The sequence below is a fragment of the Cryptomeria japonica genome, chromosome 9 (assembly GCF_030272615.1).
Source record: "Cryptomeria japonica chromosome 9, Sugi_1.0, whole genome shotgun sequence".
NCBI classification, from domain to species: Eukaryota; Viridiplantae; Streptophyta; class Pinopsida; order Cupressales; family Cupressaceae; genus Cryptomeria; species Cryptomeria japonica.
This window is the reverse complement of record NC_081413.1, coordinates 504,468,673-504,540,761: the sequence shown is the minus strand read 5'-3', so window position 1 is coordinate 504,540,761 and position 72,089 is coordinate 504,468,673. Positions and strand designations below refer to the sequence as shown.

General features: G+C 35.3%; 1 protein-coding gene across 1 annotated transcript; it reads right to left on the bottom strand.

The window, feature by feature from the left end:
- Positions 1 to 43,712: 43,712 nt before the first annotated feature.
- On the bottom strand, positions 43,713 to 51,370 carry LOC131048291 (uncharacterized protein At5g41620). The gene is made up of 3 exons (XM_057982189.2): positions 50,636 to 51,370; positions 47,489 to 47,617; positions 43,713 to 46,123 (listed from the first exon to the last, which is right to left on the bottom strand). Exons 1-3 carry the CDS (start codon positions 51,035 to 51,037, stop codon positions 44,486 to 44,488), a joined length of 2,169 nt encoding a protein of 722 aa, XP_057838172.2. The 5' UTR covers positions 51,038 to 51,370; the 3' UTR covers positions 43,713 to 44,485.
- Positions 51,371 to 72,089: the final 20,719 nt, after the last annotated feature.

The following is a 72,089-nucleotide window of genomic DNA, read 5'->3' as shown; positions in this document are numbered from 1 at the left end:
GCTAAACTCCTTTGAGTTGGGATCGATTGGAGGATAGGGTGCGTTTAGGACCGGATTTTCTTAGTGAGATGGAGTAGCAGGTTGAGCAGATTCGTGGGCATTTGGTTGTTGCCCAGGATAGGAAGAAGAAGTATGTTGATTCCCATAGAGTCGATCGCTAGTTTTCAGTTGGCGATCGTGTGTTCTTGAGAGTGCGTCCACGGAAGGGTCTGATCCATTATGAAAGGGTTCTAAGTTGGCACCTCATTTTGTAGGCCCTTTTGAGATCCTTGAGAGGATAGGACCTATTGCCTACCGTCTTTCCTTGTCGCCGAGCCTATCCCACATCCATGATGTCTTTCATGTTTCTGTTCTTCGACCTTATCATTCTGATGTGACCCATGTTCTTGATTGGAATGCTTTATAGGTCACGGATGGGCAACTTTCCATGGAGCCCGTACGCATCCTTCAGTATCGCGATTTCACCCTCAGGGGTCGTACCATCAAGCAGGTAAGGGTCCTATGGGACCCAAGTGATGAGACCTCAGTGACATGGGAAGATGCAGTGAAGATGAGAGAGCTTTATTCTTATCTATTTTAGGCTTCCAGGAGTAAGCCTAGGCTTGGGGGGGGGATGTAGAACCCCTCCTTGTTTGGACTCTTTTTGTATGTTTTGATTTACTTTAGTGGAACATTATTGTATATTGATTCAGATGATATGCGATGTTATTTCATGTTTTATCTGGATTTATGGTGTATGATTTTATGCAGTATCTCAGTGCTTATGGTTAATGTAATTTTATGGATCATTCATAAACTGACACTCTTACCTTATATGTGTGATGCGTTATTTATGTGTTGCGTGTTTGCATGTGTATGGGATACGAGGAGATGATTTTCCTTCACTCACTCCGATGAGACAGGGATCATCACGATTCTCCTTCATCGATGTGTGTGTCGTGTCTGTATATATATATATATATATATATATATATATATATATATATATATATATATATGAATATTTGTCTATATGCACATATGGATTCTTTTGGTGCAGGACATTGCAGGTATTAGTACTAGGTAGTTATGGGGTATCAACTCCACCTGGTTTCACAGGTCTAAGCATGCCTTATATGTACGATGGGAGTGGAGGAGATAGTTGTTGTACCCTAACTTGACCACAATTACACTCGTGTGAGTGTTGTCAGTCGGATATCTTTCTCGTCTGGCTGGTATGTGAGTCATGGTGCTTTGGTTTGGTCATTTGAGAGTCATCATTTGATCATTCTTTGTTTTGTGTGTTTCCGTTTATTTAAATGGTTATTTAATTAAATGGATTATGCTATCTTATGTTGGCATAATTACATAATTATTATGCTCTGTGATTATTGATTTATTAATTAATGATTTGCTAGATTAAATGGTTAAATGGCTTATTTTATTGTGTAGAGTGGCATTGATATATTTTGTGGAAATAAATAATTGCCTAGCCATTTTAATGTTAAAGGCTTATGTTGAAAGAAAGTATTTTTGGAAATAGAAATTAATAAAAGCTTGTCTTTTTACTTTTCCATTTGACCCTTGCTTTTTATTTGTTGAAAAACAATTGTTTTTGGATAAAATTAAATCTGATTGCCTTTTTAATTTTAAAAATATTTAAATCTGATTGGATGGAAAAACTTTCAACCTAGAAAGTTTAGGTTGAAATATATTTTTCCATATATTCCTGGAAATTCACGGGAAGAAGAGGCAAAATTTCAGGAGAGAAATTTGGAAAACTATTCTAGGAGGAGCTGGAATTCGAATTGGTTTGCAAGGATTGGGATTCTTCCTTCATTGTGCTTGCTAGTTTGCTTCCAGGTTGGATAATCTATTCTTGTTTTATATTTGATTTTGAATTTTTCAGTTGCTTCCTGTGTTGAAAATATGCAAATTTCCTTGTAAATTCTTGTGGAATGATTGAAATGGAAGAAGGAATGCTTGTGGATGTTGATTTTGTGAATCTTAGATCCTATGTTTGCTTATAGGAAAGAAATGGTTAATTTCACTATTTGTTGTATGTTTTGTTCTTGAAAATCAACTTCTTGATTTACCTCTCTTTTTGGAAAAGAATGAATTAGATTTGGTTTGTTGTGTGCATCCTAGTATCTAAATTTCCAAGTATTGATTAGCTATTGCTCACAAGGTGTTTTATTTCACCATTTGCCTTGCTAGTAAATATTCCTTTGAATTTTGGATTTGGCACTGTGTATGTGTGCTCGTGAAATAATCTGGAAATGAATCATTTCTTGTGTTAAGCGATTTTGTGGTTTAATGGTTTTAGAATGCTTTGGAAGCATGTGTTTTTGTGTTTTCCAGTGGACTTTACCATTCCCATGGTGGGATTGTCTCACCATGCGGGTCGTTAGTGTCTACTACCCATAGGTAGCAGAACTACTGGTCGGCAGCACCGCTACGCAATAGCAGTGCTACCGGTCAGTAGGACTGCTACCGGTTGGTAGCAACACTACCGATTGATAGGACTGCTACCGGTTGGTAGCGGTTGCTACTGGCGGTAGTAGCACTACCGGCCGGTAGGGTTGTTACCAGTGGTAGCAGCACTACTGGCAGGTAGTGTCTGTTGCCCTGGCAGCAGCACTACTGCGGGTTGGCCTTGGCCACTGCTTGATCTTGTACCCTTACCGGTACAAACCAGTTTATGCTATGAACTTAAATTTTATAAAATGAAATATATTTTTTAAGTGGTTTTAGTGTTAAATGAAAATGTTAATTTCCTTATGATTTTTATTATGTGGTTAATACATTATCAATGGAAATTAAGGCATGAATTAGTAACTCAAATTGGTAAATTTGGATATATTCTAGAAATGAATTAAATGCCTTTAGGAACTCATGTTATAACTGGTTGAATGTTTGATGTGGATTTCCTTCTTGATGGAATGTGGATTCGGAAATTGAATAGATGTGAATGTTGGAAAGGAGTGTTTTATTTAATTTTCAATCAATGATGTTGCAAGTGCTTATTATGTTGATTTTCTCAAAGATTGTCTGAGTGAAAACTTAGTGAATTAGCTTTCCTTGCAAAGAGTGTATATTGTGTTATTTTTTGGTCTGTGGTTCAGGCATCTAATGGTGGCGTATTTGATACCTTTGACCAAGTGATATATGTTGGCTTCATTGTCTTAACCATGTAGTGTGTTTGCCTTATGGTTAGCCAAGAGCCAGTATGTCCTTGTTTCACCACTTGTTTCTGATAGTGGTTTTATGGTTGTCTGTTTTTCCATAGGGTCCTTGGGGAGTGACCATCTTTGTTAAGTGTCATTGGAGAGAGTGGCTTTCGAGTGGGGGTCATGCCCTAAGTGGATGGCAGGATAACCCATCGAAAGTCAAATAATAAGTGATAATCTAATTAATTGATTAGGTGGGTAGTTTCATAACATTAATAAGATATTGTACCTTGTGCATAGGTGAGTGCTTGTACTGAGGCTCATAATGTAGTGAGAAGGCCTGGAATGGCAAACCGACCACCTTGTCTTCATGAAAGGCTGGTAGGGTCCGCATGAGACTTAGTTGGAACCGGAGGTTCGGGAGAGGTTACCAGGACAGTGAGTCCGGACCTATGGAGGTTGTACCATGGTATCCATCTTAAGCTATGCGGTGATACTCTCTCTTTTGGTTCACTTGTGTATTTGTGATGTTAAGTCACCTGGATTCTGTGGAGTCATATTGTGTTGTCATGGAGTCATATTGTTTTGTCAACCATGTCATGCTTATGCTTGTTTGGGGGTCCTCAGCTATCTCCTAGCATGGTGGGGTGATTCCATTTTTGGAATTACATGGTCGGGCGGTAGTGCCACTTCCCATCGGATGTTCAGATTTGTACCTTCGTGTGAGGATTGGCTTCATAGGTGTTTCTGTGTTTCATGGCTCATGCTTCATCTCATGTTTGGGGATTATTGTTATTTGGAGACCCTTGTGTTCATTGTATCTTGATCTTATGTAACCTCGTATTTGGTTAAGTTGTAACTTTATATGTATATTGAGAAGCTATGTATTGGAAGAGCAATGTAATCCTATGTATGGGATGTTTTTGTCATTTTCCTTTATGATATGTGTAAATGCTTATTGTAGTGGAATTATATTATATCCTTTCAATCTTTCAATGGTGTATCTATATTTGTATATTGCTTCTTGTGATCATTGAGTTAATGATGGATTATTGGATTATTGTATTGTGGAATTTATCTTGTGGTCTTTTTCTTTGTTGGTAACCCTGAAGGAATTCCAGTGTAAGTCTTTCGCTTGTGTTATCGTGCATGTTGTGTAAATGCACTTATGATGTTTATACTTTTAAAAAAAAAATTGTTTCACCCTTGTTGTGGGTTTTCCTTCGGGGTTCCTGGCGGAGCATTACACTCCTCCTCTGGGAAGACCACTTGTCATCCTCTATCCCTCCCACATAAGCTAACACCACACCTAGCCTCCCACCCCCACCGGCACCAAAACTGAGATCACCTCTGCCACCACCTCCTCTACCTCTATTGCCATCTCCACTACCCCCTCTACCTCTATCTCCACCACCCCCTCTACCTCTATCTCCACCTCTAGATCCTCTACCTCCTCCATATCCTCTACCTCCTCCTCCTCCATCTCCTCCACCTCCATCTCCACCTCCCTCTCCTACCTCCTCTCCCTCATCCTCCTCTCTTTGTCTAGAACCCCCTCGCCTTTGTGGTTGCTCCTCCTCATCATCGTCAAAAGATGGCAACAACTCTAACGGATTAGATATATGTGGCACTGCATGTGCCCCGAAGTAGGTGGAAAACTCCTCTATCATCCCCGCATCCATGACCTCGGCCCCATAATCCTAGATCTGTCCTGCCAAGGAGATGTACTCATCAATAGTTGCCCTTCTATCTAGGGTAGGTCTCCACTCTAACACACCCTTTCACCAACGAGCATACAAACAGGCTCCCTGAGGCATCCCTTGTTGTCTACCATACTATCGATGAACACAATTGTGCAAGAATCGCTCAATAATAAAGGATGTCCGCCTAATCAGGTATCTCGACATATATGTATAGGGAATCTCTAGACCATCCTCTGCCCACACGTCACAATCCATATACGGTCTCCAAATGACCATATTGATATCATCCAGCACCCTCCGCCAATGCTCTAGTTTTCCTAGCTTATGCTAGACAACTACACCTGTATACCCATAAACATATGCCCAACCAACTGGCCTATCCCTGTCTGCAAGCGGTCTCGACACTGGTATATGCTCCCAGGCCCACACCTATAACAATGTCACCCTTGCTGATAAACTAGTATATCATAGATATGCTACCTGGTGAAGCTCTCTATATAGATGGGCCAACATACAAGACCCCCATGCAAACCTGCATCCCTGCATCACCATATCCTCTAGAACCAATCCCCATCTGATGGCTAGTCCCTTCAACTTACGGTCGGGACACAGGAACCCACCAATGAAATGTGCTAATACTGACGGAAACGCAGCATAACCTAAATCCAATAACTCTTGCCATGGGATCTCGTAGCCATTGATCTCATCATCCTGAAAGATATGGCGGAGACCCTCTATGCCACCCTCCTCGGTCTGCTCGTAAAGTAACAAGGCCCCAACCACAAGAATCCGTAGAATACGATAGCAGTCCTCTAATGTGACTATCATCTCACTAGTTGCCAAGTGAAAGGTGTTTGTATCATTGTGCCACCTCTTGGCCAACATTGTCAATAACCCCCGATTAATGATATACCGGGGCATGTCTAATAAAGATGATAACTCACAACTCTCAATCACATCTCTGTCAGCCTACGAAAAACATGGGATAAGTGTCCATGGCCTCGGAAATCGCTCTCGAGACTAGATAATGCCAAGCTCTGCCTGCAAATCAATGCATATCCATCATCAGATCTTGATTCCATCCAATCTATCAGTAATCATAAAAGAAAATCAACTTGAAAAAGTGAAGCATATCAAGAGCACATCAAAAACATATTTGCATCAATCAGTGCATCATATCAAAATATCAAAATCAAAATCAAAGACCCATATCAAAAATCAAAGACCCGTATCGAAAATCAAAGACCCGTACCAAAAATCAAAGACCCATATCAAAAATCATAAACTCATATCGAAATCAGGACTCATATCGAAGATCAAAGACTCGTATCAAAAATCAGACCCATATCAAAATCAAACCCATATCACAAATCAAGGACCCATATCAAAAATCATAGACCCATATCAAAAATCAGACTCATATTGAAAATCAAAAATCAATTAGACTCCTATCGAAAATCAGACTCATATAGAAAATCAGACTCGTATCAGAAATCAAGACTCATATCGGAAATCAAGACCCATATCGAAAATCAAAGACCCATATCGAAAATCAAAGACCCATATCGAAATCAGACTCATATCAAAAATCATACCCACATCGAAATCAAGACCTATATCAAAATCAGAAGCAGACTCATATCGAAATCAGACCCATATCACAACTCATACCCATATCAAAAATCAAGGACCCATATCAAAATTAGAATCAGACTCATATCGAAATCAGACCCATATTGGAAATCAAGGACCCATATCGAAAATCAAAGACCCATATCGAAAATCAGACTCATATCAAAAATAAAAGATCCATATCGAAAATCAAAGACTCATATCAAAATCAGACCCATATTGGAAATCAAGGACCCATATCGAAATTAGACTCAAGGACCTATATCGAAAATCAAAACCATATCAAAATCAAGGACTCATATCAAAATCAGAATTAGACCCATATCGACCACTTGACTCATATTGAAAATAAATTCATATCGAAACAAGATCCATATCAAACACAAACTCATATCATAATCTAGTAGCATATCAACATCACACATCATCACAAAATAGGACTCACATCGGATCATGAACCATATCAGAGCAATCGAAGGACCCATATCAACATCTACACAACCTATCTAATCTATTTGCCTCACGATGCATTTTTCGTAACACTTTTTTTCCAACTTTTGACCACACGCGCTAAATCAGGGCCCCAAAGTGCTATGTTGCCACCTATGTGCTAACCTTTTCCATGAATGCATTGTAAAACACACCTCATGCACTAAACCTATCCTACGTGCTAACTGACACACTTGCGATACCCTATTTACCCAACGCGCTAAGCTATCCTACGCGCTAACTGGACTACCCATTGCGCTTTTATGCATACCCTATGTGCTAAGAACACCCTACACGCTAACGTACCCCCCGACCATGCTACCATGTAGCCCTCAGACGCTAAACCTACCTAGGGTTTTCTACGCACTAACACTCCTATTGTATGCGCTAGACAACCTACCCTACACACTGAACCGGCAAAATCCGACCCAAAATTTGAAAAACATGACTAAAATAAATAAAATTAATCAAAAATGAAGATGGATTTTGGCCACTTACTGGTGGTTCATAGGTAGTGGGTCTCCGGTATCGCCTAACGTGCTCAAATCGGTGTGAAGAGTATGGAATCGGCATTGTAGTTAGAGCTTCAAATGTCACAATCACAAGGAGGCAAGTGTGCAAATTATTTTTCAAAGTCACATTTTACCTTTTAATAGGGTAAAATCAAAAGGTTAATGAGTGGGGTATGTATTTTACTCCCACTTTGTCATTTTTTAACCTCATCAACATCATTTTTTGGGAGATGAATCAATATTGTGCATTCAACGCAATCAATATTCTCATATTGCAATTAATTCAAAAATGCTCATCAACTTGACAATCTTTCACTAGATCCTTGATTCATCTCCCGAGGGGGAATCATCAATATCGTTCATCAAATCTACATCTGGGACATCATATCGACATTTCGACACACAACATCATATCGATCAAATTTTGGCAACATATCCAGCAAATTTTCTTTGAATCAACATGTGCACACACGTCACTTCAAAGAGGGGCAAAATGTAGATGTATAAATCTGACCACTTTCCTAAATAAATATTTAATATTTATTTTAACCCCTTTCCTCCTATTAATTAAATTCTATTTAATTAATTTCTTCACATTCATCTATTTGATTAAATAAATTACTTAATTTATTTAGTTAAATTCACCTAAACCTTTTCTAGCCTTTAATTAAATAAATCACTTTATTTAATTAAATCCCCTTTCTCCCTTTTTAATTAAATTTGCATTTAATTAAATTGATCCTTGCAAATAAATAAATCTAATTTATTTATTAAAATCCCCCACTTGTATTTATGCAAGTTGCATCTATTTTGGTTGAAATAAAGTAATTTTATTTTGATTAAAATCCTTTTCCCCCATCCACTTGCATTTTCCTACATCTCCCACTTGCCTCCTAAGCATTCTTCTAGAACTCGTCTAATCTTAATCAATTAGCCTTAATCACTCTAATCCTATCATTTCCCTAAATTTGATGAGGTCACTTCTCAAATTTGGAAGAAATTCTTCTAAATGCATTAAAGGCTTTATTTCTTCAACAAGCTAACTTGTTGAGTTCCCCCAAATTTGGAAGGACTCTTACAAATTTGTCCCCAGAGTCTTCCTAACCATTAAAAATTACTCAACCTTCTTGCATGGTTAGAGACTTTCTCTCTAACTTAACCCTCATCTAACCCAAGGGTCTCATCAAGCACTCATGGCTTTGACCCTGGTTATCCTATTAACCCTTACAGAAGAGTTTACCCCTTGGGTAAAAACTTTATCCATTGGATAAACATAACCTTACCTCCTAAGGTAGCCTTCATGTCTCCTCTGGCATTTAATGCTTCTTGCATCTCCTCTCAAGCAACCTCTTGTTGACAATTGTCACCATTTCATTGCTGAGAATTGTAAACATGGATTGATTAACTTTCAATCCAGACCCTTATTAAGATTATTCAATCTTGACCATCCATTGCCCTATTTTTCCTATAAATAGAGCTCTCATTCTTCATTTTTAATAACATCCAAGATTTCATGCATCTACATTATAGCCTAAATTACTAAGCATTTTAGCCTCTCTTTGTTAGAATATCATCATAGCATTTAGAAGCATTTTCATATCACAAAATATTCATGCTAGGATAGTATATCATGTTAGGATAATTTGTCAATCTTTTATCATATCATTATCTTCATCTTAAGCTTAATCATCATAGTTTTAACATCATATAGATCTTAAAATGCATTCATGCATATAGATCAAATATCACTCACTCGTTCTTGGAGTTTTCATTCCTAAGTCACTTGCTCAATTATCTGAGCGCAAAACATTGGCTTTAGGGATCCTATGAGATAGAGAAAAATGGGACACCCCTTGGGAAGTTGAACTAATTTAGTTAGTTCATATACTTGCACCAAGAGTCTCATTGGTGTGTGGGTCTTTGGGGTTCAATTTATTCATTTTTGTCACTGCATTTTCCCGCATACACATACATATATAGATATAGATACACACACACACACACACACACACACACACACACACACACACACACACACACACACACACACATATATATATATAGTCTTTCTAATTCATGTAAGGGCTGATGTAAACTAGTATTTGACTCTTTCCCTTAGCCATCTGACATACTCTACAACTATGTACATTCTTCTCACATCCTAATCTAAGGCAACCGCCTTTTCTTTCCTAAAATGGTATGTTAGTCCTTTGTTGTGCTTTCTTATATCAAGTTCTCTCCCATGGTATTCCTTGTAATACATAATTGTCTTCTTTTAAATAGCATATTGGATCTTGGATCATATGATCCAACCGCTTTTTTCTATCCATGGTTAGGGGTTCTAAGCAAGCTCTTCATGCTTTTGTAAAATATATTTCGGATACAAAATTTTAAGTTCCTCAAAACCAACAACTTCAATTCTCATCTCAACCAATAGACTTAGCCTCTTTCTCAAGGCATCTACAACTCTATTAGACTTCCCATTTATATGCCCCAACACAAAGTAAAACTACAAAAATTCAACCCATTTCAAATGCCTTTGATTCAACTTTGCTTGATTGTTCAAATACTATAAATCTTGATGATTAGTGTACATGTCAAACTCATTAGGCAAAATATAATGTCTTCATTTTATTAATGCTTGAACAATAGCATAAATTTCCTCATCACAAATAGAATATTTCTCTTTGGCATCATTTAGTTTCTTACTAAAATATGCAATCAATATTTCTTCCTGAATTAAAATAGCTCCCTCCAGCACTGCCACTAGCATCACAACATACTTGAAATACCTTGTCAAAATTTGAAAGTGCTAAAACAAGTTTCTCTATAACTCTTTGTTTCAGTGAATCAAAAATCGAAGATGCCTCTATAGTCCACCTAAATTCTTTCCTATCTCCCCTCACTGTTTCAATTAAGGGTGCACATATACTATTAAAATTCTTGATAAACTTTTTGTCAAAACTAGCTAGTCCATGAAATTATATTACCTTCATAATGCTCCTTGGTGTAGACCAATTTTTGATAGCCCTAACTTTCTTTGGATCCATATTCAAACCTTTGGTTGAGATTATAAATACTAAATATACTAACTCCTCCACAAAGCTACATGTCATTAGATTTATCAATTTCTCTTCTCTCAACCTCTAAAAAGACTCTATGAAAATGTATCAAATGCTTCTCTAATGTTTTATTAAAAAATAAGATATCATCTAAATAGACAATGACAAACTTATCCAAAAAAATATTTATTACTTCGGTCATGAGCCTCATGAAAGTGCTCAATGTGTCAGTCAACACAAATGGTATTACTACCCACTCATACAATCCTTCCTTTGTCTTGAAAGTTATCTTCTATTCATCTCCTCCTCTTATCCATATCTAGTGATAACCACTCTTCAATTCTATCTTTTTGAAGTATTTTTCTCCACTTAGAATATTCATAATATCATCCATCCTAGGCAATGGAAATCTCTACTTGATTGTGATTTTTTTATGGCCCTAGAATTGATGAACATCCTCCATTCTCCATATTTCTTAGATTCTAATGTTGTGGATATTACAAATGGACTCAAATTCTCTTTAGTTAGTCCCTTCAACAATTCTTGAACTTTTTTGTTGAACTCCTCATCTTCTACTTGAGTCATTTTGTGGGCTAACTTGTGTTGAACACACCATAGGACTGAGAGGGGGGGTGAATTAGTCTAGACCTTAAAACAAATTATTTATAATCCTTTAAACTTCAAATCACAATTAACTTATCTCTGCATTTATGAAACATGAAACCATAAAAGCACAATACACACAAGAACACTAGATATACATAGAAAACTCAAGAAGGGAAAAACCATGGTGAGAATCACACTCGCAATATGAATAATTGATTACATTGTTTTAGGCTCAAGCCAAGGTAGTTCACTACACCTAATTGGACTTGCAAAACTAAGGCACACAACCTTAGGGAAAGATACAAGGGACTTGTATTACTGAGATGCACAATCTCAAGGCAAGATACAAAGGACATGCATTACTGAAGCACACTACTCCAGGGCAAGATATAGAGATTGCACAAGATGCCAAAAGGACTCACGGTCTTCTGAAAGATACAGGAAAATAATGAATTGAAATGAACAAGATCTACTGATCATGAAACTATCTTTGAACCACTATTTCAAGCGAATAATATCATGCCAAACATTCTCACTTCATTCACTGTCTCAAAACACTGTCATACTAAAGATATGATCATCAAATCTCATCACAAACTGAAATTCGCACTTTTTCTTCTTCACATACTCTTGCATATCATTCACATATAATTCACAACAATCCACACATCAATTCATGTATCTGCACTTTCATTTATACTAGGTTATTCATTGAAACCCCGAACTAGGTTGGCCACAGACATAATATACATGAATTATTTATAAAGTCAACCACCACAAGAAACTATATACAATGCGGTCCACTCCAAGAGATAAAGGACCTGAATACATCACAACACATCTTTCTAGGTTTATTCCAATAAACTGTGCATTCTAGCACATCCTCCAAAGTGTATCCAACATAACATGTAGAAAAACAATAAAGCTCATAAAACAGTCGGCCCGAAAATAATCTTTCAAGGAAAATTACTCAATGCATATCTACACACGCTAAGGTAAGACCCATATCAACCTTCTAACTCAACCTCCAATGCATCCAAACCAAAAGAGTATGATCCAAATAAGATAAACTAACTGAGTTAGCCAAAGACCAACAAAAATGAGCATGCTAAACCACAAACCAACATAACTTCACTTGCCAATCAAACCAACACTTGAGATCTGAAGTAGGACATTGCACAAACCATATGAGCATGTCCTCCAAGACACAACATGTCAAACAACATAGCAGAGCATTCCCCGAACTAGTCCTGATAGACAACCTCACTATCGGCAAACTGCAAAAACCAATATTCATCATCTGAGCAACTGAGGACCTGACAACATGAAAGTGCAAAATCCACAAAATGTAGACATTATGTCCAAGACGTCAAGCCATAATCTTCAATAACCGAAGGAATGCAGAGCATTCTTCCATAGGGACTTTAAATACTCTTTCATGCATAATGCAACTTCCACTACTATTACCTTCCAAAAACACCTCACACTTGCTCAACGTCACCAGCAGACAACATAACAACATCTTAACACTCATTTTTTAACCATTTACTACATCTACATAACTAAACAACTCCAAATTCCTCTTCACTTCTTCTTCATTAACACACACTATGACATTGATGACAACACCAAACAAGTTTGACATCAATGATAACACAACTCAAGTTTCCAACAACTTGTTCATCAAACTAGCTCCCAATATCAAGTTCATTTGATGAGTTATGCTTCTTTTTAGTGAGAAACCTTCTGGAGCAATATCTAAAACTATATCTTGGAATTCATTTAACAAGTTTTCAATCTCAGTAGATTCATATCCTACTCCTCCTTCACTCACTTTAGGAATCAAAGAAAAGCACATGTATTCATGTATCATTCCTTCCAAAAAAAATCTACCATCTAACAAATAGATTCTAGCATTGTTAGATACATTTTCTTTTGTTTCTTTTATATATATTTAACTTATATCTACCATCATGGACAACACACTTATCATACTACCACAGTCTCCATAACAAAAAGTGGCAAACATCCATTGGCATGATCTCGCATAAATATGTCATCGTGATAATCTCCAATCTTAAACTTGACCAAACATTGTTCATTTACCAAATAATTATGCCCCTCTTGTAACCAAGCAATCTTATATCGATGCAGATGGTCTAATATTTTTAAATTTATTTATATGTAACCATCTCATCAAAAACTAGATTATCAGTACTTCCATTGTCAATGACTGTGTTACAACAAATATCTCTTGTTTGGAACTTTGTTCTAAATAATCTCTTCCTTTGGGTCAGGTCTTCTTTTCCTTCATCCTTCAACAAGGTTTTTCTAACAACAAGGGTTTCTCCTCTCTACTTCTTCTTAATGCTCAAGTATTGCCTCCTCATCTACATGGGAAACTCTAGTATTACCCTTTGGTCTTCTATTTGATCCTTCTTGATTATGATAGTGTTCATAAGCTCTATGTCCTTATTCACCACATCTAAAAATTGTTCCTTTGAATCCTCCTTCTCTAGATCCCCTTCCAAACCTTCCTCTTCCTCTTTGATATCAATCATTTTGGTTTGTAGAGTGGTAGGTATTTTCACCCTTGTTATTGTGGTTGAAGCTTGCATCCTGATTCTTATTTTGCTCATCTTGTTGACCTCGATAAGATCTTCCACAAGTTCTTCCTCCATGACCTCTTTCTATTTGCTTGCTCTCAAATCTTCTATTCATTTTTTACAACCTTCACTACAAACTAGTATGAATCTTCAATTGTGGTGAGCCTGACTTGACTTAGTTCTTGGATATTCAATTTCAATACATTAATATAACTAGATACCTTTCTTTTTTAACCTCTATGTGGTCATTCCTAATGATAACCTTGTAAAAAAATTGATATATTTTTTATTGTTTGACTCAAATGCCTCAAACTTTGCATCTTCTTAAGAGCTCAATGAAGAGAGAAATGAAAAGAAAATGAAGATTAACATATTGAGTGGAATAAAAAGAAAATGAAGATTAATGTATTGAGTGAAATGAAAAACTCATGAGGCACATGTATAGGACAAATAGCCTACCTATCAACCTACCTAACTTGCCACATAAGAAATCCATCTAAGCATGATTATACACCAACAGCTATAACTATGATTATTTATTTTAATATACATAAAAATTAAAATTTGGTTTCCATTCGTTGATATACCTAACTACCTTTTCTTTATTAGACTCTGTGTGCTCATCCCTAATGATAACCTTGTAATAAAAATTAATATATTATTTGACCGACTCGACTACGTCAAACTTTGCATCTTCTTAAGAGCTCAAACTTGTGGTCTAATGTAAATAATTCTCTTCAATTTTTTCACCGTCCTATCCCATTGAGTTATCTTCTCCTTTCCTCTCTAATTTCTCTCTAACTATACCTTTTTCCACCAAATCCCGACATGACCCTTAATCTTGGTCTTAGCAAATATAACCCTCTTAGGATCTTTTATTTCTTCATACTCAAAAAATACTATTCCATATCATTAATTCAATCTATCAATCCTCAAGGATTGAGACTACCTAAATATGTGGAGATATCAATCTTATTCCCAATTTTTGTTATGGATTTTAACAATCTAAATTGTTCAGGTTACTCTTCACTTTCTTGAGATTGACACTTAATAGTTGCAATGCATAGACAATACTAATTGGAACGAAAATTGACACTTTATAAACATAATATTAAATTGACCCCATTGGAATGAGTATGAAAAATTGACCAATTTCAAACAAAAAAATATGGTACTCAATTTCATGCTATCATTTGAAAGTTATGTCAATTTGTATTTTTGCCTATATGTCTAAATATGCACTGCACTGATTGAATCAACTCTCCTATCACGTTAGAATAGCATATTCAAAGCTTGAAGACACGTTAGAACAATGGGTTCAACATTTGAAATGACTGTATCTTTGTTGATTAAAGATTTTGGCAAATCGTAACACCAATATGTGCCGATCCACACGAAAACAAAATTCAAGCGCCAAAATGCAAATTAAGGTGAAGTGCTAGTTCAAAGCAAATCTAGAATGTTAAAGTGGAAGTATGCAGGACAAATTTGAAAGATTGATTTGACAATTTCAATTTCAAATGCAAATGTTGGCAATGAAAGGCTGATTTAACACACTTCAAATTTAATTGCAAATGAACAACAAAGGCCATACCACACACCAAATAGATGAAAAATGAATTCAGGTCACCAAGCTTGAAGCTGTCCTGTGGAAGAAAATTTAGCAAAGGTTGATCTTGCCATAAAAAAGCCAGCTCCAAATCCACCCTTACTGTCCAAATCAAGTCGCATATGGCAGAAACAGATTTAGGAAATTTAGGCGAAAGAATGAAAAACTCGAACTCTATGTATCAAGGTCCCTTTGAATTTCAATTGCCGCCAAAATGTAAATATAGATTGCAGCTCAATTTCCTTACGCCAAAGAAGGGCCTGATTGCCACAAAATCATGCCAAAATATAGCAGATACAATGCAATAGCAAAAGATCAAAGTCAATTGGAACAAAGCATCCACCAAAATTGGCACCAGACTAGTCGCTAACACCTCACGCTAGTCAACTAACGCAAAGGCCGCACCACTACTCACCAAAATGCAACTTCATTTATATGCCAGACGCATCCAAACTGACCAAACTCCATGCAGAAATAGGCAGAGTTTGATTGAACAAACTCAAATGCCATCTTTAAGCGAGTTAAATGTGACTTTCACGACCGAACTATTGGTTGATTTGCGCCAAATTCATGCCAAAGAAAACTTTCTTTGTTGCTCGACACCATAGGCTCAGATCAGCTTCTAAATAGATCTCTCAAAGCCAAAAAAGGAAGATCGAAGCTAAATAACAGCAAGTCAACCTTGAATACCAGTAGATCAACACCAAAAGAGAGCGTATCGATTTCGATTACAAATCGAGCCAAAATATCGTAGATCCAAATGTAAATTTTTAGCAAATGTACAAATATTTTTTTGGTAAAACCAAAGATTTTACAATTATTTTGCACAATTACAAGAAACTTTGCGAATGAAGGCAATTTCTTCAAAATTTATACAATTTTTTTCAATATTTAAATAGATTTGGAAATACTGCTCACATTTTTCCATGAATACGCAGATTCTGTCTACATTTCGGAAAACTTTGTAAAGAAATCTCAGAATTATAAGAGAATTTGCAAATATTAATCAAATTATTTCAAATATTTGCAAAACCTCAACTCAAATTGAGAAACTTTTGATGGATCCTCACTGAATATTGCACAAAGGATTCCAAGTTTGTACGAATATGATAAATGTTGCTGGCAGAGAGCAATTATTTGCAAAATTTGTAAACCTTTAATTTGAATGTACAGCCGTCACCTCTAATCTTTATGATAAACTTGCTTGCAAATCAAGAGCATCTTCATGCTTTAATATCATGTGAGATTTAGTCAAGATTATTAGAAAAAATGTAAACAATAAAGAGATAAATGAAAAAGAAAATGAAGATTAAGGTTGTAGTCCTATTGAGGGGGGCTTGGGGCTTCCTAAAAAATAGAGCGGGTGCTATAGAGATTTTTAAGGAATTTTTTAAAGCAGGTGGTCCCATGAAATTTGTAGCACAGTTTTGCTTAAAAATTTAAGCTCTAAGATTTAAGGAAGCTGGTGGTCTCATGGATACATAACTTATTTTCCTTCCAAAATTATTTTTTTAACAGCAATCTAAACTTAAATATGTGACAAATGGCAGATATCATCCCTAGGTGGGGCAATTTCTAGCCCTACCCCAATTTCACAAGCTGAAATATGCAGTCCTAAAAACTAGGGGCTGCTCTTTTTTAGGGAAAGATTCTAAATAAATCTGTAGCATAATTTTTTTTGTTTCATGGAACCTCCTCTCCGTGAAAATAGAAGCTTAAGCCCCCTCATGGGTCTGCACCCTAATGTAGTGAGTGAAATTAAACATACAAGTAAACACAATGATAGTTTGCATGAATATGATGACTATTGTGTAACTCATCCTATAATGGACCTTACTCCATCTAGTTAACAAACCTTTGAATCTTTGCGAGGTCTCCCCTGCCTGATTTTTCTTTGAATATTCCTAATGATAGTGTTGCCTGGATGGTTGTTTGTTGCAGGCGGAAGGAAAAATCTACCCCCCTTCCCTAGCCCCCCCTTCGTCAAGTTGTGGATTCTTCCCACTCTTGAGTTGGGTTGGGTTGTTGATGGTTTGACATGTGGGTTTGTTTGGCCTGTCTAACTTTGTTTGTTTGGGGTTTGCACCCCTGCTTGGTCTATTTAAATTCGATAGTCTGTTGGCTTTGTAAAGGGTCAGCGCCCTAGTTAACGTTTTTGTATTTATCAAACCTTTGAATCATAAGTCATCTCTTAAATAGATTCAATTGAACTTTTATATATTCAAATTCTAGACTAATCATGATATTTTGCCATAGATGTGAGGTCATAGTGAGCTTGTACCTACACTTAGTTGGTATTCAATATTGTGATCTATCATTTCTTAGAGTTTGTGAATTTAAATAGATAGAACATAACATGCTAAAAATTAAACAATGAATTCAATATCTAAGTATTAAAGAATGTAAACTTCATAATATTGATATTATGGGTATGAATATTTAACATAAAAGGTGAGAAATAAGTGTAAAATTCTACTTTAGTGGTTTTCCCTTCTTTAGAAAATATCTTCATAAGATATATGATAGTTTTACTCAAGAATTAATTATATAATGATGTATTGGGTGGTTAAGCCTAACTCTTTACTTTAATAGGTTTGTGGTGTTCTACCCATTCTTTTTTCAACATATAAACATGTATATATGCATTGTTATCATAGTAATATAAGATATTCCTACATAATGCTCAAAGACAAGCAAGTCTTCATATGGATATAATCCAAAGTCATATACCTATAAACTAGTTATCAAGTAATTTATCTTAAATATAACTTGTCTCACTTAATCATTAGTGTTTATTGAATTTAGATATTGATGCCTGAAATCCATAGTTAATAAACCTCTTTGGTATTTTCCACACATTTTATAGCACAAGAATAGCTTTTTTTATGTCCATATTTGTTGATTAAGTCTAACATAGACCATAAATCATGGGTCTCAAGATCATTTCACATCTTGAAAAAAATGATGGTATTTGAATGAGTTGAATGTTCTTAGGATCATACATGGAAACATGTCAAACTTTACATGTGGGGGATAACCTCTAAAATATTATTTATAAATTTTTAAAAAGATTCTAGTTTCTAAATTAAATTATCTTTATTACTTAAACAAAATATATATTAGACCTAGTATTCTTTATGAAGTGCTCTATGGGTGGTCATAGTCTATTATTTTTTCTTTTTGCTTATGATGTCCATATTTTATTTTATTGCACTTTGTTATTGGGTCTGATCAACTCAATAACCTTGTACATGTGTTTCATATAAGACTAAGATCCTTGGCATGTTATATCACTATCAATTGCCTATGAGGCTTTGACATTATGTTGAAAATATTTGTAACTAGGTTGGGTACTATAAACACCATGTTGCTAGCAATAAACCATGTTGAATCCTTGTTGGATTTAGAGTTACCACAAAAAATTGTTTCGAAGGCTATGTAAAATGATATGAACTTTTTTAAGGGTAATTGTGTACTTCTTTTCATTCAATTATATTTTTTAAAGGAAAAGAAGATATTCACGTAATCTGGATGCATGATTATCATATTGAAATATATTTTAAATGCATGATTATCATATTGAAATATATTTTAAATATCTAAATTATATGTTAATGCTGAGTGAATGCATAGTATGGGATATGCATATCATTCACTAAGTGTTATTTGACCACATAATAATATTTTTTATAAATTTAATATGAAATTTACATGTAAAAGATTAAAACCTATATTTAAAGATTGGGGTTACATGATACATGAGTGCAAAAAAATAATAAAATTAGAAGATAGGAGATTAAACATATAGACTAGCATTAGCTTTTCAATTACACATTCATGGTATTTTTCATAAGATATATATATATATATATATATATATATAGTTTTGATCATGTTATTGACTAGCCAATTGTTTTTGTTGAACCTACCTAAGAATTTAAATTTCAACTAGAAGGAATTGTTGGAAAAGATATAAAATTTGTAAAACAAAATTATAAATGTTCAACATGAAATAGATTCATTGCGATATGGATAGTGTTAGATTCACACTTATTTGACTAATTATCTTATGGTGAGTTATGTTGTAGATTTACCACGATCTACTGAGGATAGTAGCTAGTTTATAGGGGGGAAATGTTATGAATATTTTTTCCCACTATGAAAGAAAGTTATTTTTCCATGAAATAACTCTTAAAAATTAGAATGGAGAAAAATTAAGATATGATACTCCATTGGTTAAAATGGAGAGTAATAAAAATATTAATAAAAACCTTTTTTTCAAATGAGGAAAAAATGTATTTATTAAATAATGATTAAAGATAACCATTGTGAAAGGGTGTGATAGTTTGAAAATGACCACTTAAGGCTTATATAAAGCATTTATTATGATACTTTAAAAAGGATCATGGAGATCACTAAAGGAAGAAGAAGATGGTTTGATGGGCTACAAGCATTAGAGAAGGGGCACAAAAAGTGCATCTAACTCGGGGTACAAAGTACACTTGAGATTGTTTGAGACAAGGATTTTTACGTATTGATTGATTACCCAAGAGCAAGCTATGTTGTCTATGTTGAGTAATTACTCTAGAGAATGTTGTGCATGTTGAGTGATTACTTTGGAACCTTATTGCGTATTTTGAGTAATTATTCTAGAGTATATAGTATTGTGAATGGCTTTAAAGAGTGTTTATTTTATTGAGTATAGCTCTAGAGCACTTGTGTTGAACAATTTATACAAGCTAAATTCTAAATAAGATTTGTTCCTCCTAAAGTGTGTCATAGCTATAAGAACCAAAACCATTGAAATCTTTTTAGGGTGGATTTGTTCTTTTCAAGTGCTTGATTTAGATCAATGTTGAGAACCATCAATGTTAAAAGATACTGAGAATATTTAATACAATTTTGATGTTAGTTTGATTGTGCTATTCATTTTTTTGTGCTAAATATTTACTTTAGAGTTCTTATTAAATTATCATATATTGTAATTTGCATTTTCCATTTATATCTAATTTGATAACATACATATTCTAAATTATCTTATATTTAATACTTCCTATATTCAATCCATTACTATTACATAAACAACTTTGGGAGAAAAGTGGCATTACACTTCTTATCCTCATACATTTGTTCAAAATAGATGGTTTGCAATTGCATAGCATAATAATCATATTCTTAGATTATTGTGGGGTATTGGTGTTCATTTAATGAACAAACAAAGGGCTAATCATTTTCAAATCTAAGGGAAAATAACTAGACATTGGGGTGATCCTATGCATTCTCCAACAATTTATTGCTCAATTCAATTCTAACTTATAACAAGCTTCATGAATAGAGTGCCAATATGGAGTAGTAGGCTTGTGTATACAAAATTGAGAGTAACCCACAAGATATCCCACTCTCTGTTGTGGTCAAGTTCAAACATTATGTAGGTCCACCTTGGGATTCAAGTGACCTACAACTCATGTCAAATATTTCATTTACTTATTTTAATTGTTGCCAAATCCCAATTAATATGTCATGGACACTGACAATCCACAAATTATAAGATCTATCACTTGAAAGTGCATCAATTGACATTGTAAACATTGATCGTTAAGGCCTCACATTCATTGAGGTCTTAGAAATGCAATGTGTTGCCAATCTACAAGACCTTCAACCTTAGCTTACCAAAGGTATACACACATGCAAGATAGTGATTATATCCCTTAGGAGGAAAAAATAGGATCCTCTATACACAATATTAATCTCAAATTTATAGACTTTTCATTAATATTGTACTCCAATCCATTTCTTTATACAATGTACAAAATGGCTACCATTACCACATAAAATGTTGTTTTTCTTTCTTGGTATTTTTAAATCAAATCAAAATCAAGTTTTTTGTGAGAACCTATTAGCATACCCATTTAGCATTAGAGTGTGACTTTAAAAAGTATATTCCATTTAAATATTAGAAATAGGAATCACCACTAAAAACTATTGCACATAGAATACTATGAAGAGTCAAGGAAAGGGGTTTGAAGGGTAAAATAGAAGGGAACATTTTTCTAATGCTATGAACTTACAAGAATTTGACACATGTCATGTATTCTAGTAAGGATCATTGTTGTAATTATTCCACAAAGAGGTTTATATTCCATATTTAAAATATTATACTAGAGATGTACAATATATTTAATCTTTAGCCTTCCACCTTTCATAGAAATGAACAATTGAGGACAAACACATATACTACAAAAAAAAAATCTAATTTTTTTGATTGAATATGCAATTGTACAACTCAACATTCTATAGTGCATCAAGCCACATGTCAAATACATTATCTAATTGAACAAAAAATAATGCATCAACCACACCAATGATCGAGAGACATTGCATACTAACACAAATAGAAAGTGTCATGTAAAGTACAATGACATGCAAACAAGTCGTAGCTATTGCTCCAATTAAGGTGGCACAAACAAAGGATTTACAAATAATATGACAAACCACCAAGATGAACTTACGAGAGAGTGGAACCCCACCACAATGACGATTGATCTCTAACCCATGCTCACAGTCTCTCATGAACACAAGGGTAGGATGAGGAAATCATCTACCTCAAATTCACACCCTAATCACACTTGACAACACTCATAACTCCAAAGGAAACCTATACAAGAGATGGAACAACTAAGAGACATCATACCTCAACTAATTGAAATGACTATCGTGTTTTAAATATGGAGTAGGATGAGGATGACAACTACCTTCAATCCACTCATTGCCTAATTTTTTTCACATCTGACTACACTCATAACCTTTATTTTATCCTTAACCTTCATTTGCTTTCTAAAGGTCACCCTTTTTCTTTGACCTCTAATACCCCAACAAGGTGTTAGACGTCACCCTTTTTTTGATACTCTTGCACAATATAAAACTTCTTCCTTCTTTGATAACCCAATATGAAAATTTTATCATTTTCAGATACCTGAAAAAAAAATGGACTTCTCCCTTCTCTAATAGATCAATATCAGACTTCTTCCTTCTCCAATACCTTGATATCAAAGTTCATACATTTCTAATACTTGATGGAGTATCGAACTTCTCCCTTCTCCTATACTTTGATATTAGATTTCTTCATTCTCTAACATCCTAATACCAAACTTCATCCTTCTCCAATACCTCAATATTGGACTCATAATTCTCCAATACCCAACAAAGTATCAAACTTCTCCCTTTTCTAATATGTTGATATTGGACTTCTTCCTTCTCTAATATTCCAATATCAAACTTCATTATTTTGTAAAACCTATCAGAATATCAGACTTCTCTTTTCTCCAATACTTTGATATCGAACATCTTCCTTCTCTGATACTACAATATCAAACTTCATCCTAATCCAATACCCAAAAAAGTATTGGACTTCTCTTATTTGAAATACCTAGACAAAATGTTGAATGCCATCATATTCCTTTATCTCCTGAAACCCCAACAAGGTATTGAAGGTTATTCTTTTATTCAAACTCACCTAACCCAACTGCAAATGTGCTCTAAATTCATTTTACCAACTTGGCAATAATGAGAAAAAAACATATAAAATAACATGCACATTCGACACAATTGTTGATAAGCAATAGAAGCAATGTCATAATGTTTCCACTTAGGTGGGCAATTCACAATGGTACCTATTACGAGGTCTCAATATAATATTAAAATTAAATGAGATGACTCTTATGTTCTAAATTATACATTTTACAACTTTTATACAATGAAATAGATACTAAGAATGTGACATTTTTCTAATTTGCATGCAATCCAGTGTCACTCCAATGGATTTGTTAGTCCCTTATAATAGTTGAACATCAACCATATGGTACTCATAGGTCCAACTTGTTGTACTAGAAGATAATTGTATGGGACAACAAGCTCACACACCAAGAGACTAAGGCTTACACATATGCCTAACATTGTGCATAAAAAATAAGAATGAACACATATACAACCAAGGTCTCATTCAATTATATGCATGGCTAGAGATGAGTATCACATTGGACACAAAATCTAATGGCAACAAGGATGGTGATTCTAGAGGCAAGGAAAAAAGTGGCATCGCAGTAGCTCAAGGAATCACTAAGTTGCAATCAAGTATGCATCTCATCATAAGGCGAGAGTACCTAATCAACATGCTACCCAACAAGTCCCAAAGTGTGATATATCCTTCGTGATAACAATGAGCCTTTACAAGTGATTCGGGGATGGCATGAAATTTTGTATTGGTTCAATTTAATTACTCCATTAATTCTCTAAGTTTTCACTTAATTCATAACTCTCTACCCATTTTATACCCATAGATCACTTTAGATCTTGGTAAATGATGAGAACCACTCTTTTAACACCCTCTTACCCTGTATCTTGTGTTCATCACACCAATTCACTATTTGGGTTGTGACAACCAACAACAAAAGCGAGACAACAAATTGAACATTGTTGGTGTAAATAAGTATTCATTATGGATATTATTACACTTTACTTAAGTTAACTTAGGATAATGCATCTCTTCGTAGTTTGGATTTGAGACACTTAGGGAATATGCACATAGGGATAGATCTTGTGGGAGAAATTCCACCTTTTGTGGTCTTATTTTGTTGTTACACTCCACATTCGGTGGGTCGTCCACCTCTTGTGGAATATTATATTATTTCTCCTACCTACCCCTAGTATTTCTTACCTACCCTTGTTTTTCATTAAGTCACATGTCATGATTGTGTTCTCGTACATCCATATGGTCTTGCCTATATAAGAAGGCCTATATTCATTGTATTGGGAATCCAGTTGATCATTTGCATATTGATGAGAATATAGTTTGTTCTTGTCATTCTTTTGTCTCTATTTTATACTTTTCATTGTGCCCTTGATCTTCGCAAAATCTCATATGGTATCAGAGCCATTGGGGCTTCATTGATTGGTTTTTGGAGACATCGTGGAAGGCTTCTATTTTCGGATTTGAGGGACTGCATTTTTTGGAGGCATCTTAGAGCATTTTGACCTCACCATTGCGTCTAGGAGGTCGTTTCCATAAAAATCGAGTATAAATTCGACCTATTTTGGTGAAAATCGATTTTTGGGTGTGGAGGAAATTTTCTGCCCAATTCGAGCGGTACGGTACAGAATTTCGGATTTTTTTTCAAAAAAAAAAAAATCGAAAATTGTTTCATGTTGAAAAAAAATTTTGACAAAAAAAATAAAAATAAAAATTGTTTTTGGGATCCGTACCTTCTGCCCAGTCAGCTTCTATCCAGTCAGCTTCTGCCTAGTCAGCAGTGCACAGTCAGCACCCAATCAGCACCTAGTCAGCATTTTCTTTGGAAATCTTTAGACCCCTCTCTATTGAGCAGTTTGGATTTTTGGGTCAACTTTGGAGGCCCATAACTCGCTCAATTTTGCTCCTTTTTTGGTGCAATTTTTTTGGGGGGGGGCTAATTTTTCGTGCTCTTCGCAGTGGTGTGGTTATTTTCTAGTTTTGGTGCACATTTTTTTCATAATTTTCAGATTCTCTCAGCTGTACCTGTCCAATCCTCAATTCTACAACTTCAAGGGCCTCGTTTGAGCTCATACAACCTCCTTTTGCAGGTGTCGTTTTTTTTTTTAAGTGCATGTTTTTTCATCTACTTTCATAATCTATGATCAGATTTCAAAAAATTTAAGTGGAAATTGTACTTTTAGATATTGGTTTTATTTGGCCTATTTGGTACTTGTAAATTGCTTGGATCTTAGTTTAGATCTCTTGGACTATTAGTTTGAGTCTCTTTTGGCCTTATTGAGGCAATTGTAAAATTGAAATCAAAAGTCCACTTTGTCATTTTTTGCAAGTGGCCCATTGTACACGCACTAAGTATAAAGTATTAAATCATCACTTTTTTTTTTTTTTTTGGGGGGGGGGGGGGTTTCTTTGATTGAGTGAATTTGGGGGGGTGTCTTGTGTGATTGTGCCTCTCTTTCCTTGTGATCTTTCATTTTTGTTGCAATGAGTCCTCATAAATTTCCACCTTTAACTCCACATAATTATGCATCATAGAAAATTAAAGTATGGAGCAAATTAATGGAAAAAGGTCTCACGCATTACATAGATGGAACAATAGCAGGACCACTCGATCCTAAGGTTGATCCTAATGCTCAATTAGAATGGCTCACTAAGAATTGCATGGCTCTTGGAACTTTGCGCAAGTATGTATCAGATGACCTCATCTTTCATATTGAGAAGTGTACTACAATCAAAGATGCTTGGGATATGTTTCAGAAATTGTATGCTCAAGTTGATGAAATCAGAGGTTATAAGATTGACAATGAGCTCACCAACTTGGATCCCAAGAGTTTTGATACAATCCAAGATTATGTCACCAAAGCAAATGAGCTAAGAGCAAAGCTTAAGGATTGTGGAATTGACAAAAAGGATGCTCAGTTGATATTCAACTTGTTGGACAAGCTTGCACCAAAATATGCAGCATTTGTGTCTAGCTTCCAAACTCATCGTTTGACAATGGGGAGTTCCTATGTTATGCCTTCATTTGATGCTTTCACAGAAATGTTGATATTGGAACAATCTAAGTTGTTGAACATGGGGCTTCTCCAGTCTTCAAAGTCCCGGGCTTTGGTGGCTAATCAAGGGAATCAAGGAAGAAGATTCCAACAAGAAGAAGAAGCAATCTAAGTCAAAGCCACAACAAGAAAAAGGACAATCATCCTCTCCATCACAAGAAAATTTTTCATCCTCTTCCAAGAAGGGGACACCACCTAAGAAGGATAAACCAACTTGTGCATATTGCAAGAAGTATGGTCATGATGAACATCGATGCCACACAAAGCAAGTTGATGAGTTAACTAATCTTCTTAAGAAAATCAACATCAACTTGCCATCCGCCTACACAAAGAAGGATTCATCTTCTTCCTCTTCCTCACATTCTAAGGGAAAAGGGCAAGCATTTGTGGCTACGACGGGTTCTTCACAGCAGTGGATACTTGACTCAGGTGCCTCATATCACATGGGTTCTACAAAGGAGAAGTTTTCTTCATTGGAGCAATCTAGGGTACCTCACATTTACATAGGTGATGATACACAAGTAGAGGTTGAAGGGAAAGGTTCAGTTGACATGGATGATGGAACATTTGAGAATGTTCTCTATGTTCCTAACTTGTCTACCAACCCTCTCTCTATCTACCAAATCACTCACTATGGGAATGGGAAAAAGGTTGAGTTTACACTAGATTCAGTTGTGGTAAAGGAACTTGATGATGATGCCTTGGTAGCAATGGGACAAGTCAATGACAACTCAAGGCTTTATTCATTCTCCCACTTTGTACCAAGTTCTCCTTCTAGAGCCTTGCTTACTCATTCAAATTCAGAAAGTAAGCTATGGCATGAACGGTTTGGTCACCTCAACTACCACTATCTTCAACAGCTCAGCATGAAAGACATGGTCACAGGTCTACCTTGAATCAGTTTTTCAGAGGGTGTGTGTTTAGGTTGTTCCATGGGCAAGCACCCTGAGGAGAAGTTTGATAAAGGGAAAGCTTGGAGAGCTTTGGAAGTTCTTCAACTTGTTCACAGCAATGTAGCGGGTCCATTTCCAACACCTTCATTTAGCAACGCTCGCTATGTCCTCACCTTCATTGATGACTACTCCCGCTTCACTTGGGTCTACTTTCTCATTCATAAGAGTGAAGTATTTGACAGATTTCAAGACTTCAAGACTCGTGTGGAGAAACAATTCGAGAAAGTGGTCAAGATTCTTCATACAAATAATGGAAGGGAATATGTGAATAAGAGACTTGAGGATTTTTGTACATTTGAGGGAATTGATCTTCAGCATTCTGTTGCATACACTCCACAGCATAACGGAGTTGCAGAGCGCAAGAATATAACTCTCAAAGAAATGGCTAGTTGTATGATACATGCACGTTCTCTTGATCCCGCCTTTTGGGCAGAGGCTATTAGTTGTGCCACACACATCCAGAATCGGGTTCCTCACAAAGCTTTGCAAGGTATTACTCCTTTCGAGGCTTGGGCTGGTAGGAAACCAATTGTTAGACATTTCAGAGTCTTTGGGTGTCCAGCATGGGCTCGCATACCTCCGCAAAAATGCAAGGCATTGGAACCTCAGAGTTGGCCTTGCATATTTGTTGGATATCCTGAGGGTGTTAAGGCATATAGATTGATGGATCCTGAGACACATGAGGTGTTCATTGAGAGGAGTGTCCACTTTGAGGAAATCTCTCCTAGCTTAGCCTCTCTACCTCCTCCACCTTCCTCCATTGTGGATAGTGATGCTAGTGATTCAGATGATGAGACTCCTTCAACTCTGACTCGCAGGGTTACACCTCTGCAAGGTCCACTTGTAGTTGAGGAGCCTTATTCTCTACCTCCACCTAGACCTCGTTGGGCGACCGACACTTGAGTCCGCGGGTTCTCTTGTTGGGGATCCTTCATATACATGGAGAACTCGATCACAACATCAAGATCTTCCACATGCATTCATTGCAACCACTTCTGATCCATAGACATTTCGAGAAGCATCAAGGGTTCCTGAGTGGGACCAAGGTATGGAGGAAGAGTATAGTTCCTTGATGAGGAACAACACATGGGATTTAGTCCATCTCCCTAAAGGGAGAAAGATGGTTCAATGTAAGTGGATCTATTGGACCAAGTATGTAGCTGATGGTAGTGTGGATAAGTATAAGGCTCGGCTTGTTGTGAAAGGTTTCTCACAGTTTGCGAGTGTTGACTATATTGAGACCTTTGCACCCGTAGCCAAGATTAATTCCATTCGTTTAACACTTACTATTGTTGCAGCTCATGGTTGCATTATACATCAGATGGATGTGAAGAGTGCCTTTCTTCATGGTGATCTTGATGAGGAGATTTATATAGAGCAGCCATGGGGTTTCATCCAGGATACTTCCTTGGTTTGCAGACTAAGGAAATCTCTCTATGGCCTCAAGCAGGCCCCCAGGGATTGGTATGCCAAGATGGATTCCTTTCTTCTCTCAGCAGGGTTCACCAGGTGTCATTCTGATTCAAATGTTTACATTTTGTGATAGGATGACTCTCACTTGATACTTGTGCTCTATGTTGATGATTTGATCATTACAGGGAGCACCGCATCCATCATTAGCAGGGTCAAATCTGCTTTGCATGACAGATTTGCTATGACTGACTTGGGTCTTTTGCACTATTTTCTCGGGATAGAGATTTCACAGTCACCTTCTGGGATTACACTATCGTAGCCCAAGTATGCTCTTGATCTACTTGCACGCTTTCATATGGCTGATTGTAAGCCTGCACCGACTTCCTTTCTTTCAGGAGTCAAGCTTGAGGCTCAGTGTTCTTCTCCACCAGTTGATGCCACTTTGTATCGTCAGCTTGTGGGTAGTCTCATCTACTTGACTCATACATGCCCTGATATTTCATTTGCAATTGGCATGGTTTCTCGCTTCATGCAGGAACCACATGAGCTTCATTGGAAAGTTGCCAAACGCATCCTTCATTACATCCAGGGTACACATCACTATGGGATTCACTATGCAACAGGCACAGGACTTCGCTTGGTTGGTTACACAGACTCTGATTGGGCTGGCGATCTTGATGATCGTAAGTCTACTTCAGGTTACAGTTTTCACCTTGGTTCAAGCCCCATTTGTTGGCAGAGCAAGATGCAACATGCTATTGCTCTCTCTTTGACTGAGGCTGAGTATTGAGGCATTATTAACACAGCGACTGAGACCATTTGGCTTCAGCAGATTCTCACAGAGTTTGGGTTCACCACTCCACAGCCGACAGTTCTACATTGCGACAATCAGAGTGCTATTGCTATCTCGAAGAACCCGGTCCAACACTAGTGGACCAAACACATCGAGATTCATATGCACTATATTTGAGAGCTGATTCAGGAGCAGGTCATTGATTTACAGTATTGTCCTACAGCGGAGTAGGTTGCAGACATATTCTGTAGTACCCTTCCTTGTTTGAACTTATTAGACTCATATTTTATTATTGTTTACTTTTAGTGGATACATTACCATGATGTGTGAATCAGACTTATATGACATTATTTCATGCTTTATCTGGATATGAGATGCATAATTTATTTGTAGTATTTCAGTACTTGTGATTTATGGCATTTTATGGATTATTGCTATGTACTGACACTTTACTTTATCTATGCAATGGGTAATTATATGTTGCATGTCTAAGAGTGTATTGGATGCAAGGGGATGATTTTCCTTCACTCATTTTGGTGAGACATGGAACGTCGCGATTCTCCTTTATTGGTGTGTATGTCGTGCTTTCTATATTGTATATATGCATGTGTGGTTCGGTGATGCAGGATATTGCAGGTACAAGTACCGGGTAGGTACGGGGTATCGTCTCCACCTGGCTTCACAGGTTTGAGCATGCCTTATATTTTCCGATGGAAGTGGAGGAGATAGTAGTTGACCCTATTTTACTCGTTTACACTCGTGTGAGTGTCGTCAGTTGGTCGTCCAGTCAGTTAGTTCGGCCTTCGTATTTTGTCGTTTGATCTTTTTATGAGTATTTGCTTCAGATTTGTTTAGTTTGTGTGTTTTAGTGGATTTGATTAATTAATTAAGTTTATGGAGTTATTTCATAGTTTATTTATATATGCATTCAGATTATAAATTTAATTAATTAAAAAAAGTTATTAAATTAAGTTGCAAGCTGCATGATATTAGAAATATATTTTATTTAAATTTTAGTGAAAAAATAAATTAGATGAATTGCATTTATTGTTTCCTAGAATTTTAAAAGAATAAAAGAATAAAAGAATAAATAAATAAAAGAATTAATTAGAAATTAAAGTATTGCTTTAATTTCTTTATTTAGAAAATTAATTAATTTGCGTGAGAAAAGAAAAGAATGAATAATGATTTTTAATTATTGCATGTTAACTTATCCTTTTGTTAGAAAATTGGAAAAGAAAAGAAAATTGTTTTTATTACTAAATTTAGGTATTTGGAAAAATATATTCAACCTAGAATTTTAGTTTAAAAAGAGGAATAGGTCATTATTTTAGGATACATAGGAAACAGGTCAGGAATTTAGGTGAAGAAATTTATTGGAAGCTTGTTGAAAAGGTTAGGGCTCTTCTACAGATTTCTTCCAGGAAAGCTATACCAGGTTGGGTGGCTTCTTTTGATTGTTGTTTTAAGAAAATAATTGTATTTCTTCTATCTTCTGAATGATGTGTGTGTTAAGATGATTGTCATATCATGTCTGATTAATTTTGTTCTTAGCTAAAGTCCATACCTGAAGTTAATTTCTAGTTTAATGGAAAGAAGTTATTTCTGAGTGTTGTGGATTAAATTTTGGGAGAAAATGGGTTTTACCAGATAAAATATTCCTTTGGTTTGGTATTGGATTTGATATTTTGCTATGGTTGTTCTTGGTATATTGGTGCATCTTTGTATTTTTAGTAGTATATCAAGTTCATGGGAAAATCTGTATTAATTAATTGGTGTTAATTAGATTTCCTAGAAATATATTTTATTGAAAAATCAAATTTAATATTTGTTTGGGTTATTGAAATTTTAATATTTTAGATTATTTTAATTTAATTTTATTGAATTTAAAATAATAATAATAATAATAAAAACGGCGGTAGTAGGCTACCGATGGTAGCAGTGGCTACCGTAAGGTAGCAGGCTACCTACGATAGTACCTGCTACCATGCGGTAGCAGTGCTACCGACGGTAGCACCTGCTACCGTAAGGTAGCATGTACTACCAGCGGTAGTACCTGCTACCATACAATAGCAAGGGGGTTTTATTTTTACTGTTCCCTAAACCAATTTCATGCAAACCGAAAAAAAATACTTTCAGATTTTCGTGCCAGATGTATTAAATTTGGTTTTTAGTTTATATATATATATATAATTAATTAATTTATAGTTTGGATGTTTTCAAAAAAAGCTAGTAAATTTAGAGATTTTATATTTATGCTTGGAGACATTAGGAGATTAATTTTTATGTGCTTAATTTAAACCTTATTGAACAAAATGACAAAATTGATTTATTTGTATTAATATAGTTGTATTTTCTTATTTTCTGGAAAATCTTTAATTGCAAGTTATTTATGCATTTGGTTGTTTTAAGGAAAGATTGTTTATATTAGGATCTTGTGTAAATGGTGTTGCAATCAAGTTTAATTCCGTTGCAATTCTGGTTGAGTTGTCATTGTGTCCTATGTTATTATATCTCCTTGGTTAGGTGTTGTTGTATAACCTTATTGTTGTGGGCCATTGTGTGTTTTGTCCAAATGGTCAATCTTGGGTTAGTGATTGTGTATCCTTCACCTGTGGTTTGTCAGGATTAGTTATGGTTGTCTGTTTCTCTATAGAGTTCTTGTAGAGAGAGACCTTTACTGTTAGTGTCCTATGAGAGAGAGTGGCTTTCGAGTGGGGGTCGTGCCCGAAGTGGATGACAGGATAACTCGTCGAAAGTCAATTAAAAAGTGATAACCTAATAATTGATTAGGGGGTGGGTAGAATAAATATTAATTAAGATAATGTACCTCGTGCATAGGTGTAGTGCTTGTACAGGGCTCATAATGTTACGAGAAGGCCTGGAATGGAAAACTTACCACCTTGTCTTCATGAAAGGATTGGTAGGGTCCGCATGAGACTTAGTTGGAGTCCGAAGCCAAGATAGGTTACCAGGATAGAGATTCGGAACCTAGGAGGCCTACCATGGTAACCATCAAGCTATGTGATGACACTCTCTCCTTAGAGTCACTAATGTTTTGTGAGTTGAGTCACATGGATGTTTGCGGAGTCATGTAGTTCTTTCGTACTTGTCTTATTTTGCTTGCTTGAGGGTTTTCTACTATCTCCTAGCACGGTGGGGTGGTTCCATTTTGGGATCACATGGTCAGGTGGTAGTGCCACTTCCCATCGAATGTTCTGGATTGGATCTTCAGGCGAGGAAAGGCTTCGTTGGTGTATCTTGGTTCGTTGTTCATGTTAGGGTTTCAAGCAGATCCGAAGCAAATATGAACTAACAATTATATGCAGATTTAAATACAAAAGATAAAGAAATAAAATAGGACACAGATAACACAGAGATTTAACGTGGTTCACCCAAAATGGGTTACGTCCACCATACACAGCCGTCCAATCTTTCTTATTATCCAACAAAAATAGTACATGAACATTACCATGCCTTAGCATCCCAGCCGCTTATAACATGCATTTTTAGGGAAACAAACAAAGTCGGCCTTTTTAGGGTTTTATTACAATGTCGGTTTTCATCAACAAAAAAATGGCAAGGATACATATTGAGTGTATAGTACTTTGCTGATCAGTCACCACATTTCAACAGTTCATGTACCGGCTCATGTTCGTGATCATTGTTCAGTTGAGACCTTGTGGTCATTATATCAGACTTTTATGTAACCTTGATATTGTAGCTTTGTAATCCGTGGTATTATTGGAAGCCATGTATTTATGGATATTGTAATATTATGTCAATGGAATGTATGTTAATTCAGTTGCTTTGATCTTATGTATAAATGATTTATGGATAAATTAAATGCATTAGAATACTTTAATGTCTTCATTATAGAATTTAGATGTATGTGTAGCTTTGAACTTAAGTATTTACTTTATCTAATTAAATGGACAATTGGATTAACCATGGTGTTAATATAATCTACGATTAATCTCTGTTGGTAACCCTTAGGAAATCATGTGTTAGTCTTTCACTATGTTATTAGATGTGCAATGGTTATAATTGATGCACTTGTTCTTTAAAAAAAAAATTATTTCACCCTTTAGTTGCCTAGTTGTGTTGTTTTCCTTTAGGGTTCCTAGCGGGGCATTACATATTCACCAAACCTTTCACTGAGAGTAAGTTATAGCAGTTGCGAGCTCTCTTGGGGGTGTGGGATGTGTCATTAGGGAGGGTCAACTGACTTCTCCTTCCTCTCTTATGGAAAGGACTTTTTCCTCTTTGAGGTTTTGTCCTTCTTTGAGAGTCTTTTGTACTTTCATCTCTCTTTTGGGGGGGAGTTTTTTCCCACTGGGTTTTCTCCCTTTCTCCGTTTGTGAGAGATTGCATTGCATAGTTTTGCTTGCATTTGCATATTGTACATGGGTACCTATCATGGCCTAGTAGTCGAGACCCATCTTGCATTGTTGACTTGAGTCTTCATTCCCCTAAGTTGCACTTAAGGGGGGGTGTTGATGTAAATAAATATTCATTATGGATATTATTACACTTTACTTAAGTTAACTTAGGATAATGCATCTCTTTGTAGTTTGGATTTGAGACACTTAGGGAAGTGTGCACATAGGGATAGAGCTTGTAGGAGAAATTTCACCTTTTGTGGTCTTATTTTGCTGTTACACTCCACATTCGGTGGGTCATCCACCTCTTGTGGAATATTATATTACTTCTCCTACCTACCCCTAGTATTTCTTACCTACCCTTGTTTCTCATTGAGCCACATGTCATGATTGTGTGCTCGTACATCCATATGGCCTTGCCTATATAAGCAGGCCTATATTCATTGTATTGGGAATCCAGTTGATCATTTGCATATTGATGAGAATATAGTTTGTTCTTGTCATTCTTTTATCTCTATTTTATACTTTTCATTGTGCCCTTGATCTTGGAAAAATCTCACAAACATAGTTCCAAAAGGCTCAACAGAATAACAAAAATAATATTTATTTTCACTATTCTAATTCTTCCAAAATTATATTAATTTTTTTAAAAATCATATGAAAAACTAGCAAACCTCAAATTCTCCATTAATGAATGCTTGAAAATCTAACATTTTTCAGAAACTAAAAATATTCTTTTGATTTATACATGTACATCAACACTCTTGCATTAAAATTCATATTTTTTTAATTTCTTAAAAAAATTATCTCAAAATATAAGTTTTCAAAAAATTAAAACATGTCACATAAAGGACAAACTTAAATATTTTTAGTAAAATCATGTCATATAACTCCAACTAATATATGGACATTGCTAAAAATAATAATTTCATTTAAAATGCAATTAATATTAAAAACATGTCTTCCTTTACAAGTGAAAAAAAATGGAGAAGAGGCACTTTTCATCCACAACATTTCAACGATCTTTTCCTATCATGAGCAATCACCAAAATTCACTCCATGTGATTTAACTTCAAGAATTTCAATTTCATTTTTAGAAAAAGGTTTTGAGAAGAGTGTCAAGTTCATAGGACTACTGCCACCAGTTGAGATTTGTCAACTCAACCTTAGCCACCAATTATGCCTACGACAACCCCTCGGTTGACTCAAAATAGTTCTAACAATATTGATAAATCTCCCTCATAAAAAGATGCCACCATTACTAACGAGTGGAGGATGGCCCAAAAAAGGAACATTCAAGGTTCTTAATTCATCAAAATGGGCATGCTAATCACTCTTCACCTCCTCCACAACAAGATGTTGCCTCTCCTCTCCCTTATGAGAGACATTGATCCCCTTCAAAGCCAGAAAGTCTTGAAGCTTCTCCACCCACTGTTAGACAAATCTCTAGATCTCCTACCCTTGCTTCAAAAGATGTTAGTCCTTCTGATTATTATATTGCTACTGCTAATCGATTTGATGTTCTACCACAAGAAGAGAACCTTTCCAATTTACCCAATCATGAAGCACTAAATCATGTCTTGGAATGTGAGAGGGGTCTCTCTCCCTCATCGCAAATATGAAGTTAAAGAGGTCATTGTCAAGTGGAAGCTAGATGTCATCTTTCTTCAAGTTGTTAAATTGAATGGTTCTTGGTTTGATGCTTCTCTTTTACACATATGGAGAGATGTTTTTTTTTTCATACGTCACATAGAGAAGGATGAGGTGGTGTTGTGATTGCTTTAGCTCACTGGGAAAGTAAGTATGCCATCGATAAAGGGGAGGACCCCTCACATAATTGTTTGTGGGTCCTTTATCAATGTCGCTTATTGGGTTTTGTTCTATTTATTTTCCTAACAACTAATATGCCTCTTGTAGATTGGGTCATTGGAGGTGATTTTAATATGGTTGAACATCAATCTGATTGTTTTTTATTTTGATTAAAAAAGCAGTGTTAACTAGGGCGCTGACCCTTAACATAGAGACCTCAACCCCTCTACAATTAGCATTAACTATTGCTAATTGTTTTTGAAAAACAACAGTGTTAAGAAGGGCACTAACCCTTTACAAATCCAAAGGCTATCAAATTTAAAATACCAAGTAGGGGTGCAAACCCCAAAAGGACAAAGTCGGACCGACCAAACCAACCTGTCAAACCATCAACAACCCAACCCAAATCAAGAGGGGGGAGAAAACCCCGAATCTTGACCAAGGAGGGCTTGGGAAAGGTTGTTAGATTTTCCTTTCTACCTATGACAAACAACCGTCTAGGCAACACTATCAGTAGGAACTTTCGAAGAAGAAACAAGCGGGGAAGACCCTGCAGAGTCACTTCCAGACTGATGTTGCAAAGCGGCAACTGGTTGTTGCAGCGAAGCAGCAGCAAGAGAAGAATTCGACAAATGGTTGTTGGCAATTATACCAACAACAATCTGATTGTTGTTGGTATAATTGTGTTGAATAATGAAGAATTCGACAAATGGCTCTTTTGTCATAATTCTTTAGGGGTTGTTGATCCTATTTATAAGAAAAATTCCAACCGAATTAAGAATTGGTTTACATGGTCTAATTGTAGGTTTTGAGTTGAGAGGAATCTTAGTAGACTTGATAGGTTTTATATCTCTCCCATCCTAGAATTAGACCATGCTTCCAATGGTTGTTATGTCAAAGTGGATCATTCTACCCTACGTCCATATCACTTTCTACTTAAAGAAGTGGACTATAAGATGCCTTTCAAACTTAATACTTCACATTTGAAAAATCATTCTTGTGTTGTTGCATTGGTCAATGTTTGGAATTCTACTCTTAAGCCTAAAGAAGGTGATTCTTATAGGGTTTGGTGGCAAGAAGCTATCTCAAAATGTGTCATTTTTTTACGTGCTTTTGGTAAAAGAATGGCTTGGAAAAAAAGATGTAATAGAAATCTTTCAATGGAAAGCTATTATAGAAAATTGCTTAATTTAAACCCTAGCAACTCTGTGAAAGGATAGTAGAAAAATCCTGTGTGAAAGCTTTTTCTATGAGAAAGATAAAATGTCGCTTTTGGCCAAACCTTGGCACTCTGATTTTAAACCCCTTTCTAAGAAGTTCAGCAAAATTGCGGTTTGGGTTAGGCTTCCTTACCTTCCTCTCCATTTGTGGGTTGATTCTCTCTTTGAGGAAATTGGTGATGCTATTGGGAGCTTCATTATGGTGGATAATGACTCCTTTGGGCTTTACTGTACTACTTTTGCTCATATTCTGGTTGAGCTAGATGTTTCTAAGGGACTGCCAGCTGAGATTGACATTAATACCTCTTTTGGCAGTTGGGTCCAATCTTTGAATTACGAAGGTATTCCTTTAAAGTGTCGTAGATGCTTTAAAACCGGCCATGTGGCTGGGAATTGTGGGCTTGAGAACAAAAATCTTGTAGCCTCATGGTGGTCGGGGGCTTCTTACCGGCATTACACAGTTAATAAATCTTCGGACACTTCTAAAGAGTCATTGGGTGTTGGGGTTTCTACTTTGGCTGGGTCAGATTCTTTATTGGCAATTAATTCTTCGAACGCCACTATGGATGTTTGCATGATTAAAGATGTTATACAGGTTGTTGTTGTCTCTTCTGCTGAAAATGGTTTGTTGTCTCTTTCCCCGTCAACTACTTCACAGTGTGTTGGCACAACTTCTACCCCATCTGTTGGTTGTGATCTTGTGCCCACAATGGTTGTTGCTCCCTCTTCTCACACTCTTTTTTCCAATCCGGAAAGATCGGTGTTGGGCCCTTCGGATTGGTCAGTTGCGGTAGCTAAAGTTCAAGAAGGATGAATTGTTGTAAAGGGGAAGAATTCAAAGACGTCCAAGCTTTCTTTTGATATGACTCTTCGTTCCCACAAGACCAATTGCAAATCTTGAGGGCCCTTGTAGTTGGTTGTTTGGGCTGGTTTTACTGGCCCTTTCTTTGTATGGGTTGCATGTTGCCTTTAGGGGCAGTCCCTGTTTTTTTTTTGTTGTTCTATCTAGCTGGGCTTTCAATGCTTTATCTATTTTATAATTTGATGCAAAGGGTTTCAGGGCCCCTTCAAAACCTGTTTTTCACTTAATCAAAAACATTGTTGTCCAAACAACTATTTTTGTTATTGAAACTCAAAATCACAAACTTGAATCATATAAAGGGCAGGCGACCAAAATCAAGGCTAGGCTATATTGGATTAATGAAGGAAACAAGGGTACTAAATACCTTTTCAACTAATTAAATTACAAACATAAGGAGTATGTTGGTGCAATAAAAGATGAAAGTGGGTAGGTCCATACTAGATCAAAAGACGTCAAAGGATTGTTTTGAATCTTTATGAAAATCTCTTCAAGGAGGATCCACATTGGTTAGATGTTCAAAATACATTGGAAGACAATGCCAAGGAAATTATTCCTAGGAAAGTAGATTGTGAATATAGTAAATATCTTGATCAGGAACTTTCCATAGAAGATTTGGAATGTGTTTTCTATGGCCCCTAATAAATGTTATGGGATTGATGAATTTTTTATTGAATTTTACCAATTTATGTGGCAGCATATCAAGGAACATTTTTACCTACTTGGAAGCTTTGAGACAGGGTTCATTAGGTCTCGATATTAACAAAGGATTAATTAAGCTTCTTCCTAAAGGTAAAAATGAGAACTCTCTTTCAGGATGGCATCTTATTACATTGCTCAATACATCTTATAAAATTATTGCTAAGGTCCTATCTTTAAAAATTAAACTTGTAGCTAAAGGAATAGTTAGACCTAAGCAAATTGGATTCCTAGGTGGATGCTTCATCCGTGACAATTTAATTATGGCATGGAAAACCAGTGAGTGGGCTTAGCAAACAAGGAAGAATGCTTTACTTGTGAAGCTAGATTTTGACAAGGCATATATATGATAGAATGAGGTGGATATTTATTATCAAGATGGTTGTTCAATGGCTGGGATTTGGTTCCAAAATCTGCAAACATGTTCACATGTTATTTTAGAATGTGAATGCTCAACTTGTTATCAATAATACTCTTACTAATGCATTTCTAGTACAACAATCTTTTAGACAAAGTTGCCCTCAATCTCATTTTCGTTATGTGTTGGTTGCATATGCTCTTGGCTATTTACTACAAAAATACAATCAAATGAAATTAATTACTGGCATCCATATTCCTAACAATGCCAGTGTCCTTAATTCTCATTTTGTCGATGATAGCTTGATGTTTATTCAAAATTTTGAATCAAAATTAACAATGTTTTGGAAGTTTTGGGGTCATTATTCTATTTCGGATTCCAAACTAGCTCACCATAAAACAAAATTTCTCATGACCAGATCAGATCCAATTCCTTATTGGATACCCAAAGAACGAAAGCATGGAAGCAAATTAGACATGGTCATATTACTAGATACTTGGGTATTCCCTTTGGTTTGGGGCTGACATGTAGAATTGGTTTATAGTTAAACTAAAAAAAAAATCTTTAATTGGCGAAACAAAAATCTTTCTCAAACTGACAAAATTCAAGTGATTGAAAGGATTTTTCTAGCCTCCCATGCTTACTACTCCTTCTATTGGATGCCCTCCAAAAAGGGTTATGACGAGTTAAATAAAAATGTTCGGCAATTCTTGTAGTCAAATTGGGAGGGTAACCTAGGTTTAAGGCTTCTTCCTAATTACATTGCATGTAACATAAACAGAAGGGTGGGTTGGGATTGTTGGATCCTAAGACCAAAGGATCTTGTTTATCAACAGAATGGATCACAAAGGTGATTATCAGTGATGAACCTTGGAAACTCCTTGCCTGTCACTAGATCTCTCTTGTGGCTAATAATAACAATTGGCAAAGTGTGGAGTGCATTGACAAGATCTGAATGTCTCCATTTTTTTTGTTTAAGAGCTACCTTTCCTTTGCAATCTATTTGGAAAGCTTGGCAAAAAGTTCACAGTTTCTTAAATTGGAAAGAATCTCTTCAACATGAGTTTAGTTTCAATTCCTCTTCTATTTGATGGAACAAATTATTGCAATATCATGGTCATTCGCTTGTTATTTTCCCCAAGCTCATTGTTTCTTCAAGAGAGGTGAGAAGAAGTTCAGTGATATTTGGGATTTTAATTTACTTGATTGGGTTGAGTGGCAAAATGCCAAGAACTCCTTCAGATTAACAGATAAGTCCAAAGGTTTTATCACATTTGTAAAATCACTGGTACCAATGGAGCTTCTTTTGAAAATTTGCACTCCCCTCCAATGCAATGTTTTCAAGGATTGGTTTTGGCTAGGGAAAATTTCATTTTACTGTTTCCTTTGAAAAAGATTTACTAAAGACTCCTTCCTAATTTTAAACTAAATCGAAGACCAAATGCTAAATGGGGTTGTAAGTTCAAAGAGAGGAAATGGAGGAGCTTAAGTGCTCAAATTTGGACGTCTAAAGCTGAGGCTAGCGCTCAAATTTTGTCATGGAAAATCCTTCACTTTAAACTACTTGTTGGGGACATATTAAAATTCCTAAAAATTACTCTAGCTAGGTGCCCATTTTGCCACGTCTTAAAAGTATAAATCATATTTTTTGGAGCTATTTCTGGGCTAAGAAAAAATGATTTGCTATTTTTATACATTTTCCCGCTATCTTTGATCATGTGCCAAGTTGCAAAGAAGCTTTCTTGGGCATTGGATTCTATAAGAATGTTGTTGTTGATTCAATGAGACAAACTATTTTGAGATCATTTGGAAAAGTAGATGTATAGCTATATTTTCTAACAATATCACTCATTAAGAAGTTGAAATGCTTCAGTTTTACTGTGACATCATGTTACAACTTGCTTTTTTGTGTTTGCAGCTCAAAAAGGAGGTCAATTATAGCAAATGTTTGGAAGAGATCAAATATCAATTTTTGGCAATTGAATGAAGGAGATGTTCAATTTTCTACGCATCTTCAAAAAATCTTCAAATTTTAATGGTTGCTACAAGTTCTATTGCATTTGCAAATAGCTTCCAAATAGTCATGAATATTCATTTGAAAAGTTTATACACGAGTCAACTAGATTAACATCAGTTTATGCAACTACATGATGGAAAGATCGAGTGTACCAAACCAGTGCAAAGCCTCAAGTTTGATTTGCATTCAACATTTTTGTTACATTAGCTGGGTTGCTACAACTAGTTGCCTAGTACAAAACGTCTTTGATTTGTATTCGTCCTCTTTGTTTCACTAGCTAGGTTGGTTGTATTGTAATGTGTACCCAGCTGAATTGTTACAACTGATGGTATCTCTTTAGGACTGCCTACTTGCTATCTCTGTGTTATTATGTTGATGTGCTTGGCTTATTTCTTTCTTGCAGTCTTTTTAGACTGCTTTTTATTTTTTTTGTAATTTTTATCAGTTTTAATTGGTAATAAAAGAGTTTTATTTTTTTTTTCAAAATAAAAAAATTGAATAATAAGTATGAATAGTCATTTTTAAATGCTTTTTTTCTTTATTTTCTATTTTATTTCTTTGATTTTCACTATAAAACTCTTTTCCCCCACAAAATAACTTTTTAGCATATAAGTTAAAATGTTTAATCATTTTTAAGGATAGAAAGAAAAAATTTATTTTATTTTATTATTATCATTTTAATTTTTAAATAAAGAAATTGTTTCCTATTCCTTATTTAATTGACAAATTCCAACCAATGAATTGATTTCAAATAACAATTAAACTAATTATAACAATTTAAATACAACTTATGATACAATTCCTCTTTTCCTTTCCAATTTTTTTAATTCCCAATGCATCGAAGGTTATTAACACGCAATATTCAGCCTTTAAAATACAATTGCATGCAAACAAAAGAATAAACAACTACAACTAGAATTACATATGTATATGTTTCCCACAACATACAGATTCATAATGTGACACCAATTTGAATCCAAAGCTCAAAAGTAAAATTCAACTCATCCCAAAGTGACATTTCCAATACAACTACTGTTAAAAATAACACAAAGTGACCTCTCCAATACTACTACTGTTAAAAAAAATAACAACAAAGTGACATCTCCAACATCTCCAATACTACTACTGTTAAAAAAATAAAAGGTCTGCATTTTTAAGTAGAAAAATAACTCTATACCTACACACTTAATTCAAACATCAAACATACCTACACCATATATATAATAGCCATAACAATATAAAATCAACTAATGAAGTACACATTTTTTTTAAACTGTGGAAGGTACACCACATAAATCGTATACTACCTTGAGGAAATCTTAATGTCACTACGTATCATGTATACTTAGAAATACAATATCCTATAATTATCCAAAATGCCAACACAATAATAAAGTATAATGATCATCAAAACTAAATCCATAATCATAAATTAAACAAGGGCAAATGCCACAAACATTACGCATTATCCCACATAACTAACAAAGTTTCATCCATCCATAAGAGATCATTTGTATGATAAAATGACAGCAAGAGGACAGATATTTATCTCATTTTGCTACCTTAGAGCAAATCTAACATTCTTTATCAACTTGAGATATGTTGTAAACAGAATTTCTTTGCACTACAATAGCAAGACACTTCTCAATGTATTTTTTTTTAACATAACAAGACTTACAAGGGGTGTGTTACAGAAGCATTATGAGCATCTAATCCCAGCAAGAAATCTGCTGCTACTGAAAAAAGTCGCATTCTACAATAGGAGGTTTAAACATTTATTGAACTGAAAGGCCCCTACTTAATCTATTCTTGTCTAACCTAGCTCTTTTTTCAAAAAGGAAATAGGAAGGACAAATGATGGCTTCTATTTTACATGATATAACTCAATTCATAGTATTTTTCATTGGATATTCTTAGATTTTTTCCCTACGGCCATGACTGCTTTTATTGATTTGCTTTGGCTGCTACCCTTTTAACATTTTTTACCATCAATGGAGAATAAGGATATCTGTTTTACCCTTTTAGAACTTTTTCCCAATAGAACATCCAAAAGGATAAGGAGATGTTCAAGTGCTAGACTCATTATTCAAAAAGGAAGTTGCAAACATATTTCATGATGACAAATTTTAGTAAGGCTATGGTCCCATGGAAGAGGTTGGGGTTACCTAATTTTTAGGAGCCTTTGACAATTGGTCCTGCAGATTTATAGCAGCAGGGGATGCTAAAAAATTTAGCTCAGAATTTTTTGGAAGTGGCAGCTCCATGGAATATTTTAGTAGCAGCAAATGCAAATGATTGCAGATCCCTTCTAATGGTGCTATGTAGGTCATAAAAACTCTACATTAATAGGCAAAATTTCCAGCTGCACCCAAAAGGCAGATGGTAGAAATCTGAGAACAAAAAAATGATGGCTCCAATTTTGCAAGAAAAGGTTCCAATTTATTCTATCGCTTTTTTTTAAAGTTTTCCCCATCTCATTAGACCTCCCCCGCTCAATTAAAATAGATCTTGAAGTCCCTACATGGGACCGCTTCCTAATTATATTCAACATTTGCATTGAACTCCAGAGCAGATAATAGAAATGCAAATATTTAATGCATAATTTTAAACCAGAAATCTTGCCGCTCCAGGTCAATAAAAGACTTGGGTCCTCAAAGGCATATTGATACAAAGGCAAAAATTGCGTGACTAGTTTAGAAGGGCATGGCAGAGCCATTTCTCATAGGCCCCATGAAAAACAAATATATCAATCAATAGTAAGCTACCCAAGAAAGATAATATAGTAAGCTACCCAAGAAAGATAATATCCAAAAAAAGATGCAACCAAATCATCCCTGAAAAACGTTATTACCGCAAGTACAAACACTATTGTGATCATTTGAACATAGAATTTTATACACTCCAACAATTGTAGAGAAACCAAGACAATTTGGAAGCAAGAAAACTACTGTCTTGGTGCAAAGGTACAATATAACTAGTTGAGGATGACATGGCAAAGACACTTCTGATCAACCCTTCTAACATACACATCTCGATCAATAGTAAGCTATTACATAAAGACGATATCCTGGTAAGGCTAAATTTGTGGAATCCTTGAAAAGTGTCACTATGCTACTATGATTATTTGAACTTGGAATGTTATCTACTTACAGCAACAGTAACAGATATACCAAGAGATTTTGAAGGCAAACATAAGTAGTATCTTGATGCAAAAGTACAAGATGGCTTCGAAGGCCAGAAAATTTTACCACTGTCAAAAGTGATAGCAAGAGAGATGTTATGCTACTGCTTATAGATAAATGGCTCAAGTGCAATACAAAGCCTGCATTTTTACATCACCCCGAATATGTGCAATTTTAAAAAGCTGCATCTGAAAAATTGATCCCATAGATTGACCAGCCAAAACATAAGCAGATGAAGATTGTACGGATGCAAGAGAAGACTAAACACGAGTTTGGCTGAGAAGTTGTATCAAGGATTAAGTTTCTAGTTCGAGGAATCGATCACATAGATTGACAGACGTAAACATAAGCAGGTAAAGATTGTACAGAGGCTATAGGAGACTAAACATGAGTTTGGCTGATAAGTTGTATCAAGAATAAGTTTCTTGCATATTCCCCAGAACTCACCTTCAAGTAGCGAAGGATGCACGTTAATTTCATTTGACAAAACTTTCTCATTTACAAAAGTAAATGATGTACAAACAGTTGCAGAGTGAATGCACCATGCAGTAGTTTGACATCTGAAAAATGCATATTCCTGCACTAGCACGTGAACAGCAAATAACACACACATGGACACACCACCCTATCATAGAGCCAATGCTAAGATAAAGAATGCTGTTGATGGGCAGGTTCAGGGATGAGGTCTTGCATATATGACAAGACAAAGATGGCAGTTCCCTGATATGTATCCAAAAGTAACTAAGGGCATTATTTGGCTTCCAAATCTCTTGATTCATTGGCGCTTTTGCTTGAGCAGAAGCTCCTCCACAAGAGCAATTCCTTGTCCATAAGGTGCCTTATAATAGAAACTAGAGGCCCTTTGAACTTCTCAAGCGGGCCTGCTGGCCTTCTAATCTTGCTTCTAGTAACTTTGCCTTCAAACTGTTTTCCCGAATACCTTTAGACCGATCAAAAGAATTTTTGAATCTTTCAGAATCAGGAGAAGCATGATGATGACTCCACTGGCGTGTTGGGCTAGCTAATCCATGCATGGGTGCTAAGCCAGTATCTAATAGGTGGTCTATGCCACTGCCAACAGATTGAAACCTCCATGATGTCTGACTTGGATAGAAGTCAGTCATATTATCTGGATCCTGCTTTACAACACTGCATTCTGATTGAACTGATTCAGTCCTGGCTAAATTATTGCTTCCATGCTTTGACATTTTCCCTTGATCTTGGGTGTCATTTCCCAGGTTTTTCTTGCTATTCATTCCCTCCTGAGCATGCTTTCCTTCAATCTGAGAAGACCTATTGATTAAATCCTGCTTGTTTGCTTTTGCTCTGCCCCCTTCTGCTAACCTCATAATATCTACCTGGCTGCCTTTGAACTTCTCCAATAAATGTGTTTTGTTTCTATGCCATGACCTAGCACTCCCTAAGTGATCTTCAATTGATATCTGCTGCTCACCGGACTTATCACCCTTGGAATCTTCCTGGAATGATATCTTTTGTTCGCGTGATTTTCGACCCTTTATTTTCTCCATGCTTCCAACAGATGCATATCCCCATTTGTAACTTCTAATATTATTATCATCTGCATTATCCCTATTTATTTCAAGGGAACGAAGGTCACTATCTGCAGAGTCTTCATCGCCAGCATCTTGAGGTGCACTTACAGTCCCATTTAAGTGCATCGATTCAAGTGATTGTCTTCGGAACATATCTGTGTGTCTATCATCCTTCTGATACTGCATCTCATTCCTGAAGTTGTTAGCTCTTTTTGCTTTCAAAAAGGACTCTAGTTCAGTTCTCAGCCTATCTATAATTTCATTTTTTTCATCAGGATCAAAACGAGCTTCAGCCAGCTTCATTTGAATCCTTTCTTCCCTCCAGATTTCAGCCAACTGAAGAATTTGCTGTCCACTTGCAGCCTCCTTTCTAACACTGGCTGATTCCTCTTTTTCATCATCTGCCTCTAAATTATCCTCCAGAATTTCTTTTGTCAATTCATCACAGAAATCCTCCATTAATTCTCTGGATTTCCTATCCCTTTCCATGTCTTGCAATGCCTTTGCAAATGCTGTTTTTATTTCAGCGATCTCTCGTGCTAGCTTTCTGTGTAGGCTTTCTGATCTCCTTCGTAGCTTCCTTTCATCTTCAAGTTCTTCCCTGACAGATTGAACAGCTGCTCTAATTTTATCTTGCTCCTTGCTTTTCCATACCATCTTCTCATCTGCAATTCTTTTGATTAAGTTATCAATTTGGTGACGATCAGCTTTCTGCTCTTGCATCAACTCTTGTACCCGGGCTCGAGCATGGTCTAACTCCACTCGTAATGCTGTTACCAAGGACATACTTGATGAATGCTGCTCTTCAAGGCTCCATATACGGTTCAAGACCTTCAACAACTCTGTCGAAGTTGCCAGACTATAGCCTGATTCTCTTGGTCGTATCTTTAGGTCCAGTGAGCTTGTTGGGGTGATTGCTTGATTATGAGCTCCAACCTGCCACAAAATATATGAATAAATCTTAAAAGGCTCAAAAAAAAGTTTAAAAAAAGAAATTATCATTGAAAAGGTATTCCATTTGTGCATACGTGGTCTAATGGTTAGATTTATTCAGCAAGTTATCCCTGGTTCATGTCCTGTGGTGAGCATTTGTTATTGATTATGATACTTAGTGCACAAAGGTTGGCCCGAAGTGGACAATGCATTGTATTGTACAGGTAGGGACCCCATTAAAAAACCCTATCTAATTAAATCCAAGAAAAGGTTATTCAATTTGCAATCAGTCTGAAGTAGCATTAGGCCTATAAGATTAAAGCTTGAATAGCCCCCCAAGCAAATGACTGTGGATCTCAAACTAACTGCTTACAGATATGATACATTAACCTGAACAATTTCTCTCGTGTCAATTTCTCTTGTGTACACCAAATACAAGCATTTCATAAAGGTGATGACAGTTCAGATGGATATTGCTGCAGAACAAATCTTGATTTTTATATCAATGTATGCTCAGAACAAAGGTAGTTTATGGGTTTGTTTCTCCCATTCAGTTTATCCATGTTACCGTAAACTTTAAATGGCAATATGGGGTTGCCTCTTGACACATTTCTAAAAGAGGACAGCTCAGAGGCTGCCTAAAATATTCGAACTGTTTTCCTTAACCATGCCGCTCTAGTATGACTAGTTGCAGAGATGGTAGGCCTGTTTGGTAGCATCCACGTCATATAACCATTCATACACAAAAGCCAACTTCATTTTCAATGCCCCCAACTACTGTGTCATCAAAACCTATATGTTCAGGTAAGGGCTCAAAGGAGCGTGCATATTGGTAACAGAAAACCGCCAGATGACTTTAAGTAGCTCAAAAGATAATCACGTCCCAGTGCAGGAGCATTCTAACAAACTACAAAGTTAATATATAATGCTTAATGATTAAAAGATATAATATATTTTTAGGGAGTGGAACTGAATAGAAATAAAGAAGCAGAATTTTTAGTGGATGAGGAGAAGAGTAAAGCAGGATATATTTATTTCAATTTTTTTCCCTATTTTATTTGTGTGGAATTAGGAGCCAAGTTTTTCTGTAAGTTTTGATTTAATCTTCCAATAAAGACACGAGGAATAAACAAGTAATTTTTTTGGTTGTGTTTGCCTCCTTCAAATTAAGAGAAACTGTCATTGTGATTTACCATTGTATTGATTAAGACGCCAGAGGACTAAGAAAAACAGTGATCATACAGGTATTAGTACTGGAACAGTGCTGCTGCATCAGTTGGTATCAGAACTGCTGTATCATTTTTTATATCAGAGCTACTACACTACATCCATTCTGAAACCAAAAAGGTAAAGGGATAAGTACAGTACCTCTACCGAGCTGCTACAGCTTGCTGGTGATAGGGGCTGTAGAGCACCACCATTTCTGTCAATAGATCCTTGCTGCTGTATCAATGAGAAAGCAATTTGTTTTCTGAGGCTACCATTACTTGGTGCTACCTGAAGTTCCCAGTGAATCGTAAGTATGTGTATAAAAATTAAACCCATATAAAAATGTCTGCCAAAATATATGTACAACTTCAAAGCATAGTGACAAAAAGAGGCAACAATAAAGCTATGTAAACTAGTAGACGCGGCATGAAAGATAAATCATGTACACAAACTGCAAGTATCCACTAATTCCTGAAAAGGAGTAAAAATATAGAAAATTTACAAGTCAAATAACTGAACAATTCATAGTCAAGAATGTGACACATCAACATTGTCTCAGAATCCATAGCCATGAACGGGATATATAAATATTTTCTCAGTAAATTGACAGAATTCTAATATAAGAATTTGGCATCATCATGACTGCAACATGATTGAAGATGTGGAAAACATACATTACTATTTAAAACCTGTAAAATGCACAATTTCCAGCATTAACATACTTACCGAGACTATTTATAACAATAGAAATGAAATCAATTTCACTCTTAAAGCCAATGCTAAACAATAGGTCAGGATGATCGCTTGGGAAAATAAATCATATACAGATAAGTCATATATTCAACCTTTCAAACTATCATATGTCAATCTCCAAACTAAGTTATCAAGCAAAGGTGAGAAACAAAGTTGAAAAATTTATCGAAGTATTTCCTGAAATATGCAGATGAATGGATGTCAATATAGATGCCATGTTGTGAATATCAACATGTACATTGTAAACATATGGTTAAATCCAAATTGGTTGTCCTACTAAGTATGCAATGAGCAGATTACTCAATTTTGAATAAGTGACAAGAGAACAAGACGGAACCTAAGGAATAATAAATGCATTGTAACAACTTCAGAAATTCATTATAGAGAGAGATATATAGGTTTAAACTTTTTTAATTTTTTTCCCAACTGATGAGTTGATTAATACATCATTAGTTGGAGAGCTTGTCAAAAATAGAGCTTGTCAAAAATAGATCACAATGAGAGTAATTCAAGTAATTTCTATCAAGAAGAAATTACACTCGATAAAACAGAAAGACCAAAAGGGTTATACATGATTTGTAACAAAATGAACTCAACTAGGTGTGCTTAGAAAAAAAATATTGCTTGATTAGGTACCTCCACAGACCAAAAATATAGGCCGATATGTAAAAGCTGCAACCATAGCAAAATATTGCTTTAAAAAAAGCTCCAACTAATCAGTAGACCAACTTGAAAACTCTACAATAGCTCAAAAAAGTTGACTAAAATGTTTTAAGGAATCACCTAACTCACACTGGCTATAGAAAAATTCTAAAATAAGTACACAAAGAGTTGATTCCACTTCATTTACACGAGAAGCAAATCAAACTCAAATGTACCCTATGACTCGTGAATCGTACTATAAATATGCTCTTATCAATTGCTTAATTATTGATATAAATTGTAAAGTTTCTAGAAACGGTTGTGGATAGCTTTCTTTTTAACATCAATGTTTTGGATCACATTCCATGATCCATCACCAGGAAGAGGATGAAAATACACAGCTGTTTCCAGCAACTTTACAATTTATGTTATAGACTGTGGAAATACTAGGTTTTAATCATTGAAAGTCAAACGAAGCCTTTGCCTTCAATCTTATTTGGTGACGATCTAACAATAGATGCATTCTAAAGCATTCATATCTATATAATCTCTATCCATGACCATTCTCCAAAAATAAGTGAGAAAACACATGATAAGGACCTTTAGGTGACTATAGGCACAAAAAGGCATAAGGGCTGAATGTGAGATTTAAGAAGTCAGCCAATTTAAAGCCATTGAGTTCTCGTACCCTTTCACTGATATTTTGCACAACAACACTGATTTCATTAAACATCCTACACCATGATGATTTGGTATGTATTCTTTGAAATTATAAATGAGAGATTACAGTTTCCATACTCAGGAGAACAAGAAAGCAGCATTGTTTTTTTCTGAGCTTCGTTAACTCAAAATCAAATCCACAGCCCCAATCAAGCAGAGAATTCAACAAATATCAAGCACCCAAGTGAACAAACACAAAAACACAGCAAAACCATTCTTTATTTCACTCTAAAATCATGAAACGAGCTCCTAATATGAAATATCAAATATTTAGACTTTTGTTTACGAGCAGGATCCCTATATGATTTAAAGATTATCACACACTGATCCCAAATGCCTCTCAGTAGAAATGAACGAGAAAAGGAAATAATGAAAAATGAATAAACTCTTTCCATTGATGATTTAACATAAAATCTACAGCTCCACTCCGATCCAAATTCAAGAAACTTTCAATATCCACATGAACAGAACAAAAAAGCTCATGTCATCCCAGGATTCAAAATACAGTACATCTCCAGTCAAAACTAATTCAAGAAACATCGAATACTGCATGAACAAACACCAACACACAACAAACCCACTAATTATTTCACAACAACGACACTAACTACTCAAACACCAAACCAATTCCAATCCATCCAAATTAAAGTGACTTCAAACCACCCACATCCACATCCACGAAAAAAGCATTACATTCAACAAAAATACTCACTTCATCCATGAACAAACACCAACACACAACAAACCCACTAATTATTTCACAACAACGACACTAACTACTCAAACACCAAACCAATTCCAATCCATCCAAATTAAAGTGACTTCAAACCACCCACATCCACATCCACGAAAAAAGCATTACATTCAACAAAAATACTCACTTCATCCAACGATTCAAACCCAAGACCACAACTTCAATGCAATCATATTCAACAAAAGCCAAACCCCCCACACATACAAACACAAAAAACATACCAAACCCACTAATCATTTCACTATAACAACACAAAATCAACTTCACATCACCTCGCCATTCACAACCAAAACACACCTTCAATGAAATCGAATTCAACAAACAACAATGCGCTCACATTCATACAAACACCGAACCCACTAATAATTCCACCACACCAACACAAAATATTCAAAAAACAAAAAACAAATACCCCATTGATCTTCAGAAACCCTTACCTGAAGCCTGGGACTGTGAGGAGGATCAGCAAGATGCGAAGGCAACTGCAGCAGCTGCGATCTATCTTTTCCTCCTCCATCCCTTCCAGAAAGCCTCCCACTTTTCTTCATTCCCCCTGAAATTACCGGGATCTCCTGCAACTCCCACAAATTAGCAGCCAGCTTTCTTGCAGAAACACACTCTTTTCTCATTACCGTTGAGGGGCGGGGCTCCTCTTCTACTCCAAAACCCCTCAACCCATTATCATCATTACCATCGTCAAAAGACATAATGGGCGTGGTGCAGGGCCCGCCCCTTTTCCCTACAAAAAATGCGCGCTTCAACTTTATAGCACTGTTTGCTTTCGAACTTGCTGGCGAGGATGAATAGTAACCATAAGCCGCTCTTCGCTTCTTCTGCATAATTTCTATTGCATTACGCTACTCTATATACTTACACTGATGTATACTGTATAATCACTGCATCTCTACCCCACAAGACCTCATTTTTGACTCATTTAGGAGCCAAATTTTCTCCATCCCACAACTTCGAGTCAGCTCGAGACGACCCATGACGTAGATTTTTGCAGTTCTTTTGCAGAAACTTCGATCTTCAGGATGGAGTGTGACAACTATCACTGTACGAATACTATGCATTGTAATTGTTCACCCGTTTATACCCTTTTTATACTGAGCTCTGATTTTTTTTTCCCTCTTTTCTTTTTTTTTCTGTGAGTCGTGACTACATTTTTCTTGGATTTCAGAATTTGTCGGTATTTATTGAAAGCGGAAAATGAAAAGGAATCCGGAGCGGATTTGAAATGGGCAAATTAATTAGATTTGAATCCACGCTGGATTGTGTGGAGCCACGTGAGCATAGGCGAAAATTTAGCACGGGTTTTTACGGGTGTATGCGACACCTGGCAATTTGACTTGGGGCAAGTAGATTTTGATGGTTTGCACATTATATGAATATTGTATAAGAAATGGTTTATGCTTTTCCCGTGCTTTTTAATATTGGCTTATCATGTGTGCATAAAGTTGTATAAGGGTATTTTATATGTATTTAATAAGGGTATAAAGTTGTTATAAGGGTATTTTATTTATAGTTATATGGGATAAAAACATTCTTTGTAATAAACAGCAATTATTAGGCTTTATTTTCTTTAGAAATATATCGGAATTATATTCATATATGGTATTAAAGGATAATAAATGAATCAAATCCACATTATCATATGAGTCATTTATATGTCTACATGTATTGTTGGTGGTCATTGTCAATTTGGTTGGCAAACTCCTGAAATATAGTGCCCCTAGATAGCACATTCACAAGTTTAGCTACTAGGAAGACAAAAGGTGAGTAGATTTTTTGGTACATAATTTGACAAATTGATCTAATATATCACATATTACTTTTACTCATCAAATATAATACATCACATATTACTTTTACTCGTCAAATCTAATACATCACACATTACTTTTACTCGTCAAATCAAGTCTATGTTACTTCTAATCAACCCCACAATTCTCAAATCTAAACCACATAGTTTAATGAGATCACCCTGATTATAATACAATCATCAAACTAAAGACAAATTTTTAAGTAGTGGCAAATCAAATTAAGACCATAGCTACATCATTCTTACATCATCATTTTCAAAGCTTAGTACCACTAACAGTTAATTTAATTGTTTCATTAAATATAACATTTACTTCAATTCAATTATCAATCCTAACTAATTATTTCTAGATTTGATTACATAACTTTGAGTGACCATTCATTACTCTACTTCAAGATTTCTATTTATTCTTATGTAATTGCATTCTTCACCCAATGCAACATTATTGTGTCTATAAGATTTAATTTTCTAATTTAGTAATTGGCTAATCTTTTGAATTATATCAATATAATAACAAAAATTGTACACCTTGCAACTTTGTTATTACACAATTTGTCAATTTTAGCTCAAGCATGTTTGTGTGCATTTTGTTATTATTTCAACCTCTTATCCCTAATCATTCATATCTCGTTTTCCTTGTTGTTCCCATCACTTTGTGTAATGTTCTCATGTTCTCATTTCATTTAATTTTTCTCCACTTTGTATATCCTTACCCCCTCTTTAATATTTGTTTAATGTGTCTCGATTTTCTCCTTTGTTAGACCATTAAATCTTGAGCCTATTCCTATCTCTTATTAATCGAGAACGCACCATTGTTAAGTGATCCACTTAGCTATTCAGTAAAACATGTAATGTGTTGGGCATAGTGTTGTCATTTATGTCAAAGATGTGAGTCAAATGTGCTATCAATGTTGTCATGGATGCCACAAGTTTGAGTTATGATTGAGTATTTGAGAACAATGAAGAACAAAGTCAAGTATTGTTGGATATCTCACTTGGTGTTATCATAGCGTTTCAATATCAATTGTTCCTGATTGTTTAGCATATTTGTGAAGGTCCAAAAGTATCTGCAATATCTTTCTAAGGTTTGTGGCTTAGAGATAGTCTGTGCAACTAGTTGCAGTATCATGGTTTATGGTTTTTCATTCTACCACAGTTGAGAGTTTAAGCTTGTGGTTTGGAATTAAAGTAGGGTTGGACATGAAATATGATATTTTAAAGTTTTATAGGTATTGGTCAAGTGAATAGATTGTTGGAGATGATAGAGTTTTCAAAATGTTAGCTAGTTGACTATGTCAGTGTTCTGGATGAATGCGACAGAGAATTGTAATGTGTGGTTGTTGGATATTGTTGCTACTAGGATATGTTGTTGTCATTGATGTCAACATATTCCATGTTTTGGTGTTGCAAAGAAGTATTTTGGTGATCCGGTGATTGCAGTGAGTTGATATAATTGGTTTATCTGTTTAGGATGTTGAATCAACTAGAGATACCTCATTCTTTATTGATTCCATGATGCTATGTGATGATTCGGTCAATTTGAGGATTCATGTATGGATATTGGTTTCTAATGTTTAATGTTGTAGTGTTTTGGTGTTTGATTCATTGTGCTCCAATATGATCATATCTTGTGTTGCGGATTTGGGAGAGTGTTTGGGATGCTCGTGTGTATCTTCATTTCAAATGGTTCATGATTTGGTGCTCTGAAAGCTATCTTTCTTATATGAGTTGTTGTTGTTAAGTGCTCTTTAAGTGTTAGCGTGTTGATCGATGAAGATTTGAATAAGTGGTGTTGGTGCAGCTATTGCGGATGGTTCTAACGTGCTTATTGGTGCTTCCTAATCATGTCCTATTTTTTTTGGTGGTCTACATTGATTATTGCATGAGTTCTTGATGATTTTCTTGGTCTGGTGATATTTTTTGTGTTATGCAGTATTTTGGTTGTGTAACATGTTGTGGTTGATCTTGGCGAGATTTTTGATGGTGGTGCATGTTTGCAGAGTTGATTTAGGTCCATGATATGTTGTCTATGACACTGTATGTGTCTAGAGGTTGATTTATGTATCGTGTGATGCAATTTTGTAATTAAGTGTTTAGGGTTTGGTCGACCTTATAGTCAAGATTGATGATTTGTATAAATGGGTGTAGTATTCATGTAATTGGTGGTTTTTAGGAGGTTGTTGTTGGATTCTGCATTATTAGAGAGTGGTGTATGTGTGATCAAGTGAATTCATCTTTCGGTGTGGTGTGTTCAGCAGATATTTATGAAAGGTAGACATTTGAGCTTAACTAGAACTGTCATCAGGCATTAGCAGATGCTACTTTTGCAGTTCATTCTTTCTGGATTGTAGTCTGAATCATTTTGTAAGGTAGTGAACCTTCCCTGAGGGTTGGAGTCTTTTGGGTCATTGTAATTTGAGCATTGAGCTCTAGGCAATGTTCTTGAATGCATGTGCATTCCCCATTGCAATATTTACACATACTACTATAGAGTATCATCTCATTGTGGGTATGTTCCCATTGTGGTTTTTCCCTTAATCGGGTTTTCCACGTCAAAAATATTGGTGTTATGTGTGTTGTTGTTATTGTTGTTATATTTATTTTTGTTGCAGTTGATTAGATCTAAGATTGTGCTTAATTGGTTTAATCCGGTGAAAACTGATTCACACCCCCCCCCTCTCAGTTTTCCTTCCTTGTTGTTGCCAACAGTGGCAACCAAAGGAAGTATGTGAAGATAGTATGGGACTAATTAAGTCTATGTTGGGTAACGCATAATTCTTCCCACTACCGGTGTGACGTGTGGGCTTTATGACCAAGTTGACTACACGTTTGATTTGAGGATTTTTTTTATGATCAACTTGCAAATATGGTAATTGTGTTCTAGGTTTACATGTGAATATAATTAACCTTGTAATGCATACATATGATTGATATTGTTCCATTTCTTAGTGTAGTGTTAGTGAATGGGGCCAAAGTTGTGCAGATTATCTATTCAATAAGTAGAGATGAATTGAAGTGTGTGAAGTAAGTTACAAATCCTATACACACTGAGAGGGTGTTTTGATGAAAATCAAGTCAAATAGATGTTGAAGGTTGATTTGTGAAGATCCACATAATATATCTTGTGTATCTCTTGTTGTAATTGAGGTTGGTACCTCATAATTTGAGTTTCTGCTTAGTTCATTTGATTAGGGGATTGGTGTCTCCATCTAAGGTTGATATTCTTATGGGTCGGTACTTATAAAATATTATAAGTTCTTTATTATCTCATGAGCTTGGATTTGGGTAGTAGACCCAAGCATCTTGTCTCACCGTGTTTTTCCCCTTCTAATTTTCCATGTATATCAAGTGTTCTCATGTGTGTATGTGTGTTTGTGTTGATCATTTGCATAGTTGATTTAATAATGTGAGATCCAAGAATGGCTTTATCATTGTATTAGATATAGAGTATTAAAAGCATTACAAAATCAACAATGCATAGCTCACTATTATCTCAACATGGTCAAATACTAGTTGCAAAGTTTGTACAAAATGTAGCAATATATCCAAAACATATAGAAACCAAATACATTTTATATAATAGTCTAACTTAGCATAACAAAAAGTAGTAGTACATTATAAATTACAAATAAATGTCTAACTAAGCCTAGATGCAATCTGGTTACACCATTAGTTGTTCATGCTTTCTCTTCCTATATCCCAACTCATTGCTCCCAATAGGGGAGAAATGGGTAAAAGTTATTTGTTGGACCTAGTATTTTCATTGATGAAGCCATACCTTGGGGTAATACAATACCTTGGACTAGCTACCCTTTCTTTGTTCTCCTTTGGTTGTTCTTCCTTTTCATCATATTTCCTTATGAATTCCATCCATTCTTTGTAACTTGACATCTCATTGAGCATATTTTAGTACCAAACATGCTCGTATTTAACTTCTTGTCTATTGGTAGTTACAATTCTATCTCCTGGCAACTTCAAAAACTTTGCTTGAGAGATCTCCTTAGTCACCATAACCTACATGAGAATAGTAAATAATATTCAAGTCTTCCTGAAGACTCAATGAGAGCTTTTATAGCCCCTTTAAATTTTTGTTTGTTTCTAACCTTCCATATATGCCCTAATATTTCAAATGAAAGACAAAACCAAAATATATTATGCCTCTTATTTAAGTTAACAAAAAAACTAGCAATAATTTCAATTAAACAATTTATTTTGTTGGTGTTCCAATCTAAAGACTCACACATAATATATTTCAAATTTATTTAGCATATAAATTGTCAAAAAAATGTGTTGAATCAATTCAAGCTTCTTATTGATTGAATAGATTTCAATATCATTACTCTTCATTCTATATGGCAACCTTTGCAATGTAAGTAGCCACTTGAAACGAGACTTTTTTGGCTCCAAAATGTTAGACTATATTTGCTTAAAATATCATGCCATTATTTCTTGTTATAATTGACATTTCAATAATGTTTAAGATACTCAAAGATAGAGACATCGTTAGATAAAGATTTATAAATAGCCTTGGTTTTAACATTATTTAGAACTAAACCATCTCCCCATTTAAGAAAACTATAATTATCTACTTTATTGTTATAGATAGTAAGAAAGGAAAGATCTTTACAGGCATTTCTCGCGATGGAAGAAGTTCTCCATTGGGTGGATGGCAAGTGAAATTTAGAACTTAGAGAGGACCAATCTTTTAGTAGACCATTATGAATGATATGATTAAAACACTTAATGCCTTTTTGGTACCAAGTACGAGCTAAATATCCTTATGTAGTCACATAAATCTGTCCACTTAATTAAATGAATACTTAGTATTTATTTGATTATTTAACCATCAATTAATAATTAATTAAATTAATATTTAATTAATTCATCTTAACCCTATTCTCCTATTAATTAAATAAATTATTCAATTTATTTGATTTAAATCACTTAACCAAATTCAGACCATTAATTAAATAAATAAATCATATTTATTTAATTAAATATTCTCTCACATTTAAATAACTTAATATTTATTTAAATCCCCCAAAATCCCACCTCTCACATTTAAATAAATTAACATTTATTTAAATCACCTTTATCCTCTACCCACTTGCATTTTCCTACAAATGCAAGTTGCACAATTATTTTAAATAAATAATTTATTTAAAACACCTTTATCCTCCACCCACTTGTATTTTCCTACAAAAGCAAGTTGCACAACTATTTTAAATAAATTATTTATTTAAAATCCTATTTATCCTCACCCACTTGAAACCTTTAATGGTTTCCCTTAAAGTCTTCAAACTTGATGACCTTAAAGTCTTCAAACTCGATGGCTTCCTTCTATAGTCTTCTTAAGCCTTTAATGGTTTCCCTTAAAGTCTTCAAACTTAATGGCTTCCCTTAAAGTCTTCTTAAGACTTTAATGGTTTTCCTTAAAGTCTTCAAGCCTTTAATGGTTTCCCTCAAAGTCTTCAAGCATTTTAATGCTTTATCTTCCTTTTTCTCATTTAAATAAATTAATATTTATTTGAATATTTATCCAAATGCAAATTACACCATTTAATTGAAATAAATGATTTTATTTTAATTGAAAATACCAAAATTTCTCCCACTTGCATTTTCCTACAAAATCCACTTGCATGCCTAAACCCCTTCTAGATTCTTCTAAACCCTTCCTAATTAACCTAATCCATCCCCTAAATATTGTCACATTCCTAAGCAAATTGGAATCACTTCTCAAAGACTCCAAAGTCTTTGAAAAACAATTAATACTTTGTGTGTTCAACAAATTAACCTCTAAAGTCTTCCAAACCACTTATGGCTCTTACATGACCATTAATGGTTAATTCCACTTGCACCCATGGTTAAGGACTTTGACCCCTAACTTAACCCTCATGTAACCCATGTGTCTCTTCAAAGCATTTATTTCTTTGACTAAGGTAACCATCATGTCCCCTCAAGCATTTAATGCTCCTTATCACTCCTCTCAAGCCTCCTCATGGTGACACTTGTCAACATGGGATTGGGTTGAAAGTCTCACATGGATTGAATATCTTTCAATCCTAACCCTTGTTAAGATTGCTTAATCCTAACCCTTGTTAAGATTGTAAATAGAACCCTTCTCCTCAAGCAAAAGAGAGAAGCATTTTAGAGTATTGTTGTTATACTGGCATTAGCATAGAGCTTTCTCATAGCATCACTATCTACACTTGCATAGCATTTGCTTATCATATTCAACTATCTTGAATCTCCATATGGCATCCATGGCTAGTGCTAAAAGCTGAGAGCTACACTCATTTGGGACTTGGAGAGGAGAGGAACAAGGGAGGAGCAACTGTGAGCATCTTGATTAGCTATTTTATTCTATGTTTATATGTTTTCTATTTCATGCTTAATATCTCTCTTGATATGCCTGTTTAGGATAATCTTTTGTTGCTAACACTAACGTTTGTTTCTTTTGCTCTTGTGTGTGTTGCCATCAAACAGATTTTCTAATCCTTTTTGCAGAGCATCACCTTACAACAAGACAATAAGTTTGCCTTTGTTCTCTATATTCCACCACACATATCTATGAGTAAATAGTTGACTGGTGTTGGTATCCACATAGTGGAAGTCCTTTATCTTGCCTTTGACCGTCTCCTAGGCCTTCCATAGGCTCTTAAATACTAGAAATCTTGTAACTATAATTGGATGTCTACTTGTAAGAAGATCATAGAAGGTCAAGTTATTTCATGGTTTCCCTTGTTTGGGAATAGGAAGTTGAATGTTATTTCTAACAAGAATCTTCCATGACTCATTACCTTCTAGAGCTTTTATGACCCACTTAGTTTCCAAAACTATACCATATTTTTAAAGTCATTTAACCTAATTTCTCCTTGGTATTTCTTTCTACAACACTAGTCTCATTTGATTTGATGCTTCTTCTTTTTGACTTTTTCATCAAACCATAAAAGCATCTGATCTTCTTTTGTATGTCATTGATTTGATAAGTACTTTAAATACAAATAGATGCATATATAGAGTGTTAGACAGTATTTTTTGGTAGACAAATTTTTCCAGCAAGAGAAAGAAACTAATTATTCCATCTATCAATCTTTTTTTCAATTTTGCTCTTAATCCACATCCACGTCTCTATAAAATTAGGGGTGACTACAAAAGGAATCCCCAAATATCTTACTTGTTTTTTAGGACCCCCCATTAAAAATGAAATTTCTAGAGCCAACAAGGAGGGTTGTCCTACAATTCAAGCATTATAGATTTAGCCTTGGAGACATTAACTCTTGAGGCATTACAAAACAACTCTCAAGTTTCCACACCTATTTATCCACATTCCTTTCTTGCAAGTCCACAAAAAATGGTGTGTCATCGACAAATTAGATATTGTTTAATTCATTGTTGTCTAAAAGAATAATCCCCTTAACCTTGGGGGAGTTGATATAACTCCTAAGTAGATAGTGCATGTCATCAGACATGATAACACAAAGAGTAGGGGATAATGAGTATCCTTTCCTTATTGACCTTTCAAGTGTAAGGCATTAGATAATAACCCATTTACATCAATTTGGGCCAAAAAATTACTTAGAAGAATGTTGGTCATCTTACAAAAATAGTTTGATAAGCCAAAAGCATTCATCGCCATTCCTAAGAATGATCGTTCCACCCTATCATAGGCCTTCTCAAAATCCAATAAAATAATTGCAAAGTTTTGATTAGAGCACTTGGCCCAATTCGTGGCCTCCCAACTAGTGATAAGATTTTTAATAATACATTTGCATTTTTTGAAACCTATATGAGTACTATTTATTATACTGGGCAAGATATCTAACAATCTTGTAGCTAGAATTTTAGCAAGAATCTTATAAGATAAATTTAACAATGTTATTGGTCTCCAATTTTTCATTAGGGTTTTATCCCCTTTTTTTGGAAGTAGTTAAATGATTCCTTTGTTGACATTACACCCTGAAGATCCTTTATTGATGGCTTATTTATATATACTTGCAACAAATCATCACAAATCTATTCGATATTTGATTTATAGAATTTTATGGGTAGTGTATCTATCCCTAGGGATTTGTCATTATTAAGACTCATTATGGATTTCTTGATTTCTTCAATGGAGTTATCATTGGCTAGTTTGTAGGAATCACCATCCTTAATTTTCTTTGGAATAATTTGTTTGAGGAGCTCCCTAGCCCAATGGTTGTCTCTCATATTACCTTGAAATGTGAAGAGGTATTTGTAGAAAAGATAGAATTGCCTCTTAATATCATCTTGTTTAGTAAGTTAAGCTTATTCATGCCAGATCTTATCTATTTGTTCTTTTGTCTCTTTTTCTTTGATGCGTCGAAACAAAACATTTGAGCCTTTATCCCCATTGTTCAACCAATTAAGTTTTGCCTTGACTTTATGTCCTTGAATTTTGTGATCTTGTATCTTTCTTAGAGAGTTATTTGCTGCAACAAGCGCCTCACCAAGTGCTTCATTGTAAGGGTCTTATTAGAGACAGTTTTCAACCTTCAGTAACCTTATTTGCCACTCATCCTTCTCTTTCCTTTTATCCATTGTCTTCTTCTCCCTAGTGGTTTAAAATAAGATCTTCCACCCATTCACATTATGGTTCCATTATTGGTGCAAGAGCACCTTCAAACCAAACCATCACTCATGGTATGCCATGAGTATAAGGATGTAAATAGGTGTTTACATGTGTCAAGGTCCTGAGTATGGACCTCTTTTGATTTTGAACTTTTGTTTTGTAATAAGACCCACTTTGTAAGGCCATTGTCATGTTTGGCACTTATAATCCTACATGGTCAAATCTAATCAATAGGGTCAAGAATAAATAGGAATATTATTTTTGAGTATTTTGAGTCACTTTGGATCATGTGGAATCCAAATTAATTGGATTGTTAATGTGGATGATCAAAATTGTCAAGTTGACAAGAATGTTGCTTGGCAACATTATTGACAACATAATGTAACCTTTTTCTTTCGGCCAACCACTCCTCCCAACGTCATGAACTTTAAAAAAATTAGTTGGGGGAGTTAGTTCAAACACATATAAGTTCCACAAATCCAAAGACATGACAGTTAGATAAGGTTAGAGAAATTTTGGAGATTGAAGCTGAATTAAAACACACATTTTCTTGCAAATCAACGTTCTTTGTACAATTCTTGTGGTGTTGTCAAATTGGGAATGTAGTAATTTGTGCATAGAAACATGGTAGGATGTGGTAAGATCATTTTGGTTTTGGTGGCATTCATTTTGGTGGATTTTGTGACATTCTAGAGACAGATCTCTGCTATCGTGTCTTAAAGCCTCTTCCCACATAGGGTTTCATGCTCAAATGCCTCTAACTTGACTCTCCCTTGTGGAAGACTTCTGACCTTGAGGGAAAGAAAATTTTAGAGGATGTATTTTAATATTTTTAAATCCTTGTGCAGGAGAGTGTGGAGAAGTGTGAGAAAACATTGACCCTAGTTGGGCATCCTCATGTGACCGACTTGTGTTGAGAATCAAATTGATGCATACAGTGCAGATTTGGGATGGATCAACCAAACCAATGTTTGAATTGGTGGTTGCAGAGTAAGAAAATACTTCCAAAACCATAACCTGACTTGGGGAAGCCATCAATAGTGTACTTCCTTTGCAAACTTGTCCAATCAGGCCTATAGACCTAATAGGACTAATTTGGGGTTCAGATATTTACCTTGAGGGTTGGAATCTAAAATTTTAGATTTTTGAAGAACTTCCAAAAGGGTGTTCAAAACCTCCATTTGTTTGAGATGTCCCTTGTTAGTTTGGAGAATTAAGGTCCAAAAACCTATTAGGTCGACCTAATGCAATTAGGCCTTCCTCACTAGCCCAATAACGACATTCATCATTGTGGGATTTATGGGTTGTTAAAACCTGTTGAATTGGTGCAGTCGTGTGTTGAAGAAACCCTCTTATTCATCCCACAAGTTGGTGAGTTCATTTCATGTGTTTGGTGATACCCTAACCTTGTAGGTGTTGGGCTTAAGGGGTTGATAGATGGATCTTGTTACACAAATTTGGTGTGATATCTTTTCTTGTATTGTGAAACCTAAAATCTTGTCTTGAGGGGTAAGTGGATCCTAGTGTGTGTCTAGGCCTAATAACACCAAGTTTCCCTATTGATTCTGCTATGGTGCAAGAGCACCTTCAAACCAAACCATCACTCATGGTATGCCATGAGTATAAGTATGTAACAAGGTGTTTAGATGTTTCAAGGTCCTGAGTATGGACCTCTTTTGATTTTGAACTTTTGTTTTGTAATAAGACCCACTTTGTCAGGCCATTGCCATGTTTGGCACTTATAAGCCTACATGGTCAAATCTGGTCAATAGGGTCAAGAATGAATGGGAATAGGACTTTTGAGTCACTTTGGATCATGTGGAATCCAAATTAGTTGGATTGTCAATGTGGATGATCAAAATTGTCAAGTTGACAAGAATGCATAATGTAACCTTTGTCTTTCGGCCAACCACTCCTCCCAATGGTCATGAATTTTCAAAAATTTAGTTGGGGGAGTTAGTTGAGAGACATATAAGTCCCACAAAGCCAAAGACATGATAATTAGAGAAGGTTAGAGAAATTTTGGAGATTGAAGTTGAATGAAAACACACATTTTCCTGCAAATTTATGTTCTTTATGCAATTCTTGTGGTGTTGTTAGATTGGGAATGCAGTAATCTATACATAGAAACATATTAGGATGTGTTAAGATCATTTTGGTTTTGGTGGCATTCATTTTGGTAGAGTTTGTGACATTCTAGAGACAAATCTCTGCTACCGAGTTTGAAACCCTCTTCCTACCTAGGGTTTCATGCTCAAATGCCTCTAACTTGACTCTCCCTTGCAGAAAACTTCCTGCCCTAAGGAAAAGACAAGTTTATAGGGTATTTTAAGATTTTAAAAGCCTTGTGTAGGAGAGTGTGGAGAAGTGTGAGAAAACATTGGCCCTAGTCATTTATATGTCTACATGTATTGTTGGTGGTCATTGTCAATTTGGTTTGTCAGAAGGGTTTCACTTAAGAGAACTCATTTCTCTTTAGAGTTGGCAAACTCCTGAAATAGTGCCCCTAGATAGCACATTCACAAGTTTAGCTACTAGGAAGACAAAAGGTGAGTAGATTTTTTGGTACATAATTTGACAAATTGATCTAATATATCACATATTACTTTTACTTGTCAAATCTACTACATCACATATTACTTTTACTCATCAAATCTAATACATCACATATTACTTTTACTTGTCAAATCAAGTCTATGTTACTTCAAATCAACCCCACAATTCTCAAATCTAAACCACATAGTTTAATGAGTTCACCCTGATTATAATACAATCATCAAACTAAAGACAAATTTTTAAGTAGTGGCAAATCAAATTAGGACCATATCTACATCATTCTTACATCATCATTTTCAAAGCTTAGTACCACTAATTGCTAATTTAATCATTTGATTAAATATAACATTTACTTCAATTCAATTATCAATCCTAACTAATTAATCTAAGTAAACTGTGTGATTATGTATGTACCCTAGATTTATTTATGTAATACAATTGTTTTCATTACACTTATCTTGCAACCTTTTTTATTTTTCCTTATACATCCTAGATTTCAAATCTATTATATATATATATATATATATATATATATATATATATATATATATATATATATATATATATATATATATATATATATATATATATATATATTTTATTTCTAGATTTGATTAATTAACTTTGAGTGACCATTCATTGCTCTACTTCAAGATTTCTATTTATTGTTGTGTAATTGTATTCTTCACCCAACGCAACATTATTGTGTCTATAAGATTTAATTTTCTAAGTTAGTAATTGGCTAATCTTTTGAATTATATCAATATAATAACAAAATTTGTACACCTTGCAACTTTGTTATTACATAATTTATCAAGTTTAGCTCAAGCATGTTTGTGTGCATTTTGTTATTATTTCAACCTCTTATCCCTAATCATTCATGTCCCCTTTTCCTTGTTGTTCCCATCACTTTATTTAATGTTCTCATGTTCTCATTTCATTTAATTTTTCTCCACTTTGTATGTCCTTACCCCCTCTTTAATTTTTATTTAATGTATCTCAATTTTCTCCTTTGTTAGACCATTAAATCTTGAGCCTAGTCTTATCTCTTATTAATCGAGCACACACCATTGTTAAGTGATCCACTTAGCTATTTAGTAAAACATGTAATGTGTTGGGCATAGTGTTGTCATTGATGTCAAAGATGGGAGTCAAATGTGCTATCAGTGTTGTCAAGGATTCCACAAGTTTGAGTTATGATTGAGTATTTGAGAAAAATGAAGAACAAAGTCAAGTATTGTTGGATAGCTCACTTGGTGTTATCATAATGTTTCAATATAAATTGTTCCTGATTGTTTAGCATATTTGCGAAGGTCCAAAAGTATCTGCAGTATGTTTCTATGGTTTGTGGCTTAGAGATAGTATATGCAACTAGTTGCACTATCATGGTTTATGGTTTGCATTCTACCACAGTTGAGAGTTTTGGCTTGCAGTTTGGAATTAAAGTAGGGTTGGACATGAAATATCATATTTTAAAGTTTTATAGGTATTGGTCAAGTGAATAGATTGTTGGGGATGATAGAGTTTTTACAATGTTAGCTAGTTGACTATGTAAGTGTTCTGGATGAATGCGACAGAGAATTGTAATGTGTGGTTGTTGGATATTGTTGTTGTTAGGATATGTTGTTGTCATTCATGTCAACAGATTCCTATGTTTTGGTGTTGCAGAGAAGTGTTTTGGTGATCTAGTGATTGCAGTGAGTTGATTTGATTGGTTTATCTATTTAGGATGTTGAATCACTAGAGATACCTCATTCTTTATTGATTCCATGATGCTACGTGATGATTTGGTTGATTTGAAGATTCTGGTATGGAGAGTGGTTTTCAGTATTTAGTGTTGCAATGTTCTAATGTTTGATCTGTTGTGCTCCAGTATGATCATATCTTGTGTTGCAGATTCAAGAGAGTGTTTGGGATGCTCGTGTGTATATTCATTTCAAATGGTTTGTGATTTGGTGCTCTGAAAGCTATCTTTCTTATCTGAGTTGCTGATGTTAAGTGTCCTTGAGTGTTAGCGTGTTGATCGATGAAGATTTGAATAAGTTGTGTTGGTGCAGCTATTACGGATGGTTCTAACGTGCTTGTTGGTGCTTGCTAATCATGTCCTATTTGTTTTGGTGGTCTGCATTGATTATTGTGCAAGTTCTTGATGATCATCTTGGTCTGGTGATATTTTTTGTGTTATGCAATATTTTGGTTGTGTAACATGTTGCGGTTGATCTTGGCAAGATTTTCGATGGTGGTGCATGTTTGAGGAGTTGATTTAGGTCCATGCTATGTTGTATATAAGATTGTATTGGTCAGGTGGTTGATTTATGTATTGTGTGATGTAATTTTGTAATTAGGTGTTAAGGGTTTGGCCGATCTTGTAGTCAAGGTTGATGATTTGTATAAATGGGTGTAGTATTTATGTAATTGGTGGTTTTTGGGAGGTTGTTGTTGGAATATGCATTATCAAGAGAGTGGTGTATGTGTGATCAAGTGAATTTATCTTTCAATGTGGTGTGTTGAGCAGAGATTTGTGAAAGGTAGACATTTGAGCTTAACCAAAACTATCATCAGGCATTAGCAGATGTTATTTTTGCAGTTCATTATTTTTGGATTGTAGTTTGAATCTTTTTGAAAGGTAGTGAACCTTCCCTAAGGGTTGGAGCCTTCTGAGTCATTGTAATTTGAGCAGTGAGCTCTAGGCAAAGTGTCTGAATGCATGTGCATTCCCTATTGTAAGATTTACACATACTACTGTAGAGTATCATCTCATTGTGGGTAGGTTCCCACCGTGGTTTTTCCCTTAACCGGGTTTTCCACGTCAAATAAATTGGTGTTATGTGTGTTGTTGTTATTGTTGTTATATTTCTTTTTGTTGTAGTTGATTAGATCTAAAATTGTGCTTAATTGGTTTAATCTGGTGAAAATTAATTCACCCCCCCTCTCAGTTTTCCTTCCTTGTTGTTGCCAACAAGTGGTATCAGAGCTAGATCCTCCAAAAGAAGCTTAACAACTTGCGGAGATCTGGGATGGCAACCTATGTTCTTAAGAAGGAGATTCCTAGATTTGATGGAAATAATTATACTGTATGGAAGGATCGAATGGAATTTCATTTGAAGTGTCTTAGTGAAGATTATTGGAAGATTACAAAGAATGTCTACAATGTTCCTCCGAATGGACCAATAACTGCTAATGAAATCAAGGAAGTTGAACATAACATAAGGGCTAAGGAAGCGTTGTTGAGTGCTTTGACCAATTCAGAGATGACTATTGTGATGGGACTTCATATTGCACATGAGATATGGAAAAATCTTGAGGTCTTGTATGAAGGAGATGCACAAGTTAAAGTTGCTAAGTTGTAGAGTTCAAAGGGAAAATATGAAGCATTGAAGATGGGAGAAGATGAGAACATAACTTCCTTTATGGCTAAAGTGAATGAACTTGTTATGAAGATTAGATGTGTCGGTGGAACTCTTGAGGAAGATGAGATTGGTGCTAAGGTGTTGAGATCCTTTCCTTTTTCTTATAAAGCTAAAGTTGTTGCTATTGATGAGATCCGGAGTGTGACTACTATGACAAGAGATATGTTGGTTGGTAAGCTGGTTGCATTTGAGTTGAGAAAATTTGAAGAATCACATGGTAAATTTGAGATTGCATTTAAAGCCTTTGTATCTGGGAAGCAACTGTATGATCTGAGAGAGAGTTCATCTAGGGTTTCAAGATATGAGAGAGAGATGAGAGAGATGGAAGAGCAGGAGAAAGAGCTGGATGAGCTTGAAGCACTTATTGCTTGGAGATTGCCTAAGGGAGCCGGCAAGTATGATGGAAAGTTACCTTTGAAATGTTTCTCTTGTAATAAGATAGGGCATTTTGCTTCTAGGTGTCCTGAAAGAATGTCTAGGTATGATAAGCATGAAAGACATGATAGATTTGATAAGCATGATAGATATGAGAAGCATGATAAGCATGATAAGTCCTATGTAAGCCCTACCAAAAGTGTACAGAAATCAAAAGAGATGCTATTATTTTGTTGATGAAGGTGTGACAGGTGAGGAATCAAACAATAGAAATTCAGGAGATGAATTTGTATTTATTGCTATTAAATAAGATGATCTAGTACTAGTGAATCCTATAAGTTGTATTGTTGAGGAGAAAGCTTTGGCTACTAAGATTGAAGGGAAAGATGAATGGGTAATTGACAATGGTTGTTCACATCATATGACAGGTGATAAAAGAATTTGTGAATATGGAAAGGTATGATGGTGGTATAGTAAGATTTGGAGATGATAAAGCTTGTGTGATTCCTGGTAGAGGTTATATATCTTTTGATGGTAAGAGTAATACTGATGATGTCTTATACGTTGAAGGTTTGAAGCATAATCTTCTAAGTGTTGGACAGATGGTTGACAAGGGATGTGATTTGCAATTCAAGAATGATAAATGCAAGATTTTGACTGCCTCTGGTATAGAGATTGCAACAGGGACTAAAACTAAAGGTAATATCTTTCACTTGAATGTCGGTGAGAAAAGTTGTTTGATTGCTCAAATAGATGAAAGTTGGTTGTGGCATAGGAGGATGTGTCATGTTAATTTTGATTGTATGATAAGGATAAGTTCTACTCAAGCTATTAGAGATTTGCCTAAGATTGTGAATCCTTCTAATCTGGTATGTAAATAATGTCAGTTGGGAAAGCAAATAAGAACATCATTTTAAAGCAAGTTCTATACATCTAATAGACTATTAGATCTTGTGCATATTGACTTGTGTGGTCCTACAAGAGTGAGAAGCATGCAGGGTGACAGGTATTTCATGTTGCTGATTAATGACTACTCTAGAATTATGTGGGTGACTTTTTTAAGGGAGAAATCAGAAGCATTGGAGAAATTCAAGATATTCAAAGCAAAGGTGGAGACTGAGATAGGGTTGAAGCTAAAGTGTCTAAGATCTAACAGAGGAGGAGAATTCACGTTCGGTGAGTTTGATACATTCTATGAGAGGAATGGAATTAGAAGACAATTATCTACTCCTAGAACCCCTCATCAAAATGGAGTTGTTGAAAGGAAGAACAAAAGAATCTTGAATGTTGATAGATCGATGTTGATTGAAGGAAATGTTGTGCAAACCTTTTGGAGGGAAGTTGTTAGCACTTATTTTTACACATTCAACCAGGTGCATATAAAAGGTGATTCTGGTAAGACTCCTTATGAGCTATGGTTTGGTCATGTTCCTACAATTAAATATTTCAAAGTTTTTGGAAGAAAATGTCATATCAAAAGAGATGAGGATATAGGAAAGTTTGATGCAAGATGTGATGAAGGAATCTTCTTGGGATATTCTACTAAGAGCAAGGCCTACCGATGTTATAATAAGAGGTCGAAGAAGATAGTGGAAAGTGCAAATGTGAAGGTTGATGAATGTTTTGGAAAGCAGATCAGAGCATGTGGATATGAGATTGATGATCAAGATATTGTTTCTAAGCCTGCACAAACCTAGATCCAAAAGTATAATGGTCTGGTAGAGACAGTTAATCCATATATTGCTTCTACCGGTGAAGAACTTCAAGAGCCTGAGAATCAAAATAATCTAAAGACTCTAAGGTATGTGAAATTGAATCATTCTGAGAATCAGATTATTGGTGATAAGAACAGGGATGTGATGACTAGGAGAAGACTTGTTGCTAAAGAGATATGCATGATTTCTAAGATTGAACCTAAAGATGTTGTTGAAGTATGTAAGGATGAGAATTGGATAAAAGCTATGGAGGAAGAATTGAATCATATTGAGAAGAATGACACTTGGGAGCTTGTTCTGAGACCTAAAGATAAGAATGTGATTGGCACTAAATGGGTATTCTAGAATAAACTGAATGAAGTTGGTGAATTAGTAAGAAATAAAGCAAGATTGGTATGCAATAGATGTTCTCAAATGGAAGGTATTGATTATGAAGAAACTTTTGCTCCTGTAGCTAGGATTGAAGCTGTTAGATTGCTGCTTACAAGAATTTCAAGGTTTATCAGATGGATGTCAAGTTAGCCTTTTTGAATGGTGATCTTGAGGAGGAAGTTTACATTAAGCAATCCGAAGGATTTTCCTTATTAGATGAAGGATACATGGAATGCAGATTGAAGAAAGTACTGTATGGACTAAAGTAAGCCCCTAGAGCCTGGTGTGCAAGCTTAGATAAGTATTTGATGAAATTGGGATTTTGTAAAGGTATTGTTGATAGTAACTTATACTTTAAGGTTGAGAATGATAACATTTTGATTGTTGAAGTATTTGTGGATGACATTATTTTTGGAGGAGATGATGATTTGAGTATGAAGTTTGTTGATGATATGCAAAAGAAATTTGAGATGTCTATGATTGGTGAAATGAAATTCTTCTCAGGATTGCAGAATACTCAAATCGGTATAGGTATTTTCATTTCTCAATCTAAATATGTAAAGGAACTGTTGAAGAAATTTGGGCTAACTGATTCTAAACCTGTTGGAACTCCTATGGTGACTAGATGCAAGTTGTCTAAGAATGATGAATCTCAGAAAGTGAATCAGACCTTGTATAGATCTATGGTTGGTGGACTATTGTATTCGACTCAGACTAGACCAGATATCATGAATGTTGTTTGTCTTTGTGCCAGATTTCAAGTTGATCCTAAAGAGACTCATGTTACTGTTGTTAAAAGGATTTTAAGATATTTGAAGGGAACTGTTGATTATGGGTTGTGGTATCCAAAGAATGATGATTTCATGCTATGTGCCTATATTGATGTTGATTCGACAGGTGATGTAGATGACCAAAAGAGAACTATCGATGGAGATTTCTTTTTGGGGAAGAAGTTGGTTTCATGGGCAAACAAGAAACGAGATGCTATATCTCTATCTGTTGTTGAAGTTGAATACATTGTTGTTGCTAGTAACTGTACTCAGGTAGTTTGGATGAAATAGATGCTGAAAGACATTAGAGTTGTGTATGACGAGCCTACTGTTATTTACCTGTGACAATTAAAGTGCTATTAATATTTCCAAGAATCTAGTACTGCACTCTAAAACGAAGCATATATCAATTAAGTATCATTTCTTGAGGGAGAAATTTAGCGATGATGGAGTAAAACTGGAGTATGCATCTACAAAAGATTAGATTGCAGATATTTTCACTAAGCCTTTTCCTGCAAATACATTTGTGTATTTCAGAGACAAGTTAGGGGTCACTGCCCCTCTTGATGAGAACTATGTGCATTGAGATGCATCAATCCGGTGGACTTCACAGTCTTATTTCTTTATCCGGGTTGATGAGTTGATTTTGCTACTTAGCCGGAGTAGTTAGTATGTTGTTCAGAGATGTGAGATTATCTTAGAGGGAGAGATTATGTTGCTTTGGGGAGAGAAGCTTGATCAGTTTATATCTTTGGCATTGTTGTCAAAGGGGGAGAGAAGCATGTGAAAAACTACATTATCTTTGGAGCTTTGTGTGCATGATCTAAGGGGGAGTTTTGCTAGTGTTAATTTATTCATTTGCATTGTTTTTTTCAGTTTTGCTGGTGTTAATTTATTCCTTTGCATTTATTGTTTTTCACATTTATATGTTGTCATCAATGCCAAAGGGGGAGATTGTTGGATATTGTTGCTGCTAGGATATGTTGTTGTCATTCATGTCAACATATTCTTGTGTTTTGGTGTTGCAAAGAAGTGTTTTGGTGATATGGTGATTGCAGTGAGTTGATTTGATTGGTTTATTTGTTTAGGATATTGAATCAACTAGAGATACCTCATTCTTTGTTGATTCCATGATGCTATATGATGATTTGGTCAATTTGAGGATTCTGGTATGGAGACTAGTTTTCAGTGTTCAGTGTTGCAATGTTCTGGTGTTTGATCTGTTGTGCTCCGGTATGATCATATCTTGTGTTGCAGATTTGGGAGAGTGTTTGGGATTCTCGTGTGTATCTTAATTTCAAATGTTCATGATTTGGTGCTCTAAAAGCTATCTTTCTTATCCGAGTTGTTGATGTTAAGTGTTCTTGAGTGTTGGCGTGTTCTTGTGTGTTGATCGATGAAGATTTGAATAAGTGGTGTTGGTGCAGCTATTGCAGATGGTTCTAACATTCTTGTTGGTGCTTCCTAATCATGTCCTATTTGTTTCAGTGGTCCACATTGATTATTGCGTGATTTCTTGATGATCTTCTTGGTCCAGTGATATTTGTTCGTGTTATGCGATATTTTGGTTGTGTAATGTGTTGTGGTTGATGTTGGCGAGATTTTCAATGGTGGTGCATGTTTGAGGAGTTGATTTAGGTCCATGCTATGTTGTCTATGATACTGTATTGGCTTGAAGGTTGATTTATGTATCGTGTGATGTAATTTTGTAATTAGGTGTTAAGGGTTTGGCCGACCTTATAGTCAAGATTGATTTTTTGTATAAATGGGTGTAGTATTCATGCAATTGGTATTTTTTGGGAGGTGGTTGTTGGAGTCTGCATTATTAGAGAGTGGTGTATGTGCGATCAAGAGAATTCATATTTCAGTGTGATGTGTTGAGCAGAGATTTGTGAAAGGAAGACATTTGAGCTTAACCGGAACTGTCATCGGGCATTAGCAGATGCTATTTTTGCAGTTCATTCTTTCCAGATTGTAGTCCGAATATTTTTGTATGGTAGTGAACCTTCCCTGAGGGTTGAAACCTTCTGGGTCATTGTAATTTGAGTAGTGATCTCTAGGCAATGTGTCTGAATGCATGTGCATTCCCTATTGTAATATTTGCACATACTACTACGGAGTATCATCTCATTATGGTTAGGTTCCCACCGTGGTTTTTCCCTTAACCAGGTTTTCCACGACAAAAATATTGGTGTTATGTGTGTTGATGTTATAATTCTTTTTGTTGCAGTTGATTAGATCTAAGATTGTGCTTAATTGGTTTAATCCAGTGAAAACT

Coding starts and splice junctions, on each gene's coding strand:
- LOC131048291 (XM_057982189.2), bottom strand. CDS start 51,037: ATGCAGAAGAAGCGAAGAGCGGCTTATGGTTACTATTCATCCTCGCCA. Junction 47,618..50,635: donor CTCACAGTCCCAGGCTTCAG/GTAAGGGTTTCT, acceptor TGGGAACTTCAG/GTAGCACCAAGTAATGGTAG. Junction 46,124..47,488: donor GCTGTAGCAGCTCGGTAGAG/GTACTGTACTTA, acceptor ATTTTGTGGCAG/GTTGGAGCTCATAATCAAGC.